The sequence below is a fragment of the Trichosurus vulpecula genome, chromosome 6 (assembly GCF_011100635.1).
Source record: "Trichosurus vulpecula isolate mTriVul1 chromosome 6, mTriVul1.pri, whole genome shotgun sequence".
Taxonomy (NCBI): domain Eukaryota; kingdom Metazoa; phylum Chordata; class Mammalia; order Diprotodontia; family Phalangeridae; genus Trichosurus; species Trichosurus vulpecula.
Genome location: NC_050578.1, coordinates 272,037,381 through 272,109,469, shown reverse-complemented (window position 1 = coordinate 272,109,469; position 72,089 = coordinate 272,037,381).

Genomic DNA, 72,089 nt, shown 5'->3' with positions numbered 1-72,089 from the left:
AGCCGACTCCCTCTAAGATGGCCTCTGCTAAGCCAGCTCCTTCTCCTCCTCTCTTCACACCCGCACACACTCCAGCTTCTGCAAAGCATGGAATTGCATGCTAAGGACTCTCATCCCCCCAGCCTCTTCTTCTTTTTCTAAATGAGGGTCACTCAGGCATCCGTGTGAATGAGCTGGGCTCTCTGTGTGAATTCAGGGAGTTTTTAAATGAGGAACGACCTGGATTGGTTTCTCCTCTCCTCCTCCCACCCATTTTCAGCTCCGACATTTGCTTGCCGGCAGAGGCTTCCCCACATGAGTGATGGATGGTATGGCCATGGGGCTTCTGCACTAGCAAAGGGGAAAGGAGCAGACCCCCAGCCAGAGATTTACATATGCAGAAGAGATTTCTTTAGAGGATGCTTTGTCCAGCCAGGTCTTAGGAGGGCTGGGGACAGCCAGAGGGGGATGCTGCTGTCTGTCCCCCCAGTCTGCCCCGACTGGGGTCCTGGGCTGGCAGCTGCCAAGATGGCTTCCTAGCTTTCCCTGTTTGTGCAGAATATGGAGGGAGGGGTGGGGAGGGCTTCCATTGACTAGTATAGAATAGACCATGCCTAAATGGGTGTGTGCCTGTACATATTTTCTGGCAAAATTAATTGATTTGCATTCCCTGGCTGACTCTCAATTACAAAATTCTAAAAGACACACAAATCACAAAAAAGCCACAAACCAGACACTAGGAAATGGACTGTGGTGTCTGAGTTTAGGGTCCTTACAACACTTCCCCTTCCCCCTCTCTCCTAGAGAACAGGGAGTTTAATTCCAGGCTGTGCTAGGGCTGGCCTGGTGAGCTCAGTGGCCTAAGACAAGTGGTCTCCAACATTCTATGTTTCTTCAGCCCTTTTGAACAGTAACAACAGCAAAAGAGTTGTGAACTCTTACTTAGGGTAATTTAATACACTAGTCATAATATTCATTTATTTATTCATCAAGTGCTCATGTTTTCCCCCCAAAGCTCCAAATCTCAGGCAGAAGCAAAGCTGGGATGTTCCCCAAAACTGCCCCTGCTCATTGTTAGTGGCCCAAATCTAATTGTAACATCACTGGGTGTTTGTTTACTGCTTTCAGCACCATGAAAGGATTTTTAGTGCAAACCCCTTGGACCCTCAGTGTCATTGGCTGAAGGAATTCCCAGGCATTGTTGTGCCTTCCCTGCAATTTATAGTCTTAAAGAAGTATTTCAGAGCTCTGAGGGGGTACCCAGGGGGGTAACCTGAACTCAAGTGTTCACAGCATCGAGGTCAGTTTTCTGTCCACTGGTTCCTCACGGTGAGGAAAAAAAAATTAGCAAAAATGAAAAAAAGCAAAAATGAAAAAGTCTCTGTTCTCAAGGAGTTTACATTTTTATTGGTGGGACTCATCTACACAGAGAGGCAAATATAATTGGGGTGAGGAGGGGGGAGGGAGAACGGGCACAACTGGGGAAAGCAAGAGAAGGCTCCTGGGGGTGTCTGATCTGAGCCTGGTAGGAAATGAGGGACTGATTCTAAGAGACAGGAACGAGAAAGGAAGTGTGTTCTGGTTTAAGGATGGGAGGAGATCGTAAGGTGAGAAGAGCAAAGAAGTCAGTTTGGTCAGAATGGGGAGGGTGCCGACTGATTAGAAAGATCATGGCCCCTTTGACAGAAACAGAAGTCAGGAGGAGGGATGGGTTCCATTTTGGGGCAGATTGACTTTGAGGTGCCTCATCCAGGTAAAGGTTGTGGATGGAAAGCTGGTCCCGTGGGTGCTTGGTTCCAAGGAGAGCTTAGGGCTTGGGAAGAATTTGGTAGAGGTGGTGGTTGAAAGGAGCCGATGAGATGTCTAGGAGAGAAAGCCTCGAGAGGAGAGAAGGAGCCCAGAGCCCTGAGAGACAACCATGCTTGGGGATGGGGCATGGGCAATGACCAGCCCCTGACTGAAGAGGAGCCGCTAGCCAATGAGGAGGAGAATGAGGAAAAACAGCATTACCAAACCAAGGGAGAGGGGTGGTTAACAAAAAGCAGAACTGAGAAGTCTTTGAAATGAGCAGTTAAGAGAGCTTTGCTAACCGTTCCTTAGAGAGAGAGAATGCAGTCAAACGTTGGTTTTGGATGAGTGAGGATAAGGGAGTTGCAGAGTGGGTGGAGGTGAGTAAATGGAAGTGGTGAGCGCCGGTGGCTTTCTGCAGGTTTAATGTTGAAGCCGAGGATGCTGGCTGGAGCCACGGAAGGGTCAAGGTCAGGCTTTTTAAGGATGGCAGTTGACGTGGGCAGGTTTATAAGCAACCAGGAAGAACAAACAGATAAGGAGGGATTGAAAGGGGAAAAGATTGTCCCAGTTTTGTTTTTTTTTTTTCCAGAAGGAACAGAGATACAGAGATTTAGCTGTAGTATCCAAGGTTATACAACTATCTGGTGACCCAACTGAAACCAAGAACCAGGTCACCTGACTCCTAGGTAGCAAGGAACACAGGGGGTTAGAACTCTGGGCCTGGAATCAGAAAGAGCTGAGTTCAAATCCACCTTTAGACACTTACTGACTGGGTAACCCTGGGCAAGTCACCTAACCCTTTGCCTCAGTTTCCTCAACTGTAAAGTGGCAATAACAGAACCTACCTCCCAAGGGCTGTTGTGAGGATCAGATGAGATCAGATTTGTAAAGAGCTTTGCAAATCTTAAAGCATTATATAAATTCCAGCTGTTAATTTTATCTCTCTGCTTCCGTTGTTTGCCCCCTTTCCTCAATCCTCCACGGGATGCTGGGTTTGGCCTGTGGTTCTGTTACAAGATAGGCCCACTTTGGTGAATGGATGAATTGGCTGGAATTTAAGCAATTTCCTTGCCTGTCTTGTTATGGATAACCAGTCAGCCCCAACTCCAAAATATTTCTAAGAGAAATTTCCTGCTCATCCCTAGGAGAAAATCTATCACTCCCAAGAATTCTTGAGAAACAAGAGATAAGAAAGTTCTGGAAAAGGAAAATGGTGGGAGAGAAGCTTTGGCCAAAACAGGAGAGTGGGAGGGTCACTCTGACTGGCCAGCCTCTCTTCCCAGTAGTGTTCCCTGTCACTCTAGGAATGCAGAAGAATGCCCATGTTGGGTTCATCGTCAGGAAGATAGAAAAAGACCCAAACCGCGCCCCCACCCATAGGCAATGAAACAGAAGCTGGCTCAGATAGATAGAAATGGCAAAAGGTAAGAGGCCTCTGTTGACCGTATATAGAGTGTCTAACAATCCATCGAAATTAAGGATAAGGAGTCGTCAAGTCAACAAGCATTTATGAAGCACCTACTGTGTGCCAGGTGCTGTGCTAAGTGCCGGAGATAAAAAAAAAAAGGTTAAAGGCAGTCCCTGCTCCCAAGGGGTTCACAATTTAATGGGGGAGGCAAGAGGCAAATGACTGTGGACAAACAAGACCTAGACAGGATACACTGGCCACAATCAATAGATTTTGTGATGGTTGTTCAGTTGTTCTGATGTCTGAATTCTCCGTGATGCCATTTGGGGGTTTTCTTGGCAAAGTGGTTCGCCATTCCCTTCTCCAGCTCATTTTATGGATGAGGACACTGAAGCAAGCAGGGTGAAGTGACTTGCCCAGGGTCACACAGCTAGAAGGCTTCTTGTGGAAGGGGAGACCTTAGCTGAGACTCGAAGGTCAGGGAAGACAGGAGGGGAAGGTGAGGAGGCAGAACATTGTAGGTCTGGAGGCTTTCTTCAAAGAACAGAAAGGAGGCTGTATCACTGTATAGAACAAGTCTACGAAGGCTGGAACAGGAGGAGGGGGCCAGAGTGCCCTGAGGTGCTTAGATTCCTGTCTGGCCCGGAATCCTCCCAAGCATTAGCTTGTTTCTCCTCTCACCCTCCAGGAATGGGGATGGGACCCTGTAAGGGAACCAGAGAAGTTTCTTCCAGTCTAATCTGGCCCCCTGAGCTCTAAGCCAGACCCCTGCATGATGAGGGGGGACAAAGTAGAAGGGGGAAAATATATCCAAAAAGGGGAAAGGGCTTCTCTGGTTTCCTTGAAGTCTTGCCTTCTACAAAAAGACCTCTATTGAGTATCCCATCTCTTGTTGTTTGCCTGCCGCCTTCCTCATTAGACTGTAAGCCCATTGAGGGCGGGGGCTTTCTTCGTATCCCTAGCACTTAGCATAGGGCCAGGCATGTAGTAGGTGCTTAATAAATGCTTATTGACTGCCTGCCTGCCTGACTGAAAATAGGATTAAAGCTAGACCCAAAAGTTGGAAAGATTTCCCCTGAGACTCTAGCACAGGGGTTCTTAACCTGGGATCCATGGGCAGATTTTAGAGGGTCCATGAACTAGATGGGGACAAAATTGTGTCTATTATTTTCACTAACCTCTCACTGAAATTGAGGCTTCACCAGCCTGACTGCTCCAGGGCTCCAGGGCACAAAAAGGGTTCAGAATCCGGCATTAGCAGACCACAAAGCCACGGTGGTCTCTCCAAACTGTCCCCTCAGCTCGACCACCCATTTCCTGAGGCCCAATCAGTGCTGACCATGCAGCCCCTGCATTTTAGGAGATCCTTTCTGAAACCTTGATTTGGGTATACAGGATTCACAGTACATGGAGGACAGGCCTATAGGTCATGCTTATTGAGAACTTGGTTCCCATGGGCTTCAGAGAAGTGCCTGTGCCCAGTGCCCTCAAGCCACTTACATAAGCAAGATAATAACATAAGCCATTCAGTCCTGTGTCAGAGAGGATGGTGCTGACCTCAATGCCACTGAGGCATTGGGTCAAACATCCAAATGATTGCTCCTCCTGACTTGGAAGCTGCCATTTGGTTGGGGCTTGGGCCCACAATGGGAGCACCCACTGAGTTGCCTAGAAAAATGTTATCTCCAGGCTGGTGTTATATGATCGTAAAGGGACGTTACTGCTCCCCCGACCTCCTAGGACTTTGTCCTCATAGTAGATCAGGATTCGATATCCCAGAGTACAAGCAGTGTGGACTCCTTGAAGGTAGGGACTTTGTGTCTTTTGTCTTTGGGCCTCTGTGTTTGGGGCACATTAGGTACACGACATATGTTTGATAAATGAGAAAATGAGTAGGCTTAGCTGCCATATGCAAATAAGACTAAAGTTTGAGGCCCTTGTATAATTCTGTAGACTTAAAGAGCAGAGACGATGCCACATCCTCAGAGCTTGTCATAGACTCTTCCTGAAGCGTCGGCTGTCTCCAAGGACTGGGGATACAGAAGCATCTCTGCCTTTGTTCTGTTGTACAGTAAGACTGTGGATTTAGAATGTTTGTGTCTTGGCTGCTCATTTTTCTCAAGGATTGTTGAACCACAGACCAAATTTCAGTTTTCATAAGTAGCTTTGTGGCAGGTAGGTCTGCCGGGTCTGGAGTCAGGAAGATCTGAATTCAAATCCTCCCATAAACACTAGCTGTGTGACCCTGGGCAAGTCACTCAACCCTGTTTGCCTCAGTTTCCTCATCTGTAAAATGAGCTGGAGAAGGAAATGGCAAACCACTCCAGTATCTTCAAAAGAAAACCCCAAATGGAGTCATGAAAAGTCAAATACGACTGAACAAGAAGAAGAAGAAGAAATAGCTTTGACACTTTAAAGCCATGAATGTTTATTTCCTTTTAGTTTTGAATTCAGAATGCTCCAACAGCATGTTAGTATGGTGCAAGATGTGGCCTGGCCAACAGTTTATTGCACAATAAGTAAGATGGACTTCATTTATTTCATTCCTAACTTTGGCTTGAGGGTATAAGAAACTAGAGTAGTAGGTAAAACCAGGAGAATGTGAGTGGAATGTGAGCTCCCCAAGGACAGGCATGGTAGGTGTCCCGGATGTAGTGGTATCTCCAGGTTCTAGTCCTGTGCCAGATCCAGAGAGACAGCAGTGAGAGGTAGTTCCCTCTATCCTGTGTCACTCCCCAAGCACTCACCGACCACCCAGACGGATGACCTGCCTCAGTGCCCCACAGTACCAAGAGCATCGATCCTTCGAGTAGGATAAACATGGGATCCCTGAAAGCCCCAATCTTTGCGGTTTAATCATCAGCTAAACTAGACATGAAATTGTTGCTTGTGAACATGAGTATGTAAATCATTAAACTTCACTTGTGCCCAGGCTTGGGGCAGGACTGTGAGAAAGCGCCCTGATTCCAAAGTCCAGCCACTTTTTTAAACCAAAGCTCTAGAGTCTTCATCCTCGGACTTGTTATTTTTAATCGTTACAGATGGTTCCCTTTCGAACTACTTCTTTTATCCCAATCCCTCAAAGAGCTGGGAAATGTTTTGCAAACAATACCCTTCTTCTTTTTCAAACATCCCAGTTATTTGCCGCATACCTCCCACATTGAACCCTTCCAGCAAGGAAGGAAAACAGTGGAGGGAAATTCACCAATAAAACAACCAGGACTGATAACACGGGCCCTGTTGGACACCTATGGTCTTCTGCCTCCCTGCCCCAAACATGACCCATGTGGGTCACACTTTCTTTTCTCTGGAACAAAAAGCCTTCCTTCCAGTGCGTGATGGTTGTTTTCATCTCGCTTACTGTCGTCATTATGTCTCCCGTTCCTTCTGTATCAGTTCGTTCAAATTTTCCCACATTTCTCTGAATTCCTCACATTTCTCTGTTTATTTGCTTTCTAATAATGTTGTAAGAATAGTAATAACATTCTCATGCAACTATTTTGTTCAGTTGCTCCCGGGGGACCTTCCCGATTTTAGAAGAAAGCGAAGGACTGCCATATGAGGGGTGGGTTCCGGGGGGCAACGTTTTGGGACAACAGGGACAAGAATCCTACAAGCATAGAAGGATTGTAACTGGCCATATTGGAGCCAGCTTACAGATCCGTTTGAGCGTGGGCTGCCACAAAGAGGGCGGCTCTGAAAATGTGAAGTTTTAGCCTTTCGGCTCAGGACTCCTTCCTTTCTTCAGACAAAGAGCAACGGAGCCCAGCCCAAGCCTTCCCTGAGTTCTAAGGCTGTGGCTGTTTACCTGAACCGAGAAAGAGACAGAGACAGAGACAGAGAGAGGGAGGGAGAGAGACAGACAAAGAGACAGAGAGAGAGAGACCGGGACAGAGACAGACAGAAAGAAACAGAAAGAGACAGAGAGACAGGACAGAGACAGAGAAACAGAGAGACATAGACAGGAACAGAGAGACAGACAGACAGAAACAGGGAGATAGAGAAAGAGAAAGAGACAGACAGAGACAGAGACACAAAGAGATAGAGATGGAGCTGCCTCTGGGCATTCTGGATAGTCCAGCACAACACTGAACCAAACAGAGCCTAGGCCGACCCAGGCCCAACAGGACCCGAACCCAAGTCTAGCCAGAGATGGTTTGGTTGCCCCTATCTTTTAGTCTCTGCCATAACTCTGGGCATGCTCTAAGGATGTGTTTTATCTCCCAGGTGTGTGCCTCACACTGATGAGGGCACAGTCTCTGGGAACCCCCTTGAATCTGGAATACAGTCTCTGGGAGTCCCCTTGAACTGTCCTTGAACCTTCCAACTGGATCTGGTCTTCCCCTAAGGCCACAAGCCTCACATTATCATTAGGCCCCAAATCTCTACCTAACCTCGCCCTTTGTTGTCCAGCTACTTCCTCACCCTTGATATATTGGTATCCATGCCTTCGGCTACTTCCCACCCTTAATCCCATTACCTCACCTTGCCCTCCTTGGACTTCCCCTCAAGACCCTCCCTAAACCCCTCCTCTAGTCACCCCAGACCACCCCTCAATCCCTCCTACAATCTTTGTGTATATGATCTCCATCTTGCCTCCATGAAGGGGCTCAGATTTAATCTAATTCAGTAGGTTGAATCTGGCCCGCTTGTGGAAACAGGCGTCACAAGGTGGGGGGATTTCATAAGACAGCCCATTATGGTGAATCCCTAATAAACTTTCTCTTTTCCCTTGGCTGAGAAGGCTTGAGTCGAATTCTTTTGGCAGGACCCGGTGCGTCAATATTTTGGGGTGTCCAGCACCTCTCAACCTTTTACCTCTTCAACACCTCCCCTCTTGGCCAGGCTTTCATAGAGGACAATGTACATGTGAGTTTGATATGGTCCCAGGGAGGCTCTCCCGAAAGAAGAAATCAAGAGAAAAAAGAACCTTCGAGAAGGTGGGACAGGGAGAAGCCTCAAGGAAAAACAAAGAAGCCTCCCAGCAGGGCACAGAAGACGGGCTCCTGCTCTCAGGGGACCAGTTAGGTCATGTCTCAACAGGTGAGAAATGGGGGGTATCCCTTCCACCCAGCTGTAGCCACAGCAACCTAGAGGACATGGCCTGTTTCCCAAGGTTAGGTCTCTGTCTCTCCTTTCAGGCCACCTTTTCTCCAGGTGCTTCTAACGGAATCCTTTGGATTCCCCTAATGCTGATTATCTTTTTAAGTCTTGTTGTATTCTGGGGCCTGTAGAGGCTCTAAATCTGTCCTTCCAGGGCTATGCCACAGGGCCATACTTGTGGAGACCTTGTGACATTTCCTGTTCCCCCTCAGGCCACTAGCCCTGCCCCCTTCCCTCACTTTGGGTGGGTAGAGTAGCCTGCAGGAGGGCAAGGTGAGGACCGGGGTGTATAGCACAAGGAGGGGATACTCTCTTGCTCAGTCTCAGTCTCTCCCTCTCTCTCTCTCTCTCTCTCTCTCTCTCTCACTCCCCCCCTCCCTCCCTCCTTTCCTCTCTCCCTCTCTCTCTCCCTCTCTCTCTCTCTCTCCCTCCCCTCTCTCTCTGTGTCTCTGTGTCTGTGTCTGTCTGTCTGTCTCTTCCTGCCCTACCCCGTCTGTCTCTCTCTCTCTCACCTCTTTTTGCTTCTGAATGAGAAAAGTCAAGGGGGCCGAGGTGAAGCAAGAAATGAAGGAGCTGGTAGAGTCAGAAAGGGGGGCGGGGATGGAGCACATATATATATTGACAAGGTGACTATCACTGGAACTGAGTCACGAGGAAGGGGACTTTTGCTTTGGGAGGACCCCTCCACCATCATCATCCTCAACAATAATGTTTATATAGCTAAGGTTTGCAAAGCCAGTTCAGGCCAAAAACAAAAATGGGGGTGGTGGTAGTGGAATGGGCCCTGGAGAAACTCAGAGATAAGGTCTAAGCTGCATTCCTGGAAAGGGACACATAAGATATTTTTCAGTGGAAGCCTTGGGGCCATGGGAGAGTGGGGTAAGGACAGGTAGCTGATGTGCTTCAGAGGGTGGGGCTTGGGATTGTCTGGTATTTCGAAGAAGGGAGAGATAGCCTGACATTTTGGACACAAAGTCAGTTTCTGAGTCTGGAAAACCCGGGTTCCAGTTCCATCTCTGAGGCCCATCAGCAAGTCACTTAACCTCTCTGTATCCTCCCTGTCCCAGGCATCTCTGAGACTCTGTAAGTTGGAGAAAGTGCCTACCTGCATTGGGAGTGAATTTCTTCACTTGGGAGATTCCAATGCCAATGGATCACAAGACTGGCTCCTATGCAATTATAAAGAAGGGGTTCCTATAGGCATAATTTGGGGAACACACTAGGAGATCTTGGGGTTCAAAGTAAGCTTAGGTTGAGCACATCAGAAAATCCGATTATCTCAGTGGCAGGTTCTGTTCCAGGAGCTGAGGGCAGCAGGCTGAGGGTAGGCTGAGGATGGAGGAGAATAGAGAAGGCTGTCTTGGTGGGGAAGCAATGGGGTTGAGCCAGGGAGTGGTCTGAGGAAGGAAGTGATGGTAACCCCATTGAAGGGATGGTAAGCCATCCTTCTTTGTCTCCTTTGCTGGATCCTCCAGATCCCACCCTCTAACCATAGGAGTCCCTCAGGGCTCCATCCTGGGCCCTTTTCTCTTCTCCTTCTGTACTACTTCACTTGGTGATCTCATCCGCTCTCACGGATTTAATTATTATTGTTGTGCCGAGGATTTTCAAACTCACCTAGCTCGTCCCACCATCTATTGACCTTCATGTGCCTATCAGACATCTCAATCTGAATATCCAGTAGACATCTTAAACTCAACGTGTCCCAAACAGAACTCATTATCTGCCCCCCACTCCCCACACACACCTTCTACCTCCCCTGCTACTGTAAAGAGCACCACCATCCTTCCAGTCCCCAAGGTTGATGGCCCAGAAGTCAGCTAGACCCCTCACTCTCTCACCGCCAGTGTCCAATCTGTTGCCAAGGCCTGTTGATTTCACCTTTTCAACATTTCTCCAATTCAGCTCCTTCCCGCCTTGAGCCGCTGACCCCACTCTGGTGCAGGCCCTCACCAGCTATTCCGTGAACAAGACCCCTCCTTCATCTGTGGGCTCCCAATGTTCTTGACTGTCCCCCGTGCCTGGAAGTGCTCTCTCTCCTCCGCTGACCACTGACCTCTCCGGCTTCTGTTAAGTCCCAGCTAAAATCCCACCTTCTAGCAGAAGCCTTCCCAAAACCCTCTGAATTCTGATGCCTAGCCTTGGCTATTCTCTCCTGATTATCCCATAAAGAGCTTGCTTTGTATATATTTGTGTGAGGGTGGTCTCCTCCATTAGACTGTAAGCTCCTTGAGGGCAGGCATGGTTTTTGGCCTCCTTTTGTATCCTCAACACTTAGCACAGGGCCTGGCACATAGCAGGTGTATAATAAAGGTTTATTGGCTGATTGAAGGGAGCAGTTTTAGCAGTGTGGGTAAATGAGGAAAGAGCTGGAGGATAGATATGGGGGTGGGGACAGAAGGAAGATGGGGCGTGGGGGTACAGGGGGCGGGAGCCAAAAGCTCTCTGCTCAAAACAGTCCCGTGAATAGGCCACATAAAAATGTTTATGCCTCTTTTACAGATTACAGCAGAAGCTGAGAAGGATTGACTTTCCAGGGTGATGGAGCCAGCAAGGCTGAGAGCCAGGATGGGAATTCGAGTCTCACCTTCTTTCTGTTCTGTCACTGTCTCCCCCGGGATGACTCGACTGATGAATGAGAAGCTGAGGAACCAAGGAGGGGGACAGTGGCCAGGCTGGACACAAGCGGGACAGAGTGCAAGGGCAGGCATGTCACCAGTAATGGCTGTGGTTGGTTGCAGATGGGACATTGAGGTTGCAGATAACTAGGGGGTCATTTCTTCCCAGTAGGGGCAGTCCATGACAAGTAATGTAGCAGACGTTTCCTTTGGACCCAACCACGGTAGCCTGGCTATGCTGGGTGGTCATGACCCCCGGTGATGCCCTGTATATATATAAGCATAGGGAGCCTTTCTTTGTGGAGGGTGGAGTCAAGTGAAACCAAACAAAAATTGAATTAGTCAGATAGGTAGAGTAGTGAATAGAGCCTTAGACTTGGCAGAGTCAGGAAGACTTGAGTTAAAATTCCACAGATAGCTGCTAGCTAGGTAACTCTGTTCTAGCCACTTAATGGCTCCCTGCCTCAGTTTCCTTCTCTGTAAATGAAAGGGCCGGACTTGAAGGCCTCCAAGATTTCTTCTGGCTCCAAATCTATGATTCTTTGACAGGTGAGCCCTGGATTTCCATCCTGATTCCACCACAGTCACTAACACGTCACTGCCTTGTTTGAAACCTTCCCTTCCTTATCTGGCGGGTTGAAGGAGAGGGGAAGGTTGTAGTAAGTGATCTCGAAAGACTCCTGCAGCTCTGGCTCATTCAGCTGGGATCTGACGATGTCAGATAGGAGCTGAACCAGTCTGGCCGGTCCAGAAGCCTTCCAGGGAGAGATAACAAAGTCAACGTTCCACCCATCCCATCCCTCCCTTAATTATGGGTTATGTTTGCTCCTTCCGGGAATCCTTTACCTACACAAAGAGGAGCCAGGAGAGAGAAAGGAGCCCTGACGCATCAAAGACCCCCAAATACGGTATGACCCAGACCAGGACTTTGGTCAGCACCCCTGGTTAAGGCAGCGGTCTACAGAATGGGAGCGGCAAGAGGCTGACTTCAGCCTGTGATGAATGCAACTCCGTGTCTGCGGAATGGTACATTCAGCTCCGGAATCTTGGAGGAAGCTTTGTGTGAAATGAGACTGTTAAACCTGAAAATTTGGTTGAAGGAAACAACAGAGCTAGGTGATAGAAAAATCCATGTTGTTTATTATTTTCCCTTAAAGCATAGCAGAGCTAGCTTACTTGTACGTACAAGGAGTCAGAGTATAAACTCTGGCTGCCTGAACAAAGCAATGAGAAAACTTATATACGTTATTTTAGCAGAGCTAGCAAGCCTGTATGACCTCATTTTTATGACCCCCATGTATGTTTAACCATGATACAAGAAGAGGATTTTCCTTAATGAAATAGATTGTAAATACAACAAATTAGATAGTTGTCAAAGTGTCAATTGGATTTGTAGCCCCAGGATCTCTGTGTTTAATTGGCCATTAACATTCCACCACATAGTATATGCCCATAAAATATTAAGATAAGGAAAAGTCACACAATTCAAGATAGTGTCTGGGCTCAAGGTTTTCACCCTTAATGGCCATGGACAGAGCAAGGAATACTCCATCTGGATTTGTTGATACAAGATAGAGATGTCTCTGAGCTTACTCAGAGAACAAAGAGACTGTTAGGATCAGGCTTTTCTTCTGGTTAAGTAGTTCAGGCCCTGAGTCTTATTGAAATTACAAAAATGATATAAAATAGTATAATATTTTCCACATTTCCTCCTTTTGGTCAAAGGTAAGCTGAAAGCTTCACCTGAAGACCAATTAAGGTATGGAAAAGCCTCTATCTTCCTCAGGGGTAAAGTTGTAAAAATCCTTATCTAGGTGGATTCAGGTTTTTTTTTTTCTCTTTCTGTGTTTGGACATCCCCAGAGATGCACAGTAATTATAAACTACTTGTAAACAAGCAGGGGGAGCAAGTTGCAAGGGGTATCAGTAGGGAGCATAATGGGGAAACTAGAACACCTAAGTAAAATAAGCTAAAGATATCAAAGGTACAAGTAAACAGTCTTGGGAATGCAAGGGACTCAGAAAGGGAAAGAGCAGTTCTTCGTTCAGGTTCTGGTCCAGGCTCTTGGGAAGGTTGCCTGCGTCTGATGCTGTCCCCTTCAGGCTCTTTGAAACCGGAGGGCAAGGTGTCCTATGGGCTCAGATGTCCACTCAGGAGCACGGGCAATCATCAGATATGATAGAAGGATCAAGGAGTCCATATCCACAAGTTGGCAGCTATAGAAGTAGTCAGATCTGACAGGAGCTCTCAGAACACATGTAATTTGATAATTGAGAGAAAAACAGCACACCATAGGTCCCAGCCACTCAGGGCTAAGTTCAAACAGTACAAATACAAAGTAGCTTTAAATCCCAGTTACATATTTCCAATGTCCATTTAAAGTGGCACTTTTTTCTTGAATCCCAGATGCCTGATTGTAGTTATCTGGTCCCTAGATAGTAAAAGAGAGTTCTGCTTCTCTGGTTCAGATCTAGAAATCCTCACACAATTCTAACTTAATCACTTAAATTTGGCTCTCCTTTTAACTTCAGAGTATTTCAGATCATATATCATCTACTGTTTCTAACCTTACCTAAATTTTGTACCTGGTATAAGAGTCCTTTAAAATATAAAGGTCCAACCATAAATTGAACTCATCTTCCTTTTAAAATCATCAGACAGATATCTTAATAAAGGAGATATAATTTCACTTGTACTATCTCATACAATTTTCTTGTACAAAAATCCACATTTAAGATCTTACTACTTAAACACACTTACTAGCTTGAATTTCCATGACTGATGAATTTTGGAGCCAATCATACACCTCTGTATATAATTCTTAGAGGAATCAATTTGGTCCTATTGCCTTTTCCTCTCAAAATTTGCTATCCTATTTAATTAGACATTTATCACATTACATCTTTGTCTTATTACTGTGTCTAATCATTTCCTCCTTTTGGAGGATGTTATCTCTATATCCTTCTGATCTTTATTTGGTCATGAACATAGGTTAAAATTGTAAGCTATTCATTCCTGTATCCTATTATAATAACTCAGAGATATTTCAATATCCATCTATTGCCTAATAGATTTAGCATTGTGCTTACAAAACTTCCTGATAATATAAATTTGCTATGAAAGGAAAGAGGGACTATGTCATATATCTTAACAGAAGGAAAGAACTTCCTTAGCTCTGTTTGATTCCAGGCACGACTCATATCTGTTAGCCAATCATATAGCCATTAGATGCTGAAAGCAGGGCTTAGGAATAATCAGGTGGGGATTTTCCTTTTCAGAAAGGAAATAGCAGAATTGGGAAATAGAGTCAGGAAGATCCTACCTAGGTCGTGTCCAAGGTCGTCTTCAAGACTTTCTCCCAGGCATAGACATCCACCTTTAAGAATTCTCAGTCTGTAATGCCTGCCATTCCACTACTGGCTTCATGTGACCTATACCTGTAATCAGAGCTTAAAACAATATTAAATTTTAGTCCCATAAAATCTTAAATAGCAAATAAATATCCTTCAGATAGGACTGTCTCAAATTTCATTGAGCTAATAATTATCAAATCGAATCAAGCTGCATAACTTTTCTGTCTTCTAAAATACTTTCTCACGCTCTCAACTTAACTTAAACCATTTGAAACTATCATTCTCAGGACAGGGGAGGCTTAGCTAACTCCCATTTGTCCCCTAACTTTCTCGTCTGCCTTTCGTATCCCCTCAAGCTTTTATTTACCTTTCCAACCTATTACTCAGTGTCCCTTTACGTTTCAACCATAACACAAAACAACTCATAAGTTAGTACCTTTTACTGACATAACTGTGTATACTGGAATCCCATTCCAGTTTGCTTAAACAAACAAAAGAGGTTAATGACTGACCTCACAAGTCAATGGATTTGTCCCTGTTAACTCATTCTGGAGGGAAAAAAAAGAACACTTCAGGAATTGAGTCTTATACACATTGTTAAGCTCTAACTCTCGCTTAAAATCACAAAAACATTTTCCAAAATACTTCTAGAATTGTTTACCTAAACTGAAGATGTCTCTGATTTAGTCGCAGTAATTAATTACACTATTTGTGGCAATACCTAATTGCTCTTATATCACTTCACAACACCTAAGAACTCTATTTCACATAAGTACAGTATAACTTTAAAATCCCAGTCTTGGTCCACGGGATAATGATTCAACCCTACATCATAAAACTTCTCTTCCCTTTCTAATTATTCTCATTAACACTTTAGAAACCATATTATCTTTCATTTGACTATACAAGAGTACCAGTATAACCAGTCATTTGATTAAAACAACAAGATTTTACATATTTACATTTATCCAATTTCCCATTTTTTCAAAAAAAACAACTTCTTTCACAATGGTAACAGATTCTGGCAGATAACTTCCCTTTTGTCACTACCTGCTTATTTCTGATTAAAGAGATCTGCCACATCATCTCCCCCTGAGGGTGGGTTCTTTCCCATCAGATGGCAAGCTTCACTAATAAGAACTGTATCCTTAAGACCCACATCCTCCTGGAAACCCAATCTTATCCTAAAAACGCATCACCTTTGCAGACTTAAAAAAGCCAGGTTTTTTTAGCCTTCTGACCCCTACTGTTCTTTCTTTCAGTAAAAACTCAAATCCCAGTAATTGTTGCCCCTCCCCTTTCCTTCCCTTCTGACAGGTGGGCTAAGGTGAATCTTCTTATCTAAACTAAGGGCGGGGAGGAATAAGGAATTCAGACTGTCGTTTCCAACCTCCTTACTCAAAAAAGAACCTTGAATAAGACATTGAATGGGCACTTCTATAGATAAGCATTAATTCTAATAATTCTAATTAGGTTCTCACCCAGAAACTCCGAGAACTCACAATAGGTTTGAACTGCAACCAATTGGCTTACAGGTGGAAATTCAGCGGGCCTTCTAAAATTATACAAAAAGATTTTACAGAACATTTTCCAAAAGTACTTTCATTAAAGCAAATTAATCCTTAAACATTTGGATTCATTCATATTCCCAAAGTGCCATCACCAATTAGTCCATAAACCTCCAGATTAACATACATAAACATGTATCTTTAGATGATATGGGCTTGAAAATCACACTCCTATATTTTCAAAGTATTATAACAACTAAATTCTTTGTTATTATAGAATTTCTAGATATCACAAAATTCTTTAGTCAAAAAGATTTTGTAATGGGGATAACACTTAGTTTCTATACCCAATTAAGTTAGCTTTTATTACAATAACAAAGTTTACCAGGACCTTTAAAAACTTTGTCCATAGGAATCCCTCTACCCTGAAAACTTTCACAAGATTGAATATCTAAACGTCCTCAGTTCAGTTAACAACCTCAATTTCTTAATTAACTACGATTCTTAATCTAACAACATCCAGATTATAAGAGAAATTATTCTCTAACAGCACAGGTAATGCGATGTTAACCAATTTGTATATAATAACTAACTTAGAGATAAGTATACCACAAGCAATTATCATGTATCTAAGACTTGAAACAGATTCCAATTAATTACCAATCTAGTGATCATAACTGAGTTGGATAAGCAAATCAAATCTGATTCCTAACCACTGGTGGTAACATTTTAATTTCTAAGGCCCAATACTCTTAGCATTGTAAAAGATTACCACATTTTCAATATTGCTGATACATCTGTTTGTCAAATTATACAATTTAGAAATGTAACAGCGCCCTAAACATAATTATGCATTTTAAAACTTGAAACAACCCATTTATCAGTTAGGTGAACATATTCCTAAATCTCCTTGCACAGAGAATCTTTCATCTCATCATTTGAAACTATAACTTTAAATCACCAGATATATTCTCATAATAGAAAATTTTTCACACAGAAAGTCTGTTCTCATGGTTAAATATCAGTATTATTAATTATTTACTTGTTATAACCACATATTACAGTTCCAAATTTTATCACATCCCTTTGAAAACCCAATTCACATATATCAAAATCAGATTAAAATTGCTATAATATCATTTCTTACCACACAATGGTCTTCTCAAATTCCACAATCTAAGAGAATTTTTGGGAACACAATGCAAGTTTAGAAACACAGAAACAATAATTTTCAGATGATGTCTATTGCATTTCCAGATTACCACATATAGAAATTATTCAGCTTATTACTTCTGGTATTTTAAAAACCACTTCAAAAGTTAACAATTACATTAAATCAGAGAGAGATAATAATAATGTTGTATCTAACATATACCAGACTTTATGTTACGCATTTTACAATCATTATCATTTTGATCCCGTAGCAACCATCATTATTACTTTCCCTTTAAAACTCAGGAAACAGGTCAAACAGAGATTAAAATACAGTTTTGCAATTGGAACAAGGAGTGTAAAGTTACCTAGAGAAGTTACCTAGAGCAGAAGCTAGTATCCCAGTGGTGACAATTCTGGGAGGCAGAAAGTCCAAATCCATCTACCTCACCCTTCCCCCACAACTGCAGAAGTTACTGAGCCTAGGGCGGTTTGCAGCTGCTGGGGACAGAGTGGGCAGAATGCATAGGACCTGGGTGACAATTCCAAACTTTGCCAAAAAGAATGGGCTACAAAGGTACCCAGGGCACAGGACTGTCAGAATACTGTCAGTCTGTGAATTTCTGTCCTTCTCCTCCTTTTGCCAGGTGGGGAAAGGTGATTTAAGTTTTCCCTACCGTTCTCCTGCATTCTCTTCTCCTAATCTGATTTGGGAGGAAAGGAGTTTGTTTTAGCTGCTCTAACTTTTACTGCAGCTCTGGCTCGGTCAGAGACAGGACAATGGTGAAAGATCTCAGTGATTGTAACTCAAGTAACTTCACCTAAGTGATCAGCATTGGGAGGGTGTTTTAGCAAGAGTGAGCTCCTGGAGGGATTTTACAGTCTCAGGAGTTCTCTCCCAAAATTCCAACTAATCAATTTCCAAACTTTTAATGAATAATCAATCCCAGAATATGCTAAAATGTTTCAGCTCTATTTTTTTCTTCAAGTTCGGCTGGCCAGGCCAAACATTGAAAAAGGAAATAGAGTCTCTGTTTCCCTAACTGCAGCCTTAGAATTCTCTGGCTACCTGCGTTTCAGATTTTACACGGTATAGACATTTCACAGCACACGCTCTCACACAGACAGTTAACAGACAATTAACAAAACAAATACAGAACAAATACAGACTGAGCTCAGAGTTCAAACAACAGAGAATTAGAAGCTTTCATGAGTTAGCTATTAGCACCCCTATGGTCTTTGGGGAAGCCTTGGCGTTCCTGATTTTTCTGACTCTCCATATCTTATCCCTTAGGAATGGGGAAAGGGGAGATGGAGGAGGACTAGGACAGGTAAAGGAAGGCGAGGAGTAAGGATAAAATGCATTTATCCTCCCCATAATCAGAGCCTTCAAGGGAAGGAAGCAGGAATAGGGCAGAAGGCAAAAACAGAGCCCTTAAGGGAAAGGGGGAAAGGGGGTGGGGAGGGAAGAGAGAGAGGAGGCAACGGTAGCAGAACAGAGTTACCTCTCTCAGGATCAGAGCCCTTCCTGGGAGGCAGAAGGGGAGGGAAAAAGCAAAGTGCAGTTTTTCTCCCCAGGACCAGAGCCTCCAAGCGAAGGAAGAAAGGGAGTGGAGGAACGGTTGGACTTCTAATTCTAGTTTTTGACTGATCCATAGTTAATTTTCTAGATCAATCAGTGTTTCCAGGGGATCTATGTGCGTTTGACCGCAGATCTGTGTTTTACCACAGATTTGATCCCTGCCCCCAGAGCTAGCTTAAAGGGAATTTCCAGACTTCAACCAATTTTGTGGGAGTTCTTTTTGGAAGCTGGGAAGAGAGACAACTTACCCCACCTTGTCAAGGCCAAAATTCCAGGAAAAATTAATCCTATGGCGCCCAAAAGCGTTGGCAAGGTTGGGCTGCGTTGTCCTGTTTCCATCATTTCCATCCGAAAGTCACGGCACCATAACTGTTAAACCTGAAAATTTGGTTGAAGGAAACAACAGAGCTAGGTGATAGAAAAATCCATGTTGTTTATTATTTTCCCTTAAAGCATAGCAGAGCTAGCTTACTTGTACGTACAAGGAGTCAGAGTATAAACTCTGGCTGCCTGAACAAAGCAATGAGAAAACTTATATACGTTATTTTAGCAGAGCTAGCAAGCCTGTATGACCTCATTTTTATGACCCCCATGTATGTTTAACCATGATACAAGAAGAGGATTTTCCTTAATGAAATAGATTGTAAATACAACAAATTAGATAGTTGTCAAAGTGTCAATTGGATTTGTAGCCCCAGGATCTCTGTGTTTAATTGGCCATTAACATTCCACCACATAGTATATGCCCATAAAATATTAAGATAAGGAAAAGTCACACAATTCAAGATAGTGTCTGGGCTCAAGGTTTTCACCCTTAATGGCCATGGACAGAGCAAGGAATACTCCATCTGGATTTGTTGATACAAGATAGAGATGTCTCTGAGCTTACTCAGAGAACAAAGAGACTGTTAGGATCAGGCTTTTCTTCTGGTTAAGTAGTTCAGGCCCTGAGTCTTATTGAAATTACAAAAATGATATAAAATAGTATAATATTTTCCACAAGACTTACTCAGTAAGCAACCTGAGGCCAGGGATTCTTTTGTTTTCTTCCTTTTGTATCCCAGGCTCTTGGCCTGGGTGAACTGTGAGCAGCGGATACTCCCCATTCTTTGGCATAAACCGGAGGGGCAAATGAAGTGTCTAATCAGTCAACAAGCATTTATTATACATCTACTGTGTACCAGGTTCTGTGCTAGTAAGGGGTAAGAAGTAAAATAAAATTAAAAATAAAATTAAAATAAATAAAAATAAAATAAAACATAGTATAATAAAATAAAAATTTAAAAATTAAAAACATAAAAAGTAAAGGGTAAAAGAAAAATAAAGGGGCTTTAAAAAGATAAAAATGAAACAGTCCCTGTCCTCAAGAAATTTAAAGTCTAGGAGGGCCAACATATGGACAGGATCTGCATTCACATACATGCACGTATGTATGTATACACACGTATCTGAATTTAATACAAGGTCACGAGGGGGAACAAGGATCATTACAGGTAGTATTTATATATGAGCGCTCGATAAATTCTTGTGTGCGTGATCCTCCCTGCGACATCATGAAGTGGATGCTATTATCTTCTCCCATTTTAGAGGTGAGGAAACTGAGGCTTGCCCAACCAAAGTCACACAGCTGGTGTCTGTGGTGGGATGGGAACTCGGGTGTTCCTGCCTCTGAGCCCAGCGTTCTATCTGCTGCACCACTTAGCCGCCGTTAGAGCTGGGGAGATGGAGAAAGATGTGTAGGAGGTCGCCACGCCCAGGTGGACCCAGCCCAGATGCTCCTTGCACAGAATGTAAAGAAATAGAACGAGGAGATCTAAGGAGATCTGATGCTTTGTGAATATCCATGCCTCAGTTTCCTTCTCTGTAAAATGAAGATATTAACGGTGTCCACTTTACAGGGCTCTCGTGAGGATCAAATAAGGTAATCTATGTAAAGTGTTTTGCTAACCTTAAGGTGCTGTATGAATGCCAGCTATTACTATTATCTAACAAAGGTCTCGTTGACTTTAACCAGCGTTTGTTGAACACAAAGGGCAGAGGGGGCTGTGTTAATTAAGCCGTGGAGTATGATACAAGCTGGGTTGAGGCGCTGTCCAGGCCTTCGAGCCGCTTGCAATCTGCCAGTCAGAAAGCTAGGATCCAACATGGGTCTCCATTTCCCTGACATCGAAAACAGAGGCAGGGAGAGAGAGTGAGGCGCTGTGTCTCCTGGGAAGTGTGGGGATGGCCCCCTCGTTAAGGTGAACGGGAATCCCAGCCCCCAATTCTGGGGCTCTCTGGGATCTGGGTTCCTTTAGGTCTGTCTCCGAAACAAGGGGGAAGACGGCCCGGCCTCTCCTTTGGGAGAGGTTTGGGTGTTGCCCGTAACTGACTGAGCAGCTGCTTGCAAAGAAAATTTAAATCGATGGTGAATCTGCAGTATGGCCCCGTTGCCAGGGGCGACTGCATCCAAGCTGTGACTTGTGAGACAGCTGCAGCGGCAGCAGCCCCTGCCCCTGACAATAGGAAGCCCAGCAACGACAACTATAGCGCAGGTGAGCCAGTGATGTCTGCCAGGCTGAAAGGACCAAATAAATACCTGTGTCCTTGGATAGCTCAGAATGTCTCTCGTTTGTTGTTTGCTTTGGGGGATTTTTTTTTTTCAGTGTGGGAGTGAGGGGAGGAGGAGTTTGTTTTTTTTTTTTCCTTAGAGCTGAAAAGGACCTTGTCCATGCTCTTGATTTTACATATGGGGAAACCGAGACCCAAAGAAAAGGGGTGATATATGCCAGGTCACACAGCCAATGAGTGACAAGCCATCTGATTCAGAGGCAGCTCAGTATTATACTCTAGACCTCAGTTTCATCATCTGGGAAATAAGAGGGTTGGCTTAGCTGACTAAGGTCCCTCCCGGCTCTGAAGCCAAGTCCAGGGCAGAGCTGTGAGTAGGCTTGTCATGCCCACTCTGGCCTCATTTCCTCAGTCCCCTCTTTTTAGAGAAGTATATCCTATGGTTTCCAAAGCTCTCCTGTTGAGACAGAACTTGTCTCAGTCTCAGAAGAACATCCAATAGCCCATCATTATGGTCATCCAGTAATAGGATGTGTGCTCCTAGAGATGGTACCTCCTGGGCTTCACCAGCAGCTATGGCGGGTGGGGAGGTAGCCATAGAGGGATTATGGCGTTGCCTGAGTGGAAGGGAAAACTCTTGGATTCTTTGATGACTTCTCCATTTACCACCATCAACTGGCATCGGTTAGTAAACTAAAGAGATGGTCCCCAAGGTCCCTTCCCTCTAGGATCCTGGGGCCCCCTCTCTGGAGAGCTCACATGTGATGAACAGGTCTGGGTCCTCCTGCTTCTGCCATTGCTTTGAATGGGTTTCTCATTCGATTAAATGGCTTTCATTTAAAAGCCTTTTGTTTTCCCACTGTCTGAAAGCTACCCTCTGGAACCAAGATTCTTGTTTTATTTGTTTCAGAGGGAATGGGCAGAAGAGGTCCAGCACTCATGTTTGAAGTACCCTGTGACTGTGGCTGGCACCTTAGTCCTGTTAAAGACCTCAGCTTGATACGGCCAACGTCTCCCACTTCATCCTGGGCCATCTCCAGTCATTCTGATCTAGATCTGGTCACTGGACCCACATGGCTCTGGAGGAGAAAGTGAGGCTGGTGACTTTGCACAGCCCTCCCACACTTAAAACCAATTCACTTGCATGTCATGGAATCACCTCCCCATGTCATGGCCCTCTTTGAGAACAAAGGATAAATAACAACAGACTTGTAGGGACAGTTTCCAGTTCCATGAACTTAGGGCTGGAAGGGAACCCCAAAGGCCCTAGAGTCCGACCCCCTCCTCCATTTTACAACTGAGACCACTAAGGCCCACAGAAGCCACATGGCTTGGCCGACATTTATTATTAGGCTTTGAAGATGTGTGTGTGTGTGTGGGGGGGGGGCAGGGGGTGGTATGGGCTTGATTTTTAACCTCATCGAGTTCAGACATAGTCTAGTTAGGGAGACAAGGTTAATTTAATTCACCATTGAAGAACAATTATGGATTGAACTGTGTGGGGTTGACTCTAAGCCACATGGGAGTTCAGAGAAGGAAAACAACATTTACAGAACAAACCTCATTCTCTTAATAAAAAAAAAAATTAAAGTCTTTTTTTTTTAAACAAATCAGCTCTCATTTCTGAATATACCCTTCCTCCTATCCCCCACTCCTTGAATGCATTTTCCTTTTATAACAAAGAAGAATAGTTAAGTACAAACAACAGATCCAAGGACCCTGTCAGAAAGATGAGGTCTACACTTCTGTCCTCATTGGCCCCTGGCCAGGGCTGTGCAAGAGCCAGGTCTGATCAATTCTGTTGTTAAAGTTTTCAGTGTGAGCTTTCACACCTCCAGTTGGTAAAGCTCATCCCTTGGGGCTCAGCTAATTATTTTGTGGATTGTCTCAAGACTTAATAAAGTGATGGAGATTTCATTCCCGATGCAGATTAGACTTAAAAGTGTGCCATGTGTACATTTCCCACCCCCGGCAGTTATTAAGCATTCACAGGCACACTCCTGCCTCTACCTCTCTACCAAAAGGTGGGAGATAGGTTTCACACTCTAGTCCACTCAGGAAGCTCCTTTGGGACCCTCCATCCTTCTGTCCTTGAGAGATTTAGGATTTCACAGTTGCAAACGAAGAACCCCCTTCTCTTAAACTGAGTTCTCTGAAAGCTGCCAGGGCTAAAACTCTCACAACTAAGCTTTAGAGTGGTTTTTCAACAACACCCACGGACTAGTCCAACCTTGAGCCCATGACTAGGGTCTCTCCAGCTTGGAAGGACCAACCAGAGTTGACATTCCAGGGGCATCATCTGCAACACTGAATGTCATTGGGAGGTATCAGAGGAGGACATCAGGGGAGAACACCCTTCCACAGGGGGTAGCCGGGCTCGCAGCTCTTTGGTATCAGCCAGAGGGGCAAGTACAGTATCAAAGGATTATGATGTTAAGAAGATGAGGTCTGCTCAGAATATCCATGTGCTTTGCTACTTTTCAGAAGGGAGGCAATTCTACCCACCTCTTTTTCATGACTGTATCTCAGTACCTGCTGATTTGGGTCTGTAAAAGCACAGCATAGGTATAACAGAAAATAACATCTTGAGTTTCTATAGCACATTAAGCTTTAGAAAACGTTTTTCTTAGAATAATCCAGTGAGGTAGGGAGCTGTATTATTATCCCCTCTAGAAGTGGGCAGGACCTCAGAGACCATTTAGTTCACCCCCACACCCCACCCCCATTTCGCAGAGAAATGAAGTGACTTTCCTAAGGTTACACAAGTAGTGAGCATCAGAGGTGAGTAGAATTCGGACCCAGTTGCTCTGCCACCACCCTGGTGTGGGCCCTCCTCCCTGGGACTATTGAAATAGCTGCAGGAGGGTTGCCTGCCTCAAGGCCCTCCCAACTTCAATCTTTCTTCCATTCAGCCACCAAAGCGATTTTCCCCTTCTCAGCAAACTCTGGGGGCTCCCTATCACCACCAAATGCCTCCCAAGATAACCTACTTTTTGTTGCCCAGCTCTAATTAGGAAATCCCCTGCCCTGAAACTTCTGCTCAGTGGTCTTTCTTTTTGCTTGTATTTGTATCTCTGGCACTTAGCACAGTGCCTGGCATACAGTGAGTACATAATAAATGCTTGTTGTTGTTGACTTACTGTTGGTTCCAGCTGTCAGACCCTTTGAAGGCTCACAGAATAAATCTGTTCCCCTTTCCACCTTTTGGAAGCAGCTCTCATCCCACCCCAGCCCTCCCCCCCCCAAGTCTTCTCTTCTCCAGGTTAAATCCCCTCGGTTCCTCCAGGTCCTTTGTCTATGTGACTTCCTGGTTGCCTTCCAGCTTATGATTGACCCTCCCTAAAATGAGATGTCTAGAGCATCGCTTGCACGTTCATTAGCACAACCCCCAGTCACTGGGAAGCTTAATCAGGAGAATGGAAAATTGGAGATGACTGTTTCCCATCTGGACATAATATCCCAGCCCTGGTCTGGCCGTGGATGAGAGCAGCATGGGACTCTGGCCTCCCTTTCTCTGGACACTGTCCTTCTGTTCACAAAGCCCACGCTCCTGTTAGCTTTCTTGGCAGCTGCACCACTCGTGACTCATACCGAGTTCGCCGCCAACTAAACCCATAAATCTTTGACGTGTGCATGGCCATTAACTTACACCTCTTCCATCCTGCGTTCTGACAAAGCCCCCATTGTACCCAGCCACACAGGTCTGTTTTGATACCTCTCCCGTCTTGCTTCCTCTTCTAGAATCATCTGCCATTGAGGGCTTGAGGGCTTCTCGTTCCCCCATTGGTTTGGGGGTCCTTGACCATGGGATCCTGTCAATTGCTTCTCAGAGCCTCTAAAAGAATTCTCTCTTCTTGAAGCCTGGAGTATGTGCCACACTGCCCACTTCTCCCTGTCCTCGTCTCTAAGGATGTGGTCCCCCTTTCTCTCGAGGTTCCTATCTCTTCCTGTTTAAACTTCGTTGATCAGAATTAATTCCAGAGTGAAGGTTCTCCTCATGTTCACTGTCCCCTCCTGTGAGACTCTATAACCACATTTAAGACAAAAGTTCCCCAGACTGGATGGACTTTTCCTTCCATATTCCAATCTAGGGACCAAAGGAAGGATTGTTTTTTTCCATTTCTAGGTGCAAAAAGCAGCTTCTTTCTTTAATGTAAATATTTGCCTCCTTCTCACAGAAGTTGGATCCAGGACAGCTTCTCTTCCATCTTGCTACCAACAGTCTCCTTCAAGGGCCAGAGGAACATGAGAATCCCCAGGCAGTTTTGAGGAGGGGCAAGGGAAGAACACCCACTCTGGGGGAGATAAAAAATGTAGCTTAAACTCAATGCTTTCCCTCATAGCACTTCTACTCTAGCAGGTCCAGCAAAGTAATGAGACATTTTTCAGGGATTCAAATTCTATTCCATCCAAGAAACATTTAACAAGCTCTCACCCTCCATAGGCCACTGTCCCAGGTTGCAGGGGATAGCCAAAGGGCTACAACACAACCACCATTCGGTGGAGGTCATGGGGAGGAAAAGTATCTCATGACACGCAAGGGACATTAAAATAAGTACGAGGAGAAGAGCTAGAAATGGTAAATTGGGAGGTGGGAATCTCTTTTTTGGCCACAGAAACACTGGGACCAGAAGCACAGAGAAAGAAGAGAGGGAAAGGCCTAGAAGGAGTAGGCTGGGGGGCCAGGAAGATTTAAATAGAGAGAGAAGTAGATACGGGGTAACAAGGGTGGAAATTGTTTCATTTCTTGCCCAGCCAAGGCAATACCATATTTCTTTTAGCTACTGGAAAGAATCAGAGTACAGACACACTGATGGGCGCCATCACCAAGCGCTTCACCTGAGCTCAGTGAAACGGAAGGATCTCCAGTGTCCTTAGCATGTAAGCTCCTTGAGGGCAGGGACTTTGGGGATCTTTGTATTCCCAACTCTTAACAGTGTCTAGCAAACAGTAGGTGCTTAATAAATGCTGGTTAATGGACTGTGTGGTCATACAGAATTGGAAAATGGGGAGGGAAAGGTGGGGAGGAATTCCAGGTTGTTGGGTGTGATTGGAACAGGCCACACGTCCACAGATTGTAGTTACAGCAAGTACTGCATGATAGATCTGTATCATCACAGAGAGCTCTACTGTTCTTACCTGCCTGATGCCTGGCATTCAATTTCAGAACTTTCAGGAGCCCCTCATTGATCACTAAATAAAATGTAAACTCCTGACTCTGTATTCAAGGCCCTCAGTGGGGCTTTGACCTCTCTTATATCTTTTTTGTTCACTTAGTCCCACTTGGGGCTCCTCCATCCCCATTCTTGCCCTGCTCTCTCCTACCTCCTTCCTCTAACCGTGGAGTCCTCCCTCCCTTCCTTCAAGGCTCAGCCCAGATGGCACCTTCTCCAGGAGCCTCTTCTGACTTTTCAGTGCCCTCTGCCTCCTCTTCCACTCCCCTCCCTGCTGAAAATGAGCTCCCACTCCTTGAATTTCTCCAATCTCTTGGCCTGGCCTTTTCATTTGTACATATCCTTGAGCCAAAGCCATTTATAAGCATGTTTCTCTTCCCCATTGGATCAACTGGGATCCACCTCTGTATTCCAACACCAGGATGAGGACCTGCACACGGCAGGAATTCAGCCAAATAGAACTGATAGCTATCATTTGTTCAGTCATGTGTGAATCATCATGACCCCATCAGCCGTTTTCTTGGCAAAGAGACTGGAGTGGTTTGCCATTTCCTTCTCCAGCTCATTCCTACAGATGAGGAAACTGAGGCAAACCAAGTGAAATGACTTGCTCAGGGTCACCCAGCTAGAAAATATCTTAGACCGGATTTGAACTCATGAAGATGAGTCTTCCCAACCTCAGGTCTGGCACTCTATCTACTGTGCCACTTAGGACTGAACCTACCTCTTAATAATCTGACTCCTATTTAATCAGTGCTTGTTGAAATGACTTATTTAATGCAGACTTCTTTAGGGGGGTGAGAATCAAGACTGTCAGGTTAACTGATTTAGGGTGATCAATGTAGTGCCAACATGGGACATATTGAACCCAAAGTTCATTTCCCAAGACCAGTCAACATTCTGCCACCATCTCTGGAGGAAGTCTGGAAAGGGAGGTGATGTAGGAGGTGATGCTCCGGCTCTCTCCCCAATTGAAGGTCGGCTCCCTGTGACCCTGGGCTGATTGGTGAGCATTCCTCCATATCCTTCCCACTTCTCCGCTTCTGTCCGTCTCCATGCCATCCTTGCCCCCTTCCTGCCCCCATCCCCAGCATATATGCTTCTCAGCTCTAGCTCTCAGAACAATAATCAAATTGACACTTTCCACTCCTGGTGAGGTCATCTCCATCCATTGCCCTGTGACTCCAATCGCCACGCTCTCTGACTTTCTTCTTCAAAACCCTCCTCATTGGCCACCATTCCCTCAAGTGTGCTCTCTTTCTCCATTAGATCGGAAGCTTCTAGAGGACAAACACTGTCTTCTTTGTTCATATTTGTATTTCCAGCCCTTGGCACAGTGCCTGGCACACAGTAAGGACTTAATGAATGCTTTTTTATTCATTTATTGCATGCCTACTGTTTGCTCTGCCCTGTAGGGGCTACAGGATTGTCTCTCTGTGACAGAAGCTCACAATCTATTTAGGGCAGAGGTTCTTAGCCTTTTTGTATGCTGTACCCCATGCAGTCTGATGAAGCCTACAGATGCCTGCTCATCCTCGTCTCCCATATCTGTCCCCTCTTTCCCTCTCACTTCTCTACCCCCTGAACGGGCTCCCTGCTTTCTGTCTAGCCCCTCTCCAATTCATGATCCACACAGGGGGTATTCCTAAAACACAGCTTGGGACCCATCAGTCCAGAACCTTCAATGGCTGATCAGGAAAAGCAAATTGCTTTGATTGGGATTTATAGCCTCCCTTTCTAGGTCCATTTTACAGTCCCCAGGCACTCCATATTCTAGGCAGACTGGTCTATTTTTGCTCTTCTGCATGATATTCCATCTCCCACCTCCCGGTCTTTGCATCAGCTACCCTCCAGTCCATGAATGTTACCCTGGTTTAAGGCTACTTCAAGGCTTAGCTCAAGCATAACCTCCTACATCACTTCCCTTTCCAGACATCCTCCAGGTGCTCAGTTCCCCTCTTCCAAATCTCACCTCAGCTACTTAACAGGTCTGGCAAATCACATCTGGAGGCCTCTGTTTCTCCCTCTGTAAAAGGAGAGGCTTGGACTAAACTGTCCCTCAGGGCAACTGACCCCAGCCTCTGTCTGTCCCTGATTGGGCTCTTCACATTCATTCTGAGTTCAAGGTCAGGAATCCACACGAATCACTTTGAATGCCCTTGGCTGTCCAAGGCCAGTGGAGCTTGACCTAGGGGAGAGCACTGATTGGGCCCAGTCGGCCGCCTGTGGCCTTAGCTCTGTTTACTCCATCCCAGGATTAACCAGACAACCAATGCCCCCCTTGGGGTGCCCCACCAGGGCTGGTTTCCAAACCTAGGTTTTCTCAATCTCAGGTTGGCCCCCAGCCAGCTGAGAATAGTCCCCTGACTGCCCTTACCTCCTGTCCTTGTCCTCCCACAGTAGATCAGTATGGCGGAGCCTCAGTAAACAGGGGGAGGTTTCTGGCTCCCCACCCTCATTTCCATTCAGTTACAAATAATATGGTGTAAGCTCGAGAGATCAAAGTGAATACTTCACATCTGTACTTTGTGTTGTCTTGTTGGGCAAAGAACTAAGAGTTTAACCTGTCAATGAATTATCTGGTTTCCTTTTTTTTTTGGGGGGGGGGGTGCAGAGCAAGAAGAAGGTCCAGCCCATCTAGGGGACATAAAATTTCTTTTTTATGGGAGACAATAACTTTGATCTCACTTGTCCTCTGCTCTACTGAAACCTTTACACAAGTTTGCACCTGTGGAAACTGAGCCCTTGCGCAAGGGAGGAAAGAATTAAATAATAGAGTCAGGTTTGGAACCCGGGCTCTTTCCAAAGCCAGGGCTCTAGCCCCAGTTCATATCCTATGCAGAGCCTCGGTGGGCGGCTAGGTCGGTGTACGGTAACTGCCTTCTTAAGAAGTGAAACCCCAGCTTCAATGGCCCTTCTCCCAGAAACTCTGGTTTATACCTTCCAGGAAAATGAGTTGTTGTCCTGGGGTCCCACAGTCTGTGGGGAGGAGCTGATAGCAGATGGGACTGGTTGTGACATTTCTCAAAGCTATCCTCCATTTGGTGGGGAGTGCAAGCCAGTCCCTGCTCTCAAGGGCTCAGATTCTAATGGAAGAGACTGCATGTAAACTGTGACCGTACAAGAAATGTGCAGGATAAATTGGAGGTGATCTCATGGGGAAGATCCCCGTGTGGAGGAGGCTGCTTGCAGATGGCAAAATTTTAGCTAGCACTTGAAAGAAACTCAAAAAACCAGGAGATGTAGACTAGGACGTGCATTCCAGGTATGGCGGACAAGTCGGTGAAAGTATATGGAGTAGGGGGATGAAGGGTCTTGTTCAAAGAAGAGCAAGGCGGCCACTGCCAATAAATTATGTAGCCTGGACACTTTGTCTAAACCCATGAGATTGGAATTTAGTACTAAAGGAAGACAGAAAGTTCATAGAAAAAGAGGTGCCACCAGTAGTTATAAGATGGAATAGGGGTTTGAGGTTAATAAAAGTTCTTATATTTGTAGGGATTTATGAATTAATATCAGAATATATGCCTTGAGTGCCTTTGACCCTAGTAAGAAAGAATTAATTAATAATCAATCGATAAACATTTATTAAGTGCCTGCTGTGTGCCAGGCACTATGCTAAGTCCTTAACAGACCAAGTGGCAGACTGAGGAGTGGCTTGAAATGTTTATCAACACCTGTTGATAATGTTGAACACCTGTTCAATCCCTTAGGCCATCATGATACTCCCACATCACATGGGATTGCTTCATAGGGTGTAGCATGAAACCCTGGAGCACAGAGGTTGAAATAATGAAGATTTTAATCTATTCCTTGGACTCTGGTTCTTGCAAAGCCACCTTCCCTTTATAACATTGTCTGCAGCAGCCCCAAGTGCCCTGAATGTCCCAAACACAATCCAACAGTGGAAACTCCATTGATGATGAGAGCCAGCCCCACAAGCCTGTCCCAGTCTGAGCTACAGATAGGCATGGCCCCAGTGGAATCCAGAACCAAAGGACCCTGACTGGACTTTGACATTTGCCTAGATGGGAAACAAAAGATTTACAATGGAGGAGGAAGGAGAATCACACCCTTCCAAGTGAATGGTGTAGGATCTTGGGTTCTAGAAATTTCCTCCCTCTTTTGGTAGGTGTTAGAATGATGACAGACATGTTCTTTCCCTAGGAAACTGTCCCAATTGGAATTAAAGATGCCATCTTTTTTTTTTTTAAAGTGGACAACTAGGAAAGAGCTTGGAAATACATGGAGATACATAACAGGTAAGGTTTGTGTTTACTGTTAACTCTGCAGTTAAGTTCTTTGCAGAGCTGTGCGGGGCCGTTAGTGATTGCATCATTGCCACCTTCAGGGAATCTTTTCTGGAGCACCAGCCGGCCTGGGCACCGAGCTAGGCCCAGGGTGGAACAAGCCAGCAGGTGTGGTCCCTTCCTTCTCTGATTTGTGAGCTAAGATGAGAAAAGCCTTGAGTCTCACAATGTGCGGCTTCTCATTCTGCCCCAGTCACTCACAGAAGGAGGGACACATCCTTGATCTCACCACTACCCACAAGGGTTTGGCTCTGCATTCCAGAACTCTGGAATCCCATATCCTTATCCTTCTCTCCCTCTGGGCTTTCTTGGGCCTCACCCCTCTGAAACCTTTATCCTCACCACAATCTCCAGCCCCTCCAACACCCCTGCCCTCCCTACTTTTCCAGTCCTTGCCCTGACCTCCCTCCAAAATGACCTCTTGGGGCAGCTAGGTGGTGCAGTGAGTAGAGCACTGGCCTTGGAGTCAGGAGGACCTGAGTTCAAATCCAGCCTCAGACAATTGACAGACTTACTAGCTGTGTGACCTTGGGCAAGTCACTTAATCCCAATTGCCCTGCCTTTCCCCCTCCAAAAAAACCAAAACAAAATGACCCCTTAGTCATTTCAACATGACACCTGACCCTCGAATCCCTTGCCTCATTATCCTGTCGCTGCTCAATTCGTTCCAGATTCCAATTCTGAATTGCTTTCATCATCAGCTCTCTCTCTTTGCACTCTCACCTGCCACTGAATGCTCCTGGAGAAAGCCCCACAACTGTGTAGACAAGGACCATGGCCAATCGACATTGTCTAATCCCATCTGGAGCCTCACTACTACACACCCGCATCAACTCGGTCACATGACTTCTAGTGGCTATTCCAAACCTCTCAAGTCTTCTTTATCAACTCCCTGCTCCTCCTCAGTGGTGGACCTGGCCTCATACTTCACTGAAGAAAATGGCGGCCACATGTACCAAGGCTCCTCTCCTCCCCAATGCTATACTTTAGAACACTTCAGCAGCGTCACCCCTTTTTCTCTTTCTTTGCTGGGATCTGAGTAGATGAAGTGGCCCCTAATCTTACCCATGCCAACCCTCTCTCTGTTTGTGTTGGTTCCCTCCGGTCTCTTTCCATCATTCCTTGCCCCCTCCCTAATTTTTAACCTCTCCTTAACCACTGGCTCCTTCTCTGCTGGCAACAAACATGCCCGTCACTTTCTTACTTCCCGTTCACTTTCCAAACCTTTGTAGCCCGGCTTCTGCCTCCAACATTAAACTGAAACTTCTCCTTTTTGAGGTCACCAAAGATCCCTTTATTGTTAAATCTAATGGACTTTTTTTAGCTCCCATCCAGCCTTCTTGAGCTCCACTTTTAGACACTGTTGACCGTGCCTTCTTTTTGGTTAGTCACAGGATTGCAGAATTTGGGCCCTTGGTGGCCATCCAGGGTAGCCCATATCCAAAAGGAATCCCCACCATACCACACCCAACAAGTGGCCATCTAGCAGCTACCTGAAGACCTCAAGGAAGGAGAAGCCGCCATCTCCTGAGGTGGCCCACTCTGTGCCTGTGATATTCTCTCCTTGTTGGGCTTTCGTGACACTGTCCTTGCTTGGTTGTCTTCCCACCCATCAGAGTGAACCATTTCGGTCTCCTTCTGTTGGTCATTCGTGTCCTACCCCTCATCCATGGATGGACCTGAAGCTTTGTCCTGTCCTGTCCCTCATTAACCTATACCATATCTGATCAGTTGCTAAGTCTGGTTGATTCTACCCACATGGTATCTCCCACATCTCCTTCCAAAGGCCTGTTCTCATTCTTTCCACTATTAGTGGGCCCTACCGAATTGCTGTATATTTATCCTGTATGTGTCCGAGATTTACTTATATGGGAACATTTCTCCCCCAAGCCCAGCAATATATAAGTTCCTCAAGTTCTCCCTTTGGCATCTGGGGGCTAAGGTGGGAATGGGGTAGCCTGACATACAATACAATAACGTTCTTGATAGATTAATGGTTGACTATTAATCAGTGTAGAAAAGTACAGAACTAACTAAACATTAAAGTATGCTTCAATGACCTATTCTAATGGAGTCTTATATGTGTATAAATGATCAAGAAGGGTAAAGACTTTGTGCCAGTCGTGACACTCTTTGTTTGAACACGGTGGGGCCAGGGGAATGGGGCTTGGGAAGACTCTGGAATGCTTAAGTGTGGTCCTTTCCACCAGGGAAGGCCCTTTCCAAACTTACCCCAGGTCCTCCCTGCTGGTAGCAGAAAGCTTTGCTTTCAACCCTCTGTGTAGATTAGAAAGAGAGCATTGGAGCTTGGAAAGGAACTTCTAAGACCCAGGGAAGAAGGGCCTCTCTCCCTGTAGCCTGGTGTCTCTGAGATTCTGACAGGTAGGGGGTGGGGAGGGGAAAAAGAGTATCTACGTTGGGGGTGGGGGAAATTGGAGACCAGCTCAGGCAAGTCGTTAGGAAGGCTCAGAGAAAGTGATTCCTTATGTTGAAATCCTGGCAGACAGCACCAGAGGAGTGTGGTTGGAAGGGGCCCCACTACCTCTCATTCCAGCTTACTTCCTTTGGGCTTTGAAAGTTTTTCCATGGACTTGATTGCTAAAATACTTACAAAAACCAAAGTATCACTTACGGTACTGGAGGCGACAATCAGGCCCTGGACCTAGGCCAACACCCCAATTCAGAGTGAGCCCCTTAATCAAAGAGTGAATTCCCATTTCCAAGATTACCAGCCAGAAAAGTGGGAGAATGGGAGACTCAGGATAGGTCTCCCAGGATGAGAGGGGGTAAGATACGGGGCATACACCCCTAGAGAAGAAGGAAGGTTTCACCTAAAATCTGTCCTGCTGCTGGAGAATAAGTGTATCCTTGTGGCTTGAGGAGTTCAGATTGCTGAAGCAAGCAGGCATGTTCCAATACTATGATGCTGTAGATATCGATCAGCATTTGGGGGCCAGAGAAAGCCTGAAACTACAGGATATTTCTACCAGTGTAAACCTCACCACTGACTGTACCAGTTCCATCAACCCTGACCTTGACCCTCATTCTGACTGGAGCTGCCATAATTGAGGGATCCCCCCAGGCAGAAGGGCTAAAGCCGAAGCACTTGCTCCTTTGTCACACCTGAGACAAGAGGTATGTTGGAAGTTACAATAGAAAGACTGAATTTGCATTCTCCTTGCAAGTGGTTCCTTTGTCCTTGGTGTGGAACCCGAGTCAGAGAAAGTTAGTCCTTCTCTCAGATCACCCAGCAGGGAATTGGCCAGGGGGGCTGCATTTCACACAAAGGGCTTTGTTCCTTTCCTAGTTTCAGTCTTTGTCCGAGATCTTGGCTGAGTTCAAATATTAAGCAAGAATATTTTTTACCTGTGGTAAGAGAAAGAAATCTTGGCTCTTCCTGACCATTAAGAAATATTGCAGGATTTCCATTCTGTAGCAATCCTGGGTTAAAGATTTCCCCACCTCCTTTCTACTCTCACCAAGGGGCCATGAGCTTGTAGAATAGATCTGTGTCTCCCTGCTTGTCCTAGAAATGGGCTCCTCCCTGTCCCCCTCCTCAGCAAAGAAGTCAGCTTGTGCAGCCCTTGGCCACCAAAGAAGGGGATGCCTTCATCTGCATTCTGTGGGTCATTGGAGTTGTGGGACAGGTTCCTGCTGTGAATGAATAGAAGAAGTTGGCATTTAGACACTCTTTAAGGTTGGCAAAGCCTTTCCCATTCACTGTCAACTTTGAGACTCAAAACAAAGCTGGGAGACAGGTGCTAATATTATCATTCCTAGTTTAAAGATGGAGAAACTAAGGCTGAGAGATTAAGCTTCTTGCCCATGGTCACACAGCTAGTGTCTGAGGTGGAATTTAAATCCCAATTTTCTTGGCTTTAATTTCTTGGCTCTTTATCTACCAATAAACCACCCCCCCCCAACTTGAGTGTGATCTCCCTTGTGCTAACATGGCTTTGCCAAGGTAAGGGGCACAGCCTAGGCCCCTGGAATAATCCTCACATAACCCTAAGTGGGCCAGCTTTTAACCAACCCAGACTTTGTGAGCAGTAATTGTGTTTGGAAGCTCCTAGGGAGAAGAGATTGTTTGGGCCAATCTTTGAATGGGTAACCTGGGCCCCCAGAACAAAACTTGGGAAACAGTAAGAGCTTAATAAATCCTTGTTGATATGTTTGGTTGATTGATGGCACTGCATTGCATGCCATGGGAAGGTGGCCTTTTGCAAGCTAAGTAAGCAGCCAAGAAGCATTTATATACTAAAAGCTGACTCTTCTAGGGTGGAGTTAACAAAGACGTAAATTAAACAGTCTGGGCCTTCGAGGAACTGACATCCTAAAGCATGTATATAAACACATGTGTGATACACCCAAGGGCCCTAGCCTTGGGAAGGAGGGGGCTGTCAGTAGAGTTTGGAAGACTCCCTTTAGAAGCTAACACCAGTACCGAGGTACTTCATTGAAAGATGAACGGCTGAGCTCTCTTCCCTACAAGATGGATTTCTGAGAGGCCCAGGCATACGTAGGCAATGGTGTATGTAGGGAAAGACTGTTTTCCCCTCTCTGGGCCTCAGTATCTTCATGTCTAAATTCGAGGGCTAGACCAGAAGGTCTCTAGGGTGCTTTCAGCTCCAACACGCAATGACTCACTCGCTATACATCTGCTGGGTTACTCTGGAGAGGCAGGGACCAGACATCCGTTGTCCTTAATTTTGTTCCATATCTATGGAATGTGTGGTTCAATTTGCTGCCTCTTATGGGAGCTTAAATGATTTTTCCAGTTGAAATCACCTTTTTTTTTTTTAATGTGCAGGGAGAAGCATGGGTCATGCAACCTGGATGGTAATCTGTGGTCGGGCAAGCTGGCCTTTGTGCTTTGTGGACCACCGAGGTCCCACTGATATGTGTGGCTTTATAGCAGAGAGAGAGGAAGGAGCAACCAAGGGAGGGGAACTCAGATTCCTAGGCCTGTAGATCCAGGGCTGCAAGAGAACTCAGAGGCCATCCGGTCCAAGGCCTTCATCTTATTGATGGGGAAACCAAGGCTAGGGAGGCAAGGTTTGAACCCAGGTTATTTGACTCTCAAATCAGGGCCCTTTCATCTGCACCATGCTTGTTTCTTCCATTTGGAGGTGTGTGCCCACCCTTGACACTCAGCCAGGCTGGACATTTCTGCCAAAGGGACACCACCCCTACCTTGGTTCGTTTGCTGCTGAGAGAGCAAGCTTCTTGTTGTAGGGGATAGATGCCCAGGTGCCTACTTAGATGTTGCCAGTTAGGTGACAGGCTGGAGAGGAAGAGTGCCAAAATCCACACCGGAGAGTCAGAAGTCTTCTGGGCATCACTGTCCCTTGGCTACTGGCTGCACTCCCTGGGCTGATGACTCACACTGCTTACAGGGCCTCTGGGACATCCAGGCATTGGGCCTTCAAGGATGCCCTTCAGGTGCCTTTTGGAACCTTCAGGCAGAAGCTGTTAGGTTGCCAGCTCCAAGAACCACACATAGGAGGCTCCTTCAGAAACAGAAGCCAGAGGCAAGCTGGATTGTGCCAAGGATTCAGAGAAATAGCATTAGGTAAAACCGGATCTGACAGCTCTCATCTTGGCTCCCTCAGCATTGGTAATGGACAGATAGATGGATAGAAAGAGTGGGGGAGAGAGAGAGGGACAGAAAAACAGAGAGAGGGAGGGCAGGAGAGAGGGGGAGAAAAAGAGAAAGAGAGAGAGAGAGAGAAGGGGGGAGGGAAAGAGACAGAGACAGACAGAGACAGAGAGAGAAAGAGAGAGGAAAGAGACAGAGACAGAGAAAGGGGGAGGGAGGGAGAGAGGGAGGGAGAGGGAGAGAACATTTGTTAAGTGTACAGTATGTGCCAGGCACAGTGTTAACATTGGAAATGCAAATACAAGCAAACAGTTCCTGCTCTCCAGGAGTTCCCATACTAATAGAAGACTACACATTGAGGGGAAGTGAAGGAGCGGGGAGGGGGATAGGAAGAGAAGCAATGGGAGCTGGGCTTGGTGGTGAAGTCCAGGAGCTGAGCCAGGAAAGGGAGAAGCCCCGTTTGGGGTATCCAAGTCAACTTAGTCATCATTAGTAAGCCCCTACTATGTGTCAGGTCCCATGCTAGACTCAGAATACAAAGAGAAAAGTAAAATGGTTCCTGCTGTCATGGAGCTCACATCTCACTGAGGGGTCTGTTGGGGAGAAACAGCATGTTTGCAGATATGGACAGATAACACGTGTACAGAGAAAATGCAAAATAATTTGGAGAGGGGAGAGAACCCAGCTTAACTGGGAGACCAGAAAATGTTGCCTGAAGGGGATGATCCCCAAGTGGTCTGAGACAAAAGCACTGGAGGGTGCCATGATGACATAGGTGGGGGCCTAACCCTTCACACTCACCATACACACTCTCTGCTTCCACCCCTAAATGTGCCCTCCCCACCCCCAACTCTTGCCTCTCCTTCCCCATTCTAACTTTCTACACTCCCAGACTCCAACCAAACCTTGCCACAGATCCTGAAGTCCTTTCCCTGCAACAGCCATGTGAGGTAGGGGATTCAAGTACTGTTATCCCCAGATGAGAAACTGAGGCCAAAAGGTAAAATAATTTGCTCCTGATCTGAGTAGTCTGAGGTTGGATGCCCAGAATCTGAGAGTCAGGAGGGCCTTCAGTGGCCAAAGTCCGATCCATACAAAAGGGAGTCCTCACCGTGTGTACGAAGCTATTTCTAACAGCTCTTTTTTCGGTGACAAATAGCTGGAAATTGGTGGGTGCCCATCGATTGGGGAATGGCTGAGCAAGTTATGGCATAGGAATGTGATGGGATACTATCGTACTGTAAGAAATGATGAAGGGGCAGTTTTAGAGACACTTAGAAATGCTTGCATGAGCTGATGCAGAGTGAAGCAAACAGAACCAGGAAAACAATTTATTATAATGACAACATGGTAAAAACTAAATGGAAAGACTCTGATCAGTGCAACGAATGATGGTCCCAGAAGACTGATTATGAAGAATGATGCCCTCCTCCTGCCACAGATGACAGCCTGGGGTGGGGGCAGATCGGGATACATCTTTGGACATGGCCCATCTGGGAACTTGGTTTGCCAGATCACGTCACCTCCATTGGTGGGTGGAAGGACAGGAAAGGGGAAAGAATTGGAAGGAAGAACAAATAAATACTTGACAATGGAAAATACATAATAATTTTAAGAACTCTAATAAAAGAAAGGAATCCTCACTATAATACTCAACAAGTCTCTGCTTGAAGATTTCTGAGTAGGAAGAACAGATCACATCCCCATGTAAACCTCTCCCCTTTTTGACAGCCCTAATATTAGGAAGTTTGTCTTGACATCAAGTCTAAATCAGCCTCTTGGTACCTCCATCCACTGCTCCTGGCTCTGCCCTCTGGGGCCAGGCAGATCAGGTGGAACACTCCTCTAAACTGGAACACACCTATCACCACCTGCCAAGTCTTCTTTTCTCCAGATGAAATACACCCACTGTGGTTGGGAGCTCAACTCCCAGCACCTTCCTGGTGGCTCTCCACAAGGTCTCCAGCTCCTTGTCCTTAAGCCACAGTACTCACACCTGAACATAGTCCTCTAAAAGAAATGACTAGGGTAGGGAATGGTGAGACTGGCCCTTCTCTATTCTTGGCATTGAAACCCTGGCCTCCTGACTACTCCACACCACTATGTCTCATGTCTGACAATCTATCACAAGGATTATTAAGCACCTACTGTGTGTCTGGCACTGGGAAGAAACAGGCAAAAAAAAAAAGACCATAGTGCCTGTCCTCCAGGAGTTTACAATCTATCTAGGAGAACATGTACAGATACCAGCCCTCAGCCCACTGACAGCCCTAGCTGTCTATCATGGAACTATATCATTCCCCTTTCAAAGGGACCCCTGTAATAGGAGGAGTGGGTAAGGCATCTTCCCACACAAGGCACTGGCTTCCCTGCTGTTCTCCTAAGGATTCTGAGAGCAGTGGGTACAGTCACAGACTCCTAACCTTGGCTCTTTCAGAACAAGGACCACATCCATCTTTTTGATGTTTGCCAGCACAAGGCCATAGGTAAAGGTTTGGGGCAGTGGAAAGAGCATTGGTTCTTGGAGTCAGAGGATCTAGGTTCAAATCATAGCTCTTTAATTTACTCCATATGTGTCCCAAGCCACGTCTCTCTCTTCTTCTCCTGGCTTCAGTTTCCTGATCTGTAAATCGGAGGGGTTGAACTTGGTAGTTCCCTTTTTACTATCAGCCCAGGGGTCTTGAATAAGTGAGTCCTGGACTTGGGACGATTTCGGGCTTGCTCAGGACAGATAGGCTCAGCTAAGGCACGCGTGAGAAGGGGCTCTTTGTGTCTTGTGTCTATGGTCAGTTCCCAGCAGGGTTCTGTTTGAATGTTCATGCTGTCTGGGATTTTCCCCTTGGCCTTTCCCGTGTGTACTCAGGACAGTGGGCGGGTCTGTAAGCATGCCAGCCTACCCGCTCATCCCGGAGGTAGGTGCCTGCAGAGTGGGGAAGGTCAGTGTTGCCTTCTGGACCCCTGATGGAGCAATCAGGCCCCAGACTGATCAGCAGACACCGATTTCCTCTCTAGTTGTCCCAGCTGTGGACATCCTCTTGCAGATGGGTAATGATTCACTCTGCTTTGCATACATGTATAGTCTCACAAGCCTTGTTGTTTCATGTCACGAGGTGACCTAGCTTGGGCTGAAAACATGCTTCCCTTCTCCTCTCCCCACCCCCCATCAACTCAGCTGAATGACCTCAAGAACAGAACTCTGATTTAGATCAAGTCCTGCCTAGCTACCTTGGCTCAGTCCCTCTTCCCCATTTTTCTTATCTCTAAATTGAGGAGATTGCATAAGAATAAGAGAACTCAGGACAGCTAGCATTACTGGAGTGCTTTGAGGTCTGCAAAGCATTTTACAAAGATCTGTGACAGAAGGGTTATTATTATCTTCATTTGACAGACAAGAAAGATGAGGCCAAGAGAGAGAAGTGACACTCCTCAAGAGTGTCTGGGATTGGATTGAATTTGAGAGATCCTCAACTGTCCTTTGCAGCCCTAGACCCTATATGCCTCCATTTCTCAGATATGTCGATGGTAAAGGCTTTTTTTTTTTTTAGATGAAGTATCTGAAGCCAAAATAGGATAGCTTCATAATTCTGGGGTTGGGAAGGAACTCAGCAGCTATGTAGCCTAGCCCCCTCATGAGGAAGCCAAGGCCCAGGAGAGTTAGATGACTTGGCCAAAGTCACATGGGAAGGAAGCATCAGAGGGGAATTTGAATCCAAGTCTTCCCAGCTCCAAGACTCCAATACACCAAGCTGTCTATCTGTGACCGAAAGATTAGGATGCCTACTGTTGAGGTTTAGGGGTGTTGGTGATGAGGGTTTGGGGTGAGAGGTGCTTGACACCCTAAAGTACCGACACACCGGGTCCTGCCGAAAGAATTCAACTCAAGCTTTCTCAGCCAAGGGAAAGAATAAAGTTTATTAAGAGTTAGCGACATAGGCCTGCCCCCAAGACATCCCACCCCTTGCAACGCCTGTAAGGAAAGCAGGCCAGACCAATCTGAGCTAGATTGGATCTGACCACCTTCATGGAGGCAAGATGGAGATTATATACACAAAGGTTGTGGGAGGGATTGAGGGGTGGTCTGGGGTGGCCAGAGGAGGGGTCTAGGGAAGGACTTAAGGATGAGGTCAGACTCCCGGGCGGGGGAAATAGCTGAAGGCTATATGGAAATGACAGACCGTGAAGGGCTGGGGTAACAGAGCTAGGGTATAGATATTTTGATCAGGATTAAGGATGGGAAACAGGATTAAGGGCGGGAGGTCGTTGGGAAAACAAGATTAAGGGTGGGAAACATCTGGACAATAGAGGACTGGGCAAGGTAGGCAATTGGGCTTAATGGTTATAGCCTCAGGCCAAGGCCAGGTCGAGTGGGAAGATTCAAGGAGAGTTCAAGGGTTCAAGGGGTTCCTAGAGACTGTGCCCTCATCATTGGGACCCCGAAATAGAGATGCAGGTCCCGCCTCAAATGAATTCGACCCAAGCCTTCTTTCAGCCAAAGTTAAGAATCTGCCCTATTGGCCAGGTTTTAAGAATCGAGCGTTGGTATTGGTAATGCAGGCTGGCCAGACTCAAGGAATCCGAGCACTTCAATGGAGGCAAGATGGATCTTTTATACAGAAGACTGTGGGAACACAGAAGGGGTCTAGATGGAATTAAGAAGTTGGGTCTAGGGTGGCGCCAGGTGCGGACAATGAAAGGGCAGTTAATTAACTGGGAAGGGCCAATTGCCCCAGAACGCCAGGGACCAGGGCCATGTGGGAAAGTCCGGGCCTTTTCCCCTTAGTGGTTCTGATGAGGGCACAGTCTCTGGGAACCCCTTGAACCCTTGAACTCTCCTTGAATCTTCCCACTCTACCTGGCCTTGGCCTGAGGCTATAACCATTAAGCCCAAATGCCTACCTTGCCCAGTCCTCTATTGTCCAGCTGTTTCCCACCCTTAATCTTGTCTTCCCAACGACCTCCCGCCCTTAATCCTGTTTCCCATCCTTAAACCTGATCAAAATATCTATACCCTAGCTGCTACCCCAGCCCTTTATGGGTTGTCATTTCCATATAGCCTTCAGCTATTTCCCCCACCCGGGAGTCTGATCTGATGCCAGTCCTTTCAGGCTCCTCCTTAGACTCCTCCTTAAGTCCTTCCCTAGACCCCTCCTCTGGCCACGCCAGACCACCCCTCAATCCCTCCCACAACCTTTGTGTATATAATCTCCATCTTGCCTCCATGAAGGTGGTCAGATCCAATCTAGCTCAGATTGGTCTGGCCCGCTTTCCTTACAGGCGTCGCAAGGGATGGGATCTCTGGGGGCAGGCCTGTGTGGCTAACTCTTAATAAACTTTCTTTTCCCTTGGCTGAGAAGGCTTGAGTCGAATTCTTTCGGCAGGACCCGGTGTTTCTGTACTTTGGGGTGTCGAGCACCTCTCACCCCAAACCCTCATCATTTATGGTTCCCTGAACCGGGAAGCACTGCTAATCTCAAGTTCTTCTCCAGCCAAGACTGAAGGTATGTGAGCCTCCCCCTCTCCCAATCCCCCTCCTCGCTCTCCAAACATTTTGGACGTGCTTCTCGGGCCTGACCTCAGCAGGTCCCAGTGGGTTGGACAGCTTGGTGCAGTGGTCTCAGTGAGTCGGACAGTCACGCTGTCCTGGTCAACCTGACGCTATCAGGTGGTTCTCGGTCCAGTCGGACAGCTCGGTCCAGTGGTCTCAGTGAGTCGGACAGTCACGCTGTCCTGGTCAACCTGACGCTATCAGGTGGTTCTCGGTCCAGTCGGACAGCTCGGTCCAGTGGTCTCAGTGAGTCGGACAGTCACGCTGTCCTGGTCAACCTGACGCTATCAGGTGGTTCTCGGTCCAGTCGGACAGCTCGGTCCAGTGGTCTCAGTGAGTCGGACAGTCACGCTGTCCTGGTCAACCTGACGCTATCAGGTGGTTCTCGGTCCAGTCGGACAGCTCGGTCCAGTGGTCTCAGTGAGTCGGACAGTCACGCTGTCCTGGTCAACCTGACGCTATCAGGTGGTTCTCGGTCCACTCGGACAGCTCGGTCCAGTGGTCTCAGTGAGTCAGACAGCCAGGCTGTCGTGGTCAACTCAACCTGACGCTATCAGGTGGTTCTCGGTCCAGTGGTCATGTCGAAGGACATGGACGGATGCCCCATCCAGAAGCATGTGCCAGATCCTTTCAATTGTTTCGGCGCTGGGAATTTGGGAAAGTTTCAGGTACCTTCTGTATATTTTGTCTTCTTGTTTATTTTGTTTGTCTCCCGACAATTACTCCCAACTTCTCCTTTACTAAGGAGGAAGGAATTTCCAGCCGAAGGGACCCCACGCCCTGCCTCTACTGCAGGCCCTGCAACATCTATCACCATGGGCCCTATCCCCAAGGCAATCCCTACTCAGGTTCCAGCCTCGGGCCCTGCCCCCACGGCAATATCTCCTCCCCTAGCCTCTCTCTCTGAGGTAGCACCCACTTGGGTCTCTGGGGTATCTTCCCCTCTGACCTCTACCCCTCCTCAGGTACTAGCTGATCTCCCTTGCCAGGCAGATGCCCTGGCCTTGCAGTCTAATCTACCTCAGCCCCAAGCTCCAGGTCCCACAGTGCCTTCAAGGCTTTTTCCCCTGAGGGAAATGCCTGCTTCCCCTGCTGGGACAAGGAGAGTGCATGTTCCATTCTACATTTCAGATCTCATCCAAATCAAAGAAAAACTGGGGAGATACTCAGAAGATCCAACTAAGTTTACTGAGGGTTTTAGGGATCTGTTCCTGCAATTTGAACTTTCTTGGTGTGATTTGCATATCCTCTTCTCTACCTGTTGTACCACTGAGGAGAAGAGGAGAATATGGGAACACGCTCAAAAATTTGGGGACAGTTTGGCTAGCAATAACCCCATAAAATATCCCCCAGGAACAGCTGCTGTTCCCACTAGTGACCCAGGATGGAATTATCAAAGGAGTGAGGATAGAGAAAAGAGAGACCATATGGTAATTTGCCTGTTAGAAGGCCTAAGAACTGCATTTCAAAAGCAAATAAATTTTCAAAAAATTAGGGAGATTACTCAGGGAGAAAAAGAAAACCTTGCCCTTTTCCAAGCCCGGCTAGTAGAAGCTATTAAGAAGTATACAAATTTAGATCCTGATTCTATTGAAGGGACGGCAATAGTTAACATGTATTTCATTAATCAGTCTGCCCCAGATATTAGGAGGAAACTGCAGAAATTGGCCATGGGACCCCAAGCACCTCAGGTCCAATTGCCGGAGATGGCCTTTGGAGTTTTCGACAATAGAGACCTGGTTGCAGCAGAGGAAAGAAAATGCAAGGGAAGAGCTAGAGGCAGAGAACACACTCAATTCTTAGCTGGTACCATGCCCAGGAAAAGACCCAAGGAGCGCCCCTCCAGGGAGCCCCCTTGGAAGCCCATTGGCTTGGGCAGTGGGGAAACCTGCTTTCGATGCCACAAGGAGGGTCACTGGTCTAAGGAGTGCCCCTCTAGGGCGCCCCCCTGGAAGAAGCCTCCGGGATCCAGGCCTCTAGGACTGTGCCCAGCATGTAAGCAGGAGGGACATTGGAGGTGTCCCCGAGGCTGGAAAAGTGGTAGAGCCTCCTCCCAGCACCCTGTCCTCCAGTCTTCTCAAGACTCGGAAGGAGGGGAAAGCCTGGGACTTGGCTGTGCTCCCACTTTCTCCACCTCTCTCGGAGCCCTGGGCAAAATCGAGGCAGAAGGTAAGGTTACCCACTTTATCACGGCTATGTTCTCTTGCTTTAACTAGTGGCTCTGGCCCCACATGCCCCTCGACCTATCAGGTCATGGGCATCAAGGATCTGTTGTCTGAACACTCCTTCTCTGGCCCTGCCCCCTTGGGAAGGGACCTGATGGTGAAATTGGGAAGCCAATTTTCTATAGTTGAACCTCCCATCTCCCTTCTCCCCCTGCTTAGCAGGCCTCCCCACGTTCCTCCAGAAGTGTGGGAGACGGTCAAGCCAATTGCTTGGGATCAGGGAATTCCCGGGAAAGCTACTCATGCCACCCCAGTCCTTATTCGCCTTAGAGACCCTAATGTGTTTCCCAACCGAGGTCCATATCCAATTAAGCCTGAGGCTTGGGAAGGACTACAACCACTAATTGAAAAATTCCTTAAGCATGAGATCCCGCCCCTATTAAAGGAAGTTATACTTCGTTTTGGCTTACCTGGTTCCTTAAGGAGTGACAATGGCCCAGCTTTTATTTCACAGATAACACAGGCTGTGGCAAGGACACTTAAAATCACTTATCACCTCCACTCAGCCTGGAATCCAAAATCCTCAGGTAAAGTAGAGAAGATGAATCATACCCTTCAATGGGTCCTTACTAAGCTGTGCATAGAAACTCAAGAAGATTGGATTAAGAATCTTCCAATTGGCCTTCTCAGAGTGCGTATCATGCCTCGGGAAAATATCAAGCTTAGTCCTTTCGAACTTCTCTATGGGAGGCCCTTTCTAACCTCTGACATCCTCGTAGACCCAGAACAGCATTTAATCACCCAATTTGCAACTCAGTTAGGGGCTGTCAGGAATGCTCTAACCGAACATACCAAGAGGTGTCTTCCGAGACCTGAGGACAATGAAAAAGAGTGTCCTGCTACAGTACAACCAGGAGATTGGGTTTATTTAAAATCATGGAAAACCCAAAAGGGAGAACAGCTAGATGTCTCCTGGAAGGGACCCTACCTAGTCATATTCACCACTCCCACAGCAGTAAAACTCGAAGGCCTCCCCAGCTGGACTCATAATTCTAGGATTAAACCAATGTCACCTCTTGCCTTTCCTCCAGAAACTCCAGAATATACTTGTGAGCCCTTGGAGGACCTCAAGCTACTGTTTCGAAAAGACTCCAGCACTCTCCGGGGAAAGGGAGATAAAAGGAGACTCCAAGCCATCAACTTCCAAAAGACTGCCCAGCCCCTGTACCCCTTGAATGGAACCCATCCAGATAGGGACAGCTCTACGCCCCTTTGCCAGCAGGAAGCAATTTCAGAAGCTGAGACCTTCGTCCCTGACCCCAAAAGAATTTGGGTCCCATTTGTTTGAGGGGGGAATGATGAGGGCACAGTCTCTGGGAACCCCTTGAACCCTTGAACTCTCCTTGAATCTTCCCACTCTACCTGGCCTTGGCCTGAGGCTATAACCATTAAGCCCAAATGCCTACCTTGCCCAGTCCTCTATTGTCCAGCTGTTTCCCACCCTTAATCTTGTCTTCCCAACGACCTCCCGCCCTTAATCCTGTTTCCCATCCTTAAACCTGATCAAAATATCTATACCCTAGCTGCTACCCCAGCCCTTTATGGGTTGTCATTTCCATATAGCCTTCAGCTATTTCCCCCACCCGGGAGTCTGATCTGATGCCAGTCCTTTCAGGCTCCTCCTTAGACTCCTCCTTAAGTCCTTCCCTAGACCCCTCCTCTGGCCACGCCAGACCACCCCTCAATCCCTCCCACAACCTTTGTGTATATAATCTCCATCTTGCCTCCATGAAGGTGGTCAGATCCAATCTAGCTCAGATTGGTCTGGCCCGCTTTCCTTACAGGCGTCGCAAGGGATGGGATCTCTGGGGGCAGGCCTGTGTGGCTAACTCTTAATAAACTTTCTTTTCCCTTGGCTGAGAAGGCTTGAGTCGAATTCTTTCGGCAGGACCCGGTGTTTCTGTACTTTGGGGTGTCGAGCACCTCTCACCCCAAACCCTCATCAGTTCGGATCCCATCCCCATCAATAAGAGTCTCTACTTTAGGAATGGGGTGAGGCCCAAATGAGATCATAGACAGAAAGTGTTTTGTGAGCCTGAAGGCCATGTGTCCACATGTAATTTTCCTGGGACATTTTATAGGCTCTAAAACTGAGGGACAAGATTTGAACCAGTTCTCTCCAAGTCACTTCATTTCGTCTCAAAAATGAAGGAGTTGAATTAGATGTGGACTGTCTATCAAGTTAATTAAGAAGCCCAGTGTCCAATAAGTCTGGGAATGGAAGGGGTTGTCCCTTAGATGCCCTTGCCAGACTCTGTCTTCTCCATAGTTTACTGAAGGACCCTTTCTCTCCCAGATCCCACAAACTTTCTCCACCCTCCCCTCAACAGAATCTACTAATTCCCTTGTTAGCATTTGTAAATTCCTAGAGGGTGAAGACTCTTCCATCTGTGCCTTTGCCTTTGACTGGGCTCCACATATACTCCACATATGATCAATATAAATTGATTATGCACATGCTGCTCCCTCTGATGAGGGCCCAGTCTCTGAGAACCCCCTTGAATCTGGAATACAGTCTCTGGGAGCCCCCTTGAACTGTCCTTGAATCTTCCAACTAGATCTGGCCTTCCCCTAAGGCCACAAGCCTCACATTATCATTAGGCCCAAATCTCTCCCTCTATTATTACTTTAGATATGCATGCCTTTAGTTACTTCCCAACCTTTGATATTCCTTCAGGAACTTCCTGCCCTTAATCCCATTCTCTTGGTTCCTGGACTCTGACCTCACCTGGTCCTCCCTAGACTTCCCCTCAAGACCCTCCCTAAACCCCTCCTCTAGTCACCCCAGACCACCCCTCAATCCCTCCTACAGTCTTTGTGTATATAATCTCCATCTTGCCTCCATGAAGGTGCTCAGATTCAATCTAATTCAGTAGGTTGAATCTGTCCCGCTTGTGGAAACAGGTGTCACAAAGGGGGGGATTTCTTAAGACAGCCCATTATGGTGAATCCCTAATAAACTTTGTCTTTTCCCTTGGCTGAGAAGGCTTGAGTCGAATTCTTTTGGCAGGACCCGGCATGTAGGTATTTTGGGGCCGCGGTGGTCACCCCTAGAAACATATGTTTCCTTACAATCATCATTTACAAAAACCTCTTCACCTCCTTCTCTTCCATTTTTTGTCTGGCATCTCTCCCAGTGCCTGGCACATTGTAGGCACTTAATCACTTAATAAAGTATGCTGATTAATTGATTCCCATACTGGCAATGTCGGGCCAATCCCTTCCCCCCACCGTGGTGACTAAGCTGTTAAATGAGCGAGCAGATGCTCTGGAAATCGAAGACGGGGGTTCAGATCTCAGATCTGCCATTTTACCACCTGTACAACCTCTGGAGGCTTCAGATCCCCACTCTGTTAAACAAGGGGATTGGAGGATGGGACTCCCTCCCTATGACCCTATGATCTCAGGTCTGTAACTCTCCCCCTACCAAAGTCAGGATCCTGGACCCACCTTGGGAAAGTCTCCCTCCTCTTCCCTGGGGACCTCTGTTTCTTCCTGTGTCAAATGAGTCCTTTTCAGCTCTTTCAGCTTTCAGAACCTCCTTGGGTTCTCCATGGGCCAGGGATTTTATGCAAGCCCAGGGTTGCTGTGACAACTGGCAGTGTTTGCAAGCACAGCTTTTGTCCAGATCTGCCCGGAATAGCTCCTTTTGTGATTTCTAGTGAATCCAGATGTTTTTCTGGAATTGTGGAGCTCCAAAGGGGCAGGACTCTTCTCCTTGGAGGAAGAAATCCATTGTGTGCTTTAAGGCACAAGGGAAAGAGCCTTTGTTTGGAGGCAATCTTCATTTCATCAGCCTTGGGCAAGCCTTTTAACCTCTGAGGGTCTCAGTTTCCTTTTCTGTTAAATGGCAGCGGGGAGCGGAGGAGGGGGGGAGGTGCCCTCTGAGGTCCTTTCTAAGCTCTAGGCTCCTTCGGAGGCCTCAGTCTATTGTGTTTCTCTTCCATCCCATCCCTTGTCTTTTTGGCTGCCAGGTAGTCAGTCAGTCATTCAGTCAACAAGCATTTATTAAGCACCTACTGTGTGCCAGGCTCTGTGCTAAGTACTGAGGATTCAAAGAAAGGTAAAGGTGCTCACAATCCAACTCTGTACAAATAAAATGGAGACAGGATGAACTGAGGGGGATCACGGAGGGAAGGCACCAAGATGGAGGCGGGCTATATGGTACAGGTGGGGTTCAGCCCACCAGCAGCCACTTCCGGGCCCTCCAAGAAGGAGAGTTCCTCTGCCAGTGCACACTGGCACCTGCTCCGTACCTTAGTCTTAGAGAGTGGATGGGCCAATGACAAGTAAAAAGACTGTCTCAAGTCACCCCTCCAGTATGTCAGGAAACACTTAGGGAGTCCATACGCATCTATTAAGCGCCTCCTCTGTCGAGTGAGGAGTCATACCCTTACATGTGGGTGCTCTGGCCAAAGGAAGATTAATTTTGATCACTTATGTGAAAAATGATTTCTCTTGGTGTCTTGGAGACCCAGAGCTCCCAGCCCCACCCCCCTCCTCTAAAGTTCTTCACAAGGACATATTAATAATGAGACTGAACTGAGTCTTGTCCTGGTCAAACTCCAAACCCAGGCATGAATGGATTTAATCGCTCAGGTTTAGGTGGAGATAGAGTCTTCTGCCTAGAGAGCCCTAGACTTTCGAGTGGTCTGGTATGATGGGGGGGTGGTCAGATAGAACAGGTATTTCTTCTGTCCAGATGGCGAGATATCAGCACCTGTTGAAAAGGTATTAAGTGACCTAAGTCACATATTGAAGGCCTCATTTTAACATTGCCCACCTCCCAGTGTGTTGAACAATCAGAGTTGTCGCCCTTGGGGACACCTACTCTTCGAAGGGCATAAGACCCTATACCCCCAAATCCCAAATCGAGCCTGTTCTGAACTGGCCCCCTTGAGGGGCGGTCCAGTTTAGGACTGAACTTCCATGTCAAGCCAGCTTAAGGGAAATTAAAACATGGACACAACACACCCTAATTTCATTTGTCTCTTTCTTAGAACAAATTCTGTTTTTAATTGGGGTTTGACACTTGTAAGGTATCTTGGGATTTGGGGGCTAGATTTTTTTCTTCCCTACTTATTTATTCTATTATTGTATTTTTTTTTAACTGGGACAATTAACTCTTGTCTCAAGTAGTTTTCATTTATGATTTCTCTAAATATAGTTCTGAAAATCCAGGCTTTGATAAAGCCCATTGGGATTCAAATGGAACTATTAGACTATGCTTTTAAACCCAAATCACTTGGATGGATCGGCCAAAAACAGGTCCCAGCCCAAGCCTCACTTACTCTTTGTTTAGATTTTAATGGTTCTGAGTGAGTGTAAATAGTGATTGTTTCTGTTCTGGCCAGAAACTCTGAGGGTCTTCCCCTCCCTGATTGATTTTGGGAAGTTAAATTAGGCTGTCTTTGGCCTCCATTCTTGCCTAGGCTTTAACTACTGAATGAGTGTTGCCCCAGACAAACTGAGCCTGTGAAAGATCTTAGCTTAAAAAGACCACTTTGTACAGCCCTCCTTCACTTTATTCCAATTCACTTGCAAGTCAAGACATCACCCTCCTGATGTTGTTGGTCCTCTTCCAGAATGAAGGATGAACAACTGTCCACCAGACACTACACTAAGGGTTGGGGCTTAGCAAAGGCAGGCCTTGAACCCGGGCCTTCCCAACTATCCAACAAACTAGGTCACTCCCTTCCTTCATCAGCATTTCCACATCCTTTCCAATAGGGTGATAACAGAGCATAAGACCTCTAGGTGCACAGGGCCTGAGCGATCCTTAGGCCAACACCCTCATCTGACAGATGGGAAAGGACTCCCCCAGTCATGCAGAGAGCCAGAGCCAGGATTCTGGCCGCTCTTCTTCTCCGCAGTTGGCAGTAATTTACGGCGCTACTAAGCTCCCGATGGACGTCCTGGATTCTGAAAGCGAGATTGTTTAGCTCACCCTGGGCTTCAGACGAAGCCTTTTTTTCTAGCCTCATCCTTTATACATTGGCACGGTTTCTATGGTAACCCTCTCTCAACCTCGGTGCCCTATTTCCCAGCCATTTTAATGCAGTAGAGTTTACCATAGTGACATTCGGGGCGTGCTCAGTTTCTGTGATGGAGTGAACTCAGAATAATTGTGTGGCTTGACCAGCTACCCAACATGCTTGTTGGACCGGAGGAAGAACATGGCAAACCGTAAGGGGCCATGGAAAGAGTAGCGATTAATCTTGTGAATAATAAGCAGACCTGTGATTTCTTGGAGGAAAGCAACTCCCCTCCCCAAGTAGTCTTAGGCAGCTGCCTGGGGTCACATAGCCAACATGAGTCAGAGGCAGGAGCCGTGCCTCTCGGTTAGTCTATTGGCACATTATCGTAAGATAGGGGTGTCCCAGGGTTCTTCTAGACAGTGAATGGGTCCAACCTCAAAGCATTTCCAGGGTGGAATGGCCGGCCAGAATCTGCTCCTCCACTGTTCTCCAAGGTCCAGCTTAGCTAAGTTTGGAGAGATTCCTTACCACACCAGCCTCCCACAGCAGCTCCTGAAGACCACCTCCTAAGTGTGGCCAACCTCTCCTGAGGAGATGGGCTTCCCACCCAGGTCAGATCCCAAGATCCGGGATGTAAGGGGGAAATTAATCCTTTACCTTATACATCCAGAGCCTGGGTACCCAGGTATCCATACTCTACACCATCCAATCAAAGCATCTTTCTGAAGCACCAGAATGTGACCAGCGTTCTTATTTTCTCTTCACCCCAATAGTCATCTTTTCAGCAAGGAAGGGCCTGCCACACTCCCAGCACTGCACTAGGCATTGGGGGTCAAAACAGGCCCTCCCTGCCCTCGAGGTACTCACATTTTAGGAGACCCTCCCAACCCCAGGGCAGCTTCCACTTTTCCTGGCTTCTTCATCTCTGATCCCCTCCCCCCATCCCTCTGCTTCCTTCTTTTGCCCAGCATATGGGCAGGTGCATGTTTGGGTTTTGGGGAAGGTTAGTTAGCAAACCTTCAGAGAGCTGTCCTCTCCCAGCTCATGATCTTCTAGGATCCTTTCAGGCAGCCCCACCCCATTCCTCCATGGCCTTTGCATCTCCACTTGAGGAGCCCAAATCTACCACATTCGCCTCTGACCTGGATCAGCTTCTGTTTCCCAAGCTACTTTTCCATTGAACGCTCTCTCCCTCTCTCTCCCCTTCCCTCTCTCTCTCCTTTTCTCTCCCCTTCCCTCTCTCCCTGTCTCTGTCTCCCCCTCCCTCCTTCCTTCCCTCTGTCCCTTTTTCTCTCCCTTTCTCTCCCTCTATCTCTCCCTCCCTCCCCCCAGGATGGAAGGGAAGAAGGTGGTAAGGCTGCTGGCTGGTCTAAATTGACTCCTTGATTGAACTGGGTGGGTAGGAGAGGAAGCAGGCCTCCTGACCATCACGCTCATAGCCCCTCTTCCTCTCGACCCAGGACAGAGGAAGTATAGGGACTTCTCCTTTCAGGCCAAGGTCAGGGGTGAGCCTAGGCTGGGTGGCCACCAAAGGAGGCTTTGAACTTGAAGCTGCTCTAAACACTTTCCCCTTTATTTAGACCACGTGAGAGCGCAAAAGCAGAGAGTGGCATCTGGCTGTCTTTCCTGAGTCATAGAATGTTCTATTTGGAAGGAATCCTGGAAGTCAATGTCAGAGCTGAGAGGGGTCTTAAAACAGAATGTAAGAGCCTGGAAGGCCCTTAGAACATGGAACGTCAGAGCCGGGAAGGACCTTAGAACATGGAACGTCAGAGCTGGGAGGGACCTTAGAACGTGGGATGTCAGAGCCGGGAAGGACCTTAGAACGTGGGATGTCAGAGCCGGGAAGGACCTTAGAACACGTGATGTCAGAGCTGGGAGGGCCCTTAGAACGTGGAACATCAGAGCTGGGAAGGACCTTAGAATGTGGAATGCCAGGTCCTAGAGGGATTTCTTTAGAACACAGAATGTCAGACCTGAGAGGACATTGGGGTTCGGAGAAGCAGTCCCCCTTTTCTCCTCCCCTTCCTCAATTGCTGTTCTTCCTCCTCCTTTTTCTGGACCTGCGTGGTTCCCTTTGGAGGGAATTTGCTTTCTTGATACTGTCCCACTGCATATCCTAGTTGCCCAATATAACATCTGGAACATCCTCATCACAGCATTGTAGTAGCACTTTAAGGCTTCCAAAGCACTTTAAATTATTTCATCATTCCCATTTCGCAGAGGAGGAAATTGAGGTAGACATAGGTGATTTGCCCCAGGGTCACACAGCTAGCAAGTGTCTGAGGCTGGAATGGAACTCAGGCCTTTGCTGCTTCCTGATCATGCAGCCTTCAGCTGGGATACCGGAGGCCTTTCACTGTACCAGGCAGACAAGGGTACAGTACAGCCCGGGTTATCCTTCCCTCAGTGGATAGGATGGAACTGCCTCCTTTTCCATTCACACATTTCCTGGAATAAAGGCCGATGGCCTGGTCACTTCTAGTGGAATGGGAGCTCCCTGAGGGCAGGGGCTGTTTCCACTTCTTAGCAGTGTGTGGGGCCCTCTCCAGTCTAACCATACCTAGCCTTAATCACTCAGTCAAACTGAGACCTGGGAAAGACCTTAGCTTGAAAAGGCCAGGATCCCCCACTGCATCGGGGCCTTGTGTCTCACCGCTGGACCCAGATGGCTCCGGAGGAGAAAGTGAGGCTGGTGGCTTTGCACAACTTCGAGACGGAAGGACAAACAACAACAGCCTGGCACGTAGTAGGTCCTTATTCCATGTTTGTTGCTTGACTTATAGAAGACAATGAAAATCTTGGCTCCTACCCCCTCATTTTACATGTCAGCACACAGAGGCCTGGGGATAGGAAATGGATATATTCAAGCTTCCTAGAAGCCCATTAAGCAACTCAGGGCCCAAGTGGGAAGTGAAGTGGGTAGAGAAGTTTTGCTATGGTGGTTGCTATTCTGGGGGCAACTACTTTTATTTCCCTGCAAAACAAAAACAAAAGAAACCAGAGAAGTGTTTAGCACTGGCTGCCCTAGGGGAAGGGGCTGGGGGGAAAGGAGGGGGCTTAGGAGCCAAGGTACACAGCCTTGGACAGAGAAGAGGATTCAGGGTATGGAGAGGAAGAAGGGCCGACATCGGAACAGTTCATTTGGCAGGGAGCAGTAGCTGGTGGCAAGACTTAAAGACCCCCTCCCCCACACACAAGCCCTCCCTTCCTCCCTTCCCCAGCTCTCTCCACCATTGCTTGTCAGGGTGCCTACATTAGGGAATTCTTTCTTGGGATTTCTTTCCCTGTGCAACATGTAAATGTCCTGTTCCTAAGCCATTATCATCCATGAACTGTGTGATCACCCCCCCAAGCCCTTCCATTTGGGGGGGTCTTGGTCCTTCTGATGACTGACCCTTATTGTTCATGTCCTCCCCTCTGGTCTGGCATACCCTTCCTTTTTTGGAATATCCGATGACTGGAACTTTTCTCATTAAAACTGTCCATCTCCTATGGGAGGCAGTAGAAACAGCGCTGAACTCAGAGGCATAGGGCCTGAGTTCAAATCCCAGGTCTGCCACTTAATAGCTTGTGACCTTGGGCAGACTTCAACCCTCTGGGCCTGTTGCCCCATCTAAGATGAGCAGGTTGGACTAGATGGCCTCCCTCCCAGCTCTAAATCTGTAACCCTATGGGCCTAGGTGAGCCCTCGTAATCTTGAGTAAGGCTGTTCCCTTCTGCATAAAAGAGCCTCAGTCTGTACCCTAGCTGCTCAGGCTCTTGAAGTCACTGATGGATGCACATAGAGCCCAGGAGGAAGGGTGAGAGCTTGGTACAAGATACTCCATGATGGGGAGAGACTTTTCAATGGGCCTTCAATACTTCAGCCATATTGATTCTACCTCAAATCCTTAAACCACTCAGGTCTTCAACCTGCTCATCTGCCATGTGCTACTCCTCCACGCCACTCCGTAACACAGAAAGATGGTCACACCCTTGATCTTGGCATCACCTACAAAAGTGTCACCCCCATGTTCAAGAATTCTCAAATCTCTTTACTCAACCACAATCTATTAGCTTTTCACTTCTCTCTGCCTTCTCTGTACATAGCCCTACTCTTCAGCCATATCATGACCTCCAGACCCTCAATTCTCTCTCCCAGGCAATCTACCCTGCATTAACCAATCCCTCCTTTTGTCCTCATCTTGCCTACTTGGTAAGACAATTCAGCTCTTTTTTTTAAATAAATTTTTAATTTTTTTCACCAATTACATGTAAAAATTTTTAACATGTGTTTTTAAAACTTTGAGATCCAAATTCTTTTCCTTCCTCCCTCCCCACCTCCACCCTCATAGAGAAGGCAAGCAGTTCCATAAAGGTTATACATGTGTAGTCATGCAAAACATATCCATCAAAGTCATGCTGTGAAAGAAAACAGACAAAAAACTCAAGAAAAATAAAGAAAGTTAAAAAAATACACTTCAGTCTGTATTCGGACTGCACCAGTTCTTTCTCTGGGGATAGACAGCATTTCTCACCATCTGTCCTTCAGAGTTGTCTTGGATCTTGGATCGTTGTGCTGCTGAGAATAGCTAAGTCCTTCATGGCCGGCCGATCATCTTACAATAATGGTATTACTTTGACACAGTACATTTTACTTAAGACAATCCAACTCCTGAGTCCCCTACCCCCTTATCGTATCACTGATTGTGTCCAGCACAGACTCAGCCTTAAACGGCTCCAGCCATTTGCCACCTTTCCTCCCACACCATCGCTACCGTCCATCCTCCAATCAGCCACCAAAGTAACCTTCCTAAAGCACAGGTCTGATCATGTCACCCCCCTACTCAATAACCTTTAATGGGCTCCCTCCAGGATCAAATACAAGATCCTAGACTTGGCATTCAAAGCCCTTCATAGCCCAGCCCCCTCTGACCTTTCCAGTCTTCCTCCACTTTACTGTCAGACAGTACCTTTGAATCCAGTGACATTGGCCTCCCAGCTGGTCCACAAGCAAGCCCCTCCATCTCTTGGCTCTGGGCATTCTCTCTGACCATTCCCCCACATCTGGACAGGCTCTCCCTCCTCTGCTCCAACTACTGACCTCCCTGGCTTCCTTTAAGTCCTAACTGAAATCCCACCTTCTACAGAAGGTCTCCCCCAACTCCTTCAGTGCTTTTCCTCAGTTAATTATTTCCTATTTATCTGGTATGTAGCTTGCTTTGTATAGACTTGTTTGAATATTTTTTCTCCATTAGATTGTAAACTTCCTGAGGACAAGGTCTGCCTTTTGTCTCTTTTTTTTTTTATCCTCAGCACTCAGCAAAGTGTGTACCACTAAGGAAGTGCTTAATATAAATGTTTACTGAATTGAATGGATTGACTAATTTGGGTCTTGGGTGGTCTGGGCAAAGCTTCCTATCCTTTCTAAAAATGAACGGATTACAAAGGAAACCAACGGGATTGAAATACAATTATCACACTATGTGGTAAAAACAACCTCACCACCTCACCGAGCTCAGGTTAAGAACTCTAACCTTAAAGGAAACTGATCTCCCCAGCACCCACCCAGAGCACCTTCTCCCTCTCCTGAAATCCCCTTCTGTCCCTGCCTTCTCCGTCAAGTTCACACATACTTGCTTTATCTCACTTATTTGGACACATGGCTTAGGCTCCTAAGGCCCGTGAGGACAAGGGCTGTATCTGGCTCTTCTTCATCACTCCCACAGCATCTTGTGCAAAGCCTGGCATATAGCAGAAACTCATTGAATGAGTGGAAGAAAGGATTTCTTTATGAGAGCATAGCATGGCCTCTCAGGAGGCCCTGGGGAGCAGAAGGTGCTGATGGACTAGGAGAGCCATCAGCCTGGCCAGTGCAGGAGATACAAAGAAAGACAAAAACAGCCTCTGCCTTCCGGGGGCTCTGATCTAATGTGGGAGGGCCAAGCTAGCCATTTCTGGAGTTATCTGCCTTCTGGAGGCATGTCAAAGGTCCATGGATGATAGGGCTGGAAGAGACCTCAAAGGCCATTTTATTGATGGGGATGATGGAGGCCCAGAGGTTGTGACTTGCTGGGGTCCACTCAGGAGGTGGTGGGTGGGCCAGGGAGGGCGGGAGTAGATCCAGGCCTCTCAGATTCCAAGTCCAGTGTTCTGGGAAGCCAGGAACAGGATGGAACTAAAAAGAATTTACTCAATCTTACTTAAATATCGAATAGACCTTTGGGAGTTGTAGTTAAGACTTTGACCAGAGGTGAATCTTTGCTGTGCTGGCTGGATGAGGGTTTAGGTTTGAATAACAAAAAAGCTGAAATAGTCTGAAGACTTGGGCTTTCTCACAAAAGAATGATAAGAACTCCCTTAAAGTAAAAACAAATGGAGACAGGAAGCAGAGAGAAAAGTAGCTGAGAGACTGTCTGGAGGACTTCAAGATTGAGCCAAAATAGGACCCTAAGGAAAATGAAGCATCTAGTCTTGGGGAATTCCTTCCTCCGCTGGTAGCAAGGCAATCGATCCATGGGAAATTTTTTTTGTACAGGGAGTGTTTTTTTTTTTTAAATTTACTTTGTTACTCCATTTAACTAAGGACCTTTTATTTGGAGAAAAATCATATAGATGAAAGGTCATCTCAGAGGGAAGGTGCTCATAGTGGGAAGGGGTGGAAGGGAAAGGTAAGCTTTGAGCTTAATGTTAGAGGAAGCCAGAGGAAAGCTCAGATCAGTTCATTCATTTGATATTTATTCTGCGCCTGTTGTGTCTTAGTCAAACTCTGAGAGATCCTGAGATTTACCTGCCTTCAAAGAGCTTCCAATCTAACGACAGAGATAAAACCCAAACAGGTCATTGTAATAAATACTTGAAATTCAAATCCTTTGCCACTAGAGGAAAGGGAGAAGATGGGTCAGGGAAGGCTGCATGTAGGAGAAGGCTTCTCAAGGGAGAACATGGATAGGAATGAGGCATGTTACTTGGGAGTGCAGGCTTAGCTAGACCATTAAGCAGTCTGGATAATTACTCTATAAGCCCTAACCCTCACCCTCTAGAGTTGTGATGCCAGCATTCTATGCTCCAGGGTCCCTCCCAGCTATGATATTTTCTACATTATAAAGCTCCTTCCAATCCCGATATTGCCACGTTCTGAGGTGCTTCTGCTGGAGAAGGAAATGGCCAACTACATCTGTATCTGTATCCTGGGGTCACAAAGAGTCAGACTCAGCTGAACCAGCCAACAACAAGCTCCTTCTAGTTCTGACGTCATCCTAGATTACAAGGTCCCCGGCTCTAACATTCTATGTTCGATGCTCCAAGGCCCCTCCCATCTAGGACACAATATGTCCAAAGCTTCCCTACATAACTCTTGCTTAATGTTCTTCTGCCCACCCAAAGGTCAGTAGGCGTGAACTAGGGGAGAGGGAGAAGGAATGAAAGGGTGGTGCTGAGAAGATGAGTGTTAGGAATGGGAGAGATGAGGAAGAGTAAACAGTAGGCACCAGACGACCTTTGCCCCTTGCAACTCTCCCAGAGGTCTCAGGTTCTAACTGAATGTGACCAAGTTTGGGGTTTTCTCGGCAAAGCTGCTGGAGCGGTTTGCCATTTCCTTTTCCAGCTCATTTGACAGGTGAGGAAACTGAGGCAGATAGGGTGAAGTGACTTGTCCAGGTCATGTAGGTAGGAAGTGTCTGAGGCCAGATTTGAACTCAAGAATGAGTCTTCCTGACTCCTAGTCCAGTGCTCTAGCCACTGCACCACCCAGCTGCCCTAATTGAATAACTTGCTTCAAAGACATAAAAAAGGGCAGAAGACCAGGTAGACCCTGGCTCTCCCTGTAGCCCCATCCCTTCCTTCAGCTCATCTGCTAATCCTTTGTGGTCTGTGGCCTCCATGCTTCAACTATCTCCCTTTGCCCAGATAATAGGGGCCCCTCCCTTGGCTGCCTTCTGCTTCTAGTTGGCAGCTAGGTGGTACAATGGTTAGAACACTGGGCTTGGGAGTCAGGACACCCTGACTTCAAGTCCTCCTCTACTCACCGTGTGATTGTTGGGAAAGTCATTTATCTACCTGAGCCTCAGTATTCTCATCAGTAAAGTGGGCCCGGTAATAGCATCTACCTCCTGGAGCTGTTGTGAAGATCAAGTAAAATAACCAATTTTAAACTCTTTGTAAACTTGAGGGTGCTACATGAATGCTAACTAGTAGCAGTTACACTGAGGAAAAAATGCCACCAGGAAAACCAAGGGTTCGGTCAGAGCAGAACTTTCCAGAGGATTGTCGTTTAACTAGGCTCAAGGGAGAATCCTGGTGTTGTCAAGCTTGGGAATGAGGGGCCATAGGCTTCCGAGCTGGGAGAAGAAGCTGAAATTCTTGAGCCCAACAACTTTACCTTGCAGATTGAGAAACTGAGGCCCGGAATGGGCTTTGAATCTAGTGTTCCCCTCCAGGAGACCATCCTGCCTCCCACCTCTGTCTCAGATGGTCTGTAAAACCAGCTCACTCAAGCAGTTGGGAGGGGTTCTGGGTGGGGTGGGGAATAAAAATTAGAGTTAGGCCTGAGTTTGTTGTCAGCAGAATTGAGGGAACACACCCTTACTGAGGAGGCACTTTCTTCAAAAGCTGGGAAAAAACCGTTTGGTTCTTTGCCAATCCCCCCCCCCTCCCTCGCCATGCATCCAAGCTTTGGGGCTTTACTCTGGGGCCTTCAAGTACCTTCTATAGGAGCAGGAGTGTGTCTTGGTGGGGCCCTAAGTACTTAAAGAAGTACTTAAGGGCACATGGGTGCTGCCTGAGCCTTCAAGCCAGGAGAGGCTGATGACATGTAAATTATGAGATTGATGGCACATGAATTGGTCATCACAACCCTGATGGCAGAGGACCAACGAGCAGGGGAGGTCTGTCTGCCTCTCCTTCAACACAAGGAGGTGGTCCTGGGCAGCCATCTGAAGGGCGGCTCCCCAACAAGAAGCAGCAGCACCAATATGGAGCCTTCAGATTGGAGCTTCCTGTCGCCCACCATCTCTACCTGCAGAAACCAAAGGCATTTCTAGCTAGGCTCCAGGAATCCTTTGTGGCCTGCGTCCCCGTGGGGGAGGACTGCCTTTCTAGGAGTACCTCATACTTTCCCCAGGTATTTCAGAAGAACAGCACCCTAGGAATCACGGGTCCTGGAGCTGGACCTTAGGGAATGACCGTATTTGTAAAGTACTTTGCAGATCTTACATACACAGACACTGGCTGCTGTTACTTATTAGTGTAACCCCTTCCTTTTACCGAGGAACAAACGGGCCCAGGTGAAACAGCTTGCCGAGACACCATCCATAATAAGTAGCAGAGCTGGATTTGAACACAGGTCCTCCGACCAGGACTCTTATCACTCCATTGCATTGGGGAGCATAGGGAAATGCTGCCTCCTGCCAAGTTACGGTGTTTACTTTGTACTATGAGTCAGAGCCATCCCTAGAGTGGATCTAAATGGGTATTGCCTTTTCCTCCCTATAGCCTTATGAAGTAGCTGAATACTGGTCAGTCTATGAATCAGTGAGTATTTATTAAACACATACTGTGCAAAGCACTGGGGATACAAAGAAAGGCGAAAATAAAAAAATAGTGCCTGCCCTCAAGGAGCTTACCTTCTAACGGGGGAAGATATCCCAATAGGGAACGGTGAAGGAGATGTGACGAAGGTGGAAAAGACAAGATTTGACAACAAACTGACCATGTGGATGAGTTTCAGTGAAGAGATGAGGATGACATTGAGGTTGGAATCTGGATGACTGGGAAGATGGTGGGCCTTTGATGGTAATACATTTGGAAGAGGGGAGCCCTTGGGAAGAAAGATAATGAGCTTTGTTATGGATGTGTTGAGTTTGAGATGGGACATGTCTATGGGAAATGGCAAATCACGTCAGTGTCTTTGCCAAGAAAACCCCAAATTGGGTCACAAAGCATCGGACACAGCTGGAAAATGACCAGAAAACAAGTGAACAGCATGGGACACAAAGTCTAGATGTCCAAAAGGCAGCTGGTGATGCATGACTGGGGCTCAGAAATCTGGGAAGCATCTTCACAGAGATGCTAATAGAACCCGGGGGAGCTGGTGAGATCATCAAATAGGACTGGCAACCTAGGGCCCAGCACAGAGCCTTGGGGGACAGCCATGGTTAGGGGACCGTCTTCAATGGAGAAGCAACAAAGGAGACTAAGGAAGGAGCAGTCTGACAGCAGGAGGAAAAGCAAGAGATAAGAATCACAAAGCCTGTCCATAGGAGGTCTTTAATAAAGAGGGGAATAAATCAATAAATACTGGTGGAATTGAATTGACCTTTAAAGAGCTAAACAAATAACATCTTCTGATTACTATGTCCAGGGTACCCAGGGGTCAGAGGGCAAGGGCCTCTTAGCCCCCACCCTCAAGTCTCACCTTTGTGGCTCTCTGAACTTTCCAACTCTTCCTCGAATATTCTTTTTAATTTTGTTTCACCAGGTCAGTGGATGTCCAACGACGGGCCAGGTAATTCTCACACACTATTGCAAAGAAGGATGGGGCCTGCCTTGCCACCAAACCAGTCTGCTGGCAAAGCAGAGATAAGTCCCAGAGAATAGACCAATTCCCCCCCCCCCCACAATGGTGTCCTTGCCTTGACACTGATGGGGTTGGAACCAAGGAGTTGGGGGCCTGAAAGAGAGACAGACCTGTCTGTATTCCTGGGCCTCAGGAACTTCGTGTTCCCAGCCTGGTTGTGACTCATTCAGGGATTTGGGGCAGTGCTGGGCCCCTTCTTGGGCCTCTAGTTCTACATCTGGAAAACAAGCCCTCCCAGGGAGTTGCTGCCTGGAGAGGGATCATGTGTACAAATGGATGAAGAAGCCCTTTCCATCAAGGAAGGGATTATTCTGATGTAGACCTTGGATGGCTGCCTCTTCATGGAAAATTGGTAGGGAGAATGTTTCCAACACAGCCTGCGGGGCCCCTTAGCAAATATTACTTGATACTGATGTGGGGGCGTTCCTGGGAAGGATCCAGCAGCCGTTGGGGACACAACCCTCAAAGCCATGGCGGGCAGAGCCGCCAGTTGGGCCTGAGAATGGCTTACCAGGCAGCAGCTCCCAGAAAACGGTCTACCTCTTGGGTCTTCAGTCCTGGGCTACTCCAGGGGATCCAGGGTTGGTGCTTTGATCTCAGGAAGTACCCAGCTGGAAGAGGAAGAGAAAGAAAAAGAGGGTTTCTTGAGTAGTTACCCGTGGAAACTCAACAACCACATCTTGAAAGCTGATGGGGCAGGCTTTGATCTTCCTCTTTGCCTCCCTCTTCCTTCCCACCCACAGTTGAAGATGGCTTGGGCCCCAAGCTCTGAGTGGAGTGGGTCAAAGGGACCTGGGAAGGGTTGATCGGAAGGCTGATCTTTTGTCCCTGTACAAATCCAGGATTAGGGCGGTTTGGAAATATCCCAAGCCTGACAGCAAGGCTGTCTATGTATATAGAACTACAGTCTCTGGACTGGAAAAATCATAGCTGAGTTGGACAGGACCTCAGTCACAGGCCATCTAGTGGGACCATCAGCATTTTACATTTACAGAAACTGAGGCCCTTGCCCAAGGTCACATGGTGAATCGAACTGTTCCCAGAGCCAATGTTCTTTCTACCACACTATATTTCATCCCGACACTGGAGTAAAACTGACTGAAGGTCAGGTCTTCCTTGGACACCATAGAGGCAAACATCAACTTCTGCTGAATCCAGGGGATTGTGGATATGCTCAAAGCTAGATGGAGTGAGTAGGTTCTCCAGAGAAGTTGGGTCATGTCCGCTGGCTGGGCACCCCTTGGCTTGGCTGGGGCCCTTCCTCTCCACTTGTAGTGTGACTTCCAGTCACTCCTGGTCTCTGGGGCCCCTCTGTCAAATGAAGGGGTTGGCTTGGGTTGGATGTCAAGCCTGGGCTGGGCTTCATTTTATGTAGCCCTACATTCAGAGAAATAGGCAATCTGATTAAAAAGTGCTTAAGGGGAGAGACAAAGATTTAGGTCCAAGAATCTTAGATTCTCAGCTTCGGAAGGGGCCCCAAAGAGCTGTTCCAACCTCTACCTGAGTGGAGGGCCCGCTCTGGAACATTCCCAACAAATAGGTCCTCCAGCCTTAGCATACAGACTTCCAGAAGCATTCTGGGATGGCCCTTAGGCCCTCCATGGGCTCCCCGTGATCCTAGGGAGAAGAACCACCAAGCCTAGTTTGGACTCACAAGGGAGGGCAGGGCCATGAAGACAAAGCCAGGAGTTAAGGAATAACAGATTTGCCACTAGAGTTTCCTAGGTCTGACGTGGTGGGGGTAAAACAAACAAACAAATGTGGTTTTTGTGTCCTTGCCCCTTTTCTGGCTGACTGTGCAAAAGATGGCTAGAGAAATAGGGCCTCTGGAAAGAGCCTGGATTCCGAGTCAGAGGACCTTGCTCGAATCCTAGCCCCGCCCCTTATTACTTGGGTGACCATGGGCTGGTGTCTTCTCCCCCTGGGCCCCAGCTTCCTGGACTGTATAATGATCTTGATGACCTCCTCAGATGATTGAGAAGCTTCCTCTTCCAGCTTTAAGTCTCATGACTTATGACCTAAGACTCTAGTTTCTAAGTCACACTCCCACATGTCTGTGCATTCCTAGGGGCCCCTACACTCAATTCTTGTCCTAAGTTAGGCAATGACTTCATAAAGCAAGAGAAAGGGGAAAAAAGAGAAAGGACTTTGGACCTGCTTGGTCTGTTCTAAACTGGGGGCAAAATTAGTGACTTAAAAAAATAAACAATTCTGATCTTCCTGCTAAGGCCATCTGACTTGGGATTCCTTCTGTTGGTTAGGGGGTTCATTTTTTCCCTCGACTTTCCTCAACTAAGGCCAGGAGCTTATTCCCTCCTACTCAAAGACTCCAGCCACTGGTCAAAGATTCCTTCCCCTGCTCAAAGTCTCTTTCCCCTGGTCAAAGTCTCCTTCCTCTGGTCAAAGTCTCCTTCCTCTGGTCAAAGACTTCTTCCCCTGGCTGAATATTCCTTCTTTTGGCCAAAGTCTCCTTCTCTTGGTCAGATCCTTCCTATGGCTCTCTTGAACCCCATAATGGCAGTGATACTCACCAGCTTTACCTTTCACCATTCCTATGGTTCAGAAACACACAGACTCACAGGAAAAACAGCTGGAACTGAATGATTTCTCTTTGGGCAGCCTGGCCAGGCCTGAGGCTGAGTATTCCTTTCTTCTGGGAATTATCAGGACTTAGCTTCTCTGGCTCCCAGGATGATGCATCCCCCAGCCCACATTGTGGCCTCTGAACCTTGAACAGAGTATGCAAAAAGTCAGATCTTTTTTATGACCAAGGGTTTCTGACACTAAAGGGGAGAGGTCAGAGAAGACAGGCAATCCAAGGGGTCCTCAGAGACCTAGCCAGTCCAGGTGGTTGGAGGGAAGAAAACCCACATCTCTATTGTCTGTAACCCTTCCACTCAGAACAATGCCTGGCCTACTGAATAAACTCTTGTTGGGCGGTTGAATGAGTGAATGAATAAATGGATCCCAGCCTGGATCTGGCAACACTGGGCCCTTCTGAAGAAAGAGCTTAGAGCTCACGGCTTCCTGAGCTAGTCTGAGCCTTTCTGAGCACAGATTCTCTGCCCAGCCCACGCCAGGCGCTGCACAGGAGACGGATGCCATGTAGCTTACAAATTAGCGGAGAGATAAGGCACATGTGGGGAGTAATTAGGAGTCAACACAAGACAGCTTTAAGCACACAAAGGGTGGGTAGCAGCCTGAAAGGATGGGGGCGTTTTCAGAAGTGAGGGGCTGATTGGTTGATGGGGGCTGGAGTAGGCCACTCATGCAAGGCTTGGGGAGGAGGATTTGAGCTGGGCTTTGGAGGCTGGGGAAGGATTCCCAAGGGGCAAAGAGAACAGGAGGGCCTCAGAATGAGGACAGCGAGTGAGAGGACCAGAAGCAGGCTTGGGAGAGCTGTGTGGTCTGCAGCAGCAGTAGCCTTTCCTGGACCTTTCCTGCTTCCACTCACTCTCTTGTGGCTTTTCCCCCAAAGTGTTGCTTTGTGAGCATGGGCCTCTCCCCAGCCCCGAACACTCTTGCCTTGGCACCCTAATGTTTAGCTCTTTTTTTGTTAGAGGTAGGGGTGAAGGAAAGAGAAAATGGCCCTTAGGAGGAAGCCCCAAGGCGGAAACTCCCTCCACCAAAGTAGGCAGGCAGCATGATGCAGTTTATAGTGTTACCGGGGAGGGGAGACACCAAATGCAATGACTTGTCCAGAGTCATACAGGATACGCTGTCTGTCCAGTACAATAAATACTTATTAAAGGGTATTTTAGGCAGACTGAATCTGCACAGCTCCAATCCAGCAATCCAACTCTGCCGACATAGCTAGCCTCGTGCAGGCTGTGGCGTTTTTAAAGTCTTGGGGAGTCGATTCATCTCCATCCTTCCTTTATCATCAGGCAAGCTTCAGGAGGTTCTGACTCAAGCCCAGCTGTGAAGAATCAATCAATCAAAGCTGATGAAGCACCCACCCTGTGCCAGGCACTATACTGAGCACTGAGGATACAAAAAGAGGCAAAAGACAGGCTCGGCTCTCAAAGAGCTTACAATCCAATTGGCCAAGTGACTTCCAGCCTCCTATCCAAAGATGTTTCTGAGACACTCTGCCCTTCAGCTCCAATCAGATTCCTGATCATTTCCTTCCACTACTCAAAAATATGTTCGCTGGCTCCTTACAGGATATTGCATGGGATTAATTCAATTCAATTAATTCAATAAGCATTGATTAAGTACCTACTAGATGTCAGATAATACAAAAGTCACAAAGACCAATACAAAGATACAAACTACCCTCACAGATTTTACATTCTACTGGAAAGATGTTATCTGTGCAGTCAGCCAATAAATAAATAAATACATATGTGCATACATACGTACAAAGCAGTGGTGGGGAGGGGGTCCCAATAATTCAAGGGCTTAGGAAAGTCCTCTTGTAGGAAGTGGAAGCACTTCAGCTGAGCTTCAAATGGAGTCAGGGATTCTAAGAAGGGCATCATAAAGTTAGGAACCTCCTAATTTAAAATATAGGAATGACAGGCACTTGGCCAGGGGTGGAGTATACTGAATAAAGGGTAGGAGGAAGGTAGCATTGTATATCAAGGAGACACACTCTTATTCACGTGAGGAAATCCAGGAACCAGAGAGAAGAAGAGTGAAGAGCTTTGAGGGGTTAATCAATGAAAGGGGAAAGACAAGTGTTTTTGTCATCAGAGAATACGACACACCTGAACAGAAAGAGGAATTATGGGAGGCATTTGGGGAACAGAGCACAAGCCAGGCGAGAAGTATGATGGGAACTCAGTTGACCACACATCCATGACGAAGGGTTTTGAGTCCAGTTCTATAATGAGTCGTTTAGGTACTAAGGGCATTTAGTATGAGAAGACAAGACTGAGGGGGAACAGGAGAGCTATGTTCCAGTAGTTGAAGGATTGTCTTATGACAGGGGGTTTGGACTTGCTCTGTTGGCCCCAGAAGACAGAGCCATGACCTACAGTAGGTGGAAGCTGCAGGAGGAGATAGGTACAAGCAGGACTGTTTACTTGGGCCACCTCTTCCTTTGAGACTGGAGTGAAGGAGGAGGGAGTGGAAGCCAATGTTGAGAGAATTCCGAAGCATAGATGGTTGTGGTGAATATAGAGCAGATTCAAGAAGGGTAAAGCACTGGGAGAGATGGGAAGATGTGGTCAGATAGAGAAATTTCAGTGTTAGGTTATAGACATGGGACACTTGGATGACAAGATCAAGGGGGTGAGCATCCCTGTGTGTGGCTGGGGCAGAGTGAGGGTACCCATCATGGTGGCTGAGAAGAGTCTCCCAGCTGGGAAGCAGAGGTATCTGAGGGCAGTCAGAATGTAAGCCGGAGTCCCCAAGATGGTGTGCAGAGGGATACCGTGAGTCAGGTACGGAAATCCTTGAGAAAGGAGTGACCAACTAACAGGTACCAAGATCCGGATGGAACCTCAAAGTAGGAGAGGCTACCGGATGCCCCTGTACAGAAGCGTCTGGACATAGCTGGGAGGAGTGAGTATACCCGTAGGTCCAGAAAAGAAAGGGGAGGCTGGAGATGGATGGTCTTCCTCATGATCGTAAGGGACTGGAAGGAGCCTGAGAAGAAGACGTCTAAGGTGAAGGGCAGTTGGTTAACAATGGAATGGGGTCTCCATAAGGCCGTGGAAGACATAGCTGAGTCAAGTAGAGACACTGGAAGGATGGCGATGACATGGGATGGATCCACTCCCAAATGTATAAAAGACACCCTACAAACCATAAGCATTTGACTTGCTCCTGGAGTAAAATAAAGACACCTCTCACTGGCAGAGAATGAGGGTCATGACTCCATCTCCTCGGCCCAGAGAAGCACAAACCTACTAGCCATACGGCCGCCAGTGCCTACTTATTGACCACCAGCCAGCCAGTTATTAGGTTACTGCTGCCCAAGCCCAAGTCCAAGACCGTGACGAGGCATGCCTGCTGTGAGGCGCTGGGTGACGGCTCCCCCGGCTCAGGCGCAGAGCCTGGGGAGCCCTGCCTGGCGGCCACGCGTAGACCCGGATTTTACCAAAATGAATGGAGGGAAGCCCGGCTAGGCACACAATGTATCTGGCAAACCTGGCACCTCTAGAGGCTTTTCTGGAGATGGTTTTTCCTCTTTAAGTCCAACCCTATTGGATTGAATGCCTGACTTTTAGGACAAAGGATTCATTGGAATGGGATTGTTTTTCACACACATGATAATGATATTGAATCATTCTGTTTCAGGAATCATGTCTAATAACTGTCTTCTACCATGCCTCAGAGACATGTCAGCACATCTGCTCTAGAAGAATATAGAGCAGATTCAGAGTGTCAGAGCTAGGAGAGACCTTAGAACAGCCAGTGTCAGAGGTGGAAGGAGCCCTTAGAACATGGAATGTCAGAGTTGGGAGGGACCTTAGAACATGGAATGTTGGAGTTGGGAGGACCTTAGAACATGGAATGTCAGAGTTGGGAGGGACCTTAGAACATGGAATGTTGGAGTTGGGAGGACCTTAGAACATGGAATGTCAGAGTTGGGAGGGACCTTAGAACAGGGAGTGTTAGAGTTGTGAGGGCCTTAGAACATATCAGATCTTAGAACATGGAATGTCACAGCTCAGAGGGATCTTAGAACATGGAATGCCAAGAGATGGAAGGGCCCTTACAACAAAACACATCACATTTTGAAGCTAGAAGGGATCTTGGATAATAGAAAATCAGTCAATAAATCACAAGTCTGTACTGAGCATGTACTATATGCCAGGCCCAGTGCTAGGTTCTGGTGATACAAGACACAAATGAATCAGCCCTTGCCTTCAAGGGGCTTACATTCTAATGAAGGCAGAGAACGTGTACATTCATAAATATAATTTCAGATCTGGGAGACAACTTAGAACACAGAATTCAAACCTCAGAAGGACCTTAGGACACAGAGAGTTTTTGGTTAATCATCTCATCCAATCTATCTATTTTACACATAGATGAGCTGAAGTCCAAAGGGGCATGCCCAAGGGTGCCCAGTTAGGTAGGGTCAGAGCTAGAAATATAACTCAGGGTTCCTGACTCTCAGGCCACTGCTCTTTCCACAGAGAAGGCTGCTCAGGGTTCTTAGGCAGAGTTAATAAAAGAATAATCCAACCCATAGGAGGTGATCAGCCCCCTGTCCTAGACCCTGGTCAGACTACAGGGAGCATTTTGTTTGGTTCTGGGCATGATGCTGCCAAGTTGACTCGATGGCCCCTCATAGGAACCCCCCTCCCCTGAACCACAGTAACTTCCTGGCACCAGCCTTTATGGACCTTCCTCTCCTGTCAAACTGGACCATGTCACACATACATCTCTCTTACCTGTGACCCCACTATCAAAGGCCGCCAAGGTCGCTCCCAGCTCTAAACCTGCAATCTTGTAATTAAGAGTTGTTATCACCTTACCCCCAACCTCCCACAAAAGCTTCACTCAGGCCAAGATCAACTGGTTAGAGCTGGAAGGCTGTGGTATCCAATCCTATCATCTTTTTCCTTCAATGAAGATCTACCTTTTCTCCTCCACCCACCCCCATCATCCCTCCCCACCCTCCCAGCACCTTTGAGAAAGAAATGAAAAGTCCTATTACAAACGTGTAGTCAAGCAAAACCAGTTCCACTATCGTCCGCCCTCTGAGTCCCATCACCTCTGGATCAGGTGGCCCACGGCGTGTTTCGTCATGAGCCTTCTGGGACTGTGGTTGGTGGTATCATTGAACGGAACTCTTAAGTCTCTTGAAGTTCTTTACAATATCGCCATTATTGCTGAAACCCCCCTTTCGCTCTGCCTCAGTTCGTGGAAGGTTTCCCAGGTTTGTCTGAAACCACTGCCTTCTTCATTTCTTATAGCACAATTGTATTCCATCACATTCATGCGCCTCAGTCTGGTTGGCCATGCCCCAGTTGGTTTCCAGTTCTTTGTCCCTACAAAAAATGCTGCTATAAATATTTTTGCACATATGGATCTTTTTGCCCTTTCTTTAATCTCTTAGGGTATAGACCTATTAGAGGTATCACTGGGTCAAAGGGCATGCAGTTTCATCGCTTTGGGGCATAATTCCAAATTGCCCTCAACAGTGGTTGGACCATTCCACCAACAGACCATTGATGTGTCTCTCCAGCATTTGTTGGTTTTCTTTTCTCCCCTCATCTTTACAAATAAAGAAATTGAGGCACAGAATGGTTAAAACCATTATACTGTTACACATGCTGCCTCTGGAGTGGAGAGTTAAGTCACTGGGTTATTTTGGGTTCCAGGGATTAAATTTGCTTTGCTTTTTTAAAACCTTGCCTCTGAAAAGGGGAGAGAGGCTTTGTCTCCTAGGGAAGGGCTTCTGGCAGATGGGAGGGGTTATTTCAGGGAACAAGGGGACAGACGCTGCTCCTGAAATGTCTGCCTTTTAAGGCCAGTTTCGATTGAGATCTCTGTCCCAAGCACCTGTTGTGGGCACTGGGGGCATGCATCGGCCAACCAGCCTACAGGTGACTGGAAGTGCAGCCTGAGACCAGGCAACATTTGTCTCAATGCAAAAGCTCCCTGACCCTTACTCCACTCAGCTTTGGCCATCCAGTCTGTGCTGGAATGGCCTGAATGATTTACAGAGAAACCCCGGCCACCCATCCTTTCAGAAACTTAAAACTGTCTCCTTCGGGGCCAGAACACCTGCCCTGTTCACTTGGGGCAGGGCAAGGCAGAAACTAAGCCATCTTAGGAGGCCTGGGGCAGGAATGAATTTCCTTGGACCACCTGTTTTCCCTGGTTGGTCAGTGTTAAATATTCCCAGGTGGAGAAACTTCCCTGGTTCTCAAGTCCAAGAATCCATTGCGACTCTCCCCATGGTTGTCCCTGTGGTTTCACCCAGCACACTCTACATTAGCAATCCAATGTGGCTGGAGAAAGAGCCAGCCTTGAAGCCAGGAAGATGTGGGTTTGAATCCTCCCTTGGACATTGCTCCCTTTCCAAATTTACCTCAGGTGCGCGTTGTACCATCCCACCAGACATCCAAGGTCATCACCCTGGAGCCATTCTGGATTCTTCTCTTTTCTTCCCTCTCCTCCCCTCCACGTCCAGTCATCTGCCCTGTCCTGCTGGCTCTGTCACATCTCTCTCAACCGTGCCAACAATAACAGTGCTGGCCAGCTAGCACTTACATAGCACTTTAAGGTTGGCAGAGCACTTGGCAAATACTATTTTGTTGGATCCTCACAACAATCCTGGGAGGTAGGGCTATTATTATCTCCTGTTTATAGAGGAGGAAACTGAGTCAGAGAAGGGTTTGTCACTCTCCCAGGGTCACACAGCTGTGGGTCTGAGGCCACATTTGAACTCACTCCAGGCTCAGCACCCCCTCAGTCTCGTCCCTCGGCATCTCTCCCCTATGCTACTTCCATACCCCACCTCCAAAGAGATCTCCTTGCTGCCCACCCCCTGCTGGAGGATCTGAACTTCCAGAATAATCTAAGACAGGTCCTTCCCCTGCTCAAACACCCTCCATGACTCCTGGTTTCCCTAGGAGGGAAAGTTAAGGGTCTCTGCAGTCTGAATCCTTGCTACCTAACTCTCCTCCCTTATTTATATCACTGTTTCACAAACTCTTTGCTCTGGTCAAACCGGATCTGACCGCCAACCTCAATGTTCCCTCCATCGGCCTCTGTGTCCAGCACAGGGCAGCCCCCAGGCCTGGCATGGTCCACATTCCCTTCTCATGTCCATATTCAGAATCCTTGCCTTTCTTCGAGGCTGCCGCTTCTTCCTTGAGGCCTTGCCCACCTTTGCTCCTATTTTTCAGGGTGCTTGTTCCTTACCTGCAGATCTGTTATACTCAAAGGGCAGAACCCAAGCTCCTTCTGGGCCAGTCTTTGTGGGCTGGTGCTAAGTGCAGGGCCTGCCTTCATAGGTGTCTATTAATAGTCGCTTAATAAATGTTTGTTCAGTCAGTTGGTTGACAAACAATTATTTAATACTCACTTTGTGCAGGCCCTGTAAGAGAAGAGGGCTGGGGAAAGCCAGGCCAGTGGGACTGCCCTCTGCAATGCCCCCATGGAGGGGCCAGCTGAGCCTGCCGGGCCTGGCTCCTGGAGGGCTCTGCTCCCCTCTACAGAGCAGGCTGGTGTTTAACAATGAGACTGTCCATGGATAGGACGGCTCAACATTGACTAACTCAGCTCAGGTATGCTGCTCATTGTGTGACCAGGAGGGACTGTTTGATTAGTGGCTGAGCCAGATTGGTGTCAGCTTTAAAAGGCTCTATCTAACAGCCCAATCAACCTCTCTCTCCTTGGCTAGGTTGGAACGAGGAGGAAGATGGAGGGCTGTAAGCCTTGGAGTGGGGAGGTAGGGGCGAAGGGGAGGGGAGGGGAGAAAGAAAGAGAGAGAAAAGAGAGAGAAAGAGTGAGAGAGAGAGAGAGAGAGAGGAAAGGAGAAAGAGAGAGGGGGAAGAGAGCGGGAGAGAGAGAAAGAAGGAAGGAGGAGGGAAAGAAGAGAAGAAGAGGGAAGGAAGGAGAAAGAAGGAGAGGAGAGAGAAAGAGAGGGAGAGAGGAGAAAAGGAGGGAAAGAAGAGAAAGAAAGAGAGCAGAGGGAGAGAGAGGGAGGGAAGGAGAGAAGGAGATGGAGGGAAGGAAAGAGAGAGAGAGGTGGGTGGCCTGGGGCCTTTATTTCCCTACTGGGGCCCAGCCTGGGTGTACATAGTCCTGATGTGGCTTCTGCCTCTTGTTATCTCTTTTCCTGCTCTTAGGTAAAGAAGTCTTGGAAGCAGCGACATCCTTGTGAGCTTTGGAAGGCCTGAAGAGCAAGCTGCCAGAGGTCCAGCAGCCACGGGACATTCAGATGTGAGCTCGTGATGCAAATGTTTTCTTTGTAGCAACTGAGCGAGTTTGAGCCCACTCTCCCCAGGCACTAAGCTGGAATAGGGGAGAGTACATGCCAGTTCAGAGGGACATTTCTGGACTTCTCTTCTTCCTAGATTAAAAAAATCCCTTTGCAAGAGGTTACTGATGCTAACTGGCCAAATTGATAGCAGGGCACTAATTACTAGATCAATCAACAATAAAGGGGGGCTATTAACTGTAAAGGGTAACCAACACTGGAGAGAACACACCAGCGTGGGGGCTCAAACCAATAGCACTGGAGAAAACCCCATTACTGCTTAGGGAGATAGAGTTCGATACACTCTGGATGAAACTTTCTGGTACCGGTGGGAATTGAGACGAGGACCCCCAGAGTCTGTAGGCTTCAGACTAAAGGTAGAAGCAAGAAGCGGAGCTTGGACCCTTGGGTTCTGAGAGGACAGAGGGTGGCTCATGTTCCATAATGGACAGAACACTGCATGGAGAGTCAGAAGACCCCCCTGGTTTGTTCACTTTCTATTGGGGTGGCCACGGACAAGTCCCTTCCCCCACCCCCACCCCTTCTGTTTCCTCAGCAGAAACATCTAAAGGGTTGGACTAGATGGGCCTTGGAAGTCCTTCCTGTGCAGCTCTAAATGGGTCATCCTACAGTATTATTTTGTCTGGCTCCTCCTGGTTTTCTCTTGCCATGCTGAATCTGTTCACTCTGCCAGTCTCTCAATTGTGGGGGCAGAGGCCCAGGGTACTCCAGGGCCTGGCAGCCTGGCCTGGTCTCTTTCTA